Source organism: Aquarana catesbeiana, linkage group LG01 (assembly GCF_042186555.1).
Source record: "Aquarana catesbeiana isolate 2022-GZ linkage group LG01, ASM4218655v1, whole genome shotgun sequence".
Taxonomy (NCBI): Eukaryota; Metazoa; Chordata; class Amphibia; order Anura; family Ranidae; genus Aquarana; species Aquarana catesbeiana.
This window is the reverse complement of record NC_133324.1, coordinates 140,545,756-140,617,844: the sequence shown is the minus strand read 5'-3', so window position 1 is coordinate 140,617,844 and position 72,089 is coordinate 140,545,756. Positions and strand designations below refer to the sequence as shown.

The window sequence follows — 72,089 nt, the reverse complement described above, 5'->3', positions numbered from 1 at the left end:
AAGTGTTGATCATGTGCGGTGATTAATCGCAATCCATATTGGAATGGGACGGTCCTGATCACCGTGTGAATAGCCAATACGGTAGATGAAAGGTGAAAATACCAATGTGATAGTACCACCACCAGAGTGAAATGCAGGCTTACCAGAAAGTTTGAACCCAAAAGAACATACGTTCTATGAGTCAAACGAGCTTCTATTGCCAACCGGCAATGGAGGAGGGACCTTAGAAATCAACTGTGATTGGAATCTGGAGTCCTCAAAGCCTTCATAGATGGGTCTTCTCCAAATAAGTGGTTACACATCCAGGGAAATTGGCCCGTGAAAAATAAAAAGGGGCCAAATAGCGTAATTCTTGCCAATTCACACGGAGCAGTTCATCAATACGTTTAGCAGGGGGGTACAGTGGTGGGGCAGATGTGCAGAGGAGAAAGGAGGTACATTGGTGGAACACACATAAGCAGAGGGTTACAGTGGTGGGGCAGAAGAGCAGGGGGTTACAGTGGTGGGACAGATGAGCAGATAAGTTCAGTGTTAGGACAGATGAGAAGATGGTTCAGTGGTGGAGCAGATGTGCATGGAGGTACAGTGGTGGGGCAGATGAGAAAGGGGGAACATTGGTGGGGCAGATGAGCAGGGGGTTACAGTGGTGGAACAGAAGAGCATGGTGGTATAGCGGTGGGGCAGATGTACCGGGAGTTACAGTGGTGGGACAGATGTGCAGGGGGTTACAGTGGTGGGGCAGATGAGAAAAGGGTTACATTGGTGGGGCAGATGAGGAAAGGGTTACATTGGTGAGGCAGATAAGAAAGGGGGTACATTGGTGGGGCAGATGAGCAGGGTGGTACAGTGGTGGGGTTGATGTACAGGAGGTCACAGTGGTTGAGCAGATGAGCAGGGGGTACAGTGATGGGGCAGATGTGCAAGGTAGTACAGTGGTGGGGCAGATGTGCAGAAGGTTACAGTGGTGGGGCAGATGTGCAGGGGGATACAGTGGTGGGGCAGATGAGAAAGGGGGTAAATTGGTGGGGCAGATGAAAAAGGGGGAAAATTGGTGGGGCAGAAGAGCAGGGGGTTACAGTGGTGGGACGGATGAGCAGGGGGGGGTACAGTGGTGGGGCAGATGAGAAAGGGGATACATTGGTGGGGTAGATGAGAAAGGGGGTACATTGGTGGGGCAGATGAGCAGGGTGGTAAAGTGGTGGGGCAGATGTGCAGGGTAGTACAGTGGTGAGGCAGATGTGCAGGGTAGTACAGTGGTGGGGCAGATGAGCAGGGGGGACAGTGATCTGAGGTGTGGAGTTGCAGGAATTGGGGCTGAGAGTGCAGGATGTTAATTTCTCACTACTAAAGTAGTTGACAGCATTTACTTTATAAAAAATCCTTTTCGTGATTAAGAGTGTGAAGTTGACATTTTTTTGTTATACTGTAAAATCGGCACTCTCAATTTCTTTGAAAACATTTTTTGGCACCCTGTGCTCAAAAGATTGCCTGCCCCTGAGCTAAACAATACACCATTTAATTAGCCGACAATTTTCAATCCATCTAATTAAATTTTTCAATCAAAGGATGTTGGACAGAAGGGTGGTGACAGGTCCATCCATGGAGCTAATTTTTTATTGGTTCACTAGCAACTGGACAAAGTTTGCATAGTGTATGGTGAGCTACACATTAGGATAAAGCCTCAGGCACATTCAATCTCAGGTTGGGTTATTCAAGTATCTAATAAATATGGTTAAAATAAACATACACTGGTTTACTATGGTAATTATGGGAAAAAGGGTGAGGAATGAATCAGGATAACCCAAAAATGTTGCTGGTTTAACTCAGCAGACTAGACTCTAATCCTCTTCAGGGCTTTTTGTTAACACATGTCTCTCTGCTATTATAAACTATGCTGGCTGGACAACCCCAGGGCTTTGGCTAGTGGTCAGATTCTCCCTACCTACCATTACAGGAACAAACAAAGAGGAGAGGCACCTCTAAGTGTAGGCGTAAAAAATATTTATTGAGAACCATACAATTGGCAAATCACATGTATGTGGAATAAAACAGGGACATCTGTGGTGTCGGATATCCCAAAGGATGTCATCAGTAGACGTTGGGCCCCTCTACTGACAGTGCTGCGTGACGGTGGTCTCCCTGCTGGTCACCGCTGATAAGAAAGTTGGGCGTGCGGTGAATAGTCCCAGAGTGAGTCTTATGCCGCGTACACACGATTGGACTTTACGGCATACTTGGTCCGGCGTACCGGATTTCGTCGGACAATTCGATCGTGTGTGGGCTCCACCGGACTTTGTTTTCTCAAAAGTTTGACAGACTCAGATTTGAAACATGTTTTAAATCTATCCGACGGACTCGAGCCCGGTCGAAAAGTCCACTCGTCTGTATGCTAGTCCGACGGACAAAAACCAACGCTAGGGCAGCTATTGGCTACTGGCTATGAACTTCCTTGTTTTAGTCCGGTCGTACGTCATTACGTACAAATCCGTCGGACTTTGGTTGATCGTGTGTAGGCAGTCCGTTCATTTGGAAAGTCCGTCGAAAAGTCCGCCGGACAAACTCTACCGTAAAGTCCGCTCTTGTGTACGCGGCATTAGTGCGCAGGTGGCTGGGCGGTGTGGGACAAGGATGTCACTGGAGTGCAACACATTTCCGAGCATGTGCGCTGCAAATGTTATGTCAGCCGCACTCCTTTGTCAAGGCATTTTGAAGGCTTATATGCAAGTAATTGGGCATACAATGGTTATAGAGGTCTGGGTCTGGGTCCTGCCCTGGTGGACATGTATCAAAAAAAAAAAAGTTAGTGAAAAATGTCATTTTTAAATGAGCAGTGATTTTTTTGATTATTAAAGTGAAAGCATAAAATGAAAAATTCCTTCCAATATAGTCCCCGGGGGGCCCCCTAGTCTACATGTAAAGTGGCAGATCTGTACCATGTCTAGAATCTGCTGCAGCAATAATTGCATTTATATAGCAAAAAAAAAGACATTTTCCTTGCAAGCTGCCTTTATTTTGCTCAGCAACAGCTGTGTATGATGAGGTCACAATGTAGTGCACTGGGAACAAGAGATTTTTCGGATACATTCTGGTGTCACTTTGACTTTGAAAAAAAGTAACGGATGCATAAAAATTGGTCTTTGGGTGTCGTGGCGCCTTCCCACCAAAACCCTATAGAGGTTTTGGAGAAAAGGAAGAGAAAAGAGTGGGAGAGTGGAAAGGGGGAGAGGGAAAAAAAGGGGGGGGGTAGGCGGGATCCTACTCCCGTTCAGTTTACAAACAAATGTCACAGTATAGAGCTCAGTGCGTTGGTTACTTAATTCCCTTGTGTTGTAGATTTAGCCACCTCCTGCAGGTACATATTTGTGCCAGTGAAGTATCTCCAGGGCCTCCACTTGTCTTGGAATTGTTCCTCCGTATTATGGAGAGTAGTGGTCAATTCCTCCATGCAGAGGATACAATTGACTTTAGAGTACCACAGGACCATGGTTGGTGGTTGAGGTTGCCTCCACAGCGCAGGGATACATGCCCTTGTTGCATTGTCAGAGTCTTTTTATATTTCAGAATGGGTCTCTCCGTCAGGTGTAGAAGACACACGGCCTGGTTACCTTTCAGTTCCACTGAAGTTAATCTTTTAATGGTAGTTGCTACCTCCTCCCAGAATGATCCCAGTACCGGGCAGGCCCAGAAAATGTGGATAATAGTGCCAACTTCTGCACTGCATCTTCAGCACTTATCCGGAATGGCTCCATCCATCTTATGGAGTATGTAGGGAACTCTATACCATCGGGACACAATTTTGTACCCTATTTCCTGGTATTGGTTCGCAATGGAGGACTTATGTGCCAAAGTTAGGATTTTATCCACTTGCTGTGGTGAAAACTGAATCCCTAAGTCCTTTCCCCATTGGTGAACAAATGTCAGGGTCGGCTCCTCAGTCTGGGTGGTCAAGTAGTTATATAACAGAGAAAGTGTATGTCGTGAAGGTTCTCCCGTACTGCATAATGATTCAAAGGGGGTGAGGTCTCATGGAGTACATGATGTCTTCTGTAGAGACTGCAAGAAGTGTCGAAGTTGGTAGGTGCTGAGACTATCTAACGGTGGGTCTGTGAGGCTAGAAATGGTTGACGGCGGGGGGAGCTCCCCTCGTGGCCAAACATCCATCATGCGGTATTTCCCTGATAGAGTCAATTGTCTCATCCTTCTGCTGGTGAGACCAGGTATGAAATCAGGGTTGCCTATTACAGGTGTCATAGGAGAAGTCAGCGGTGAAAGACCCGTATTGCGAAAGGATAACCTAGCTACCATGAGGGTGGCACCAATCGGGGAATGGTTCCTCATGTCTTCTGGAAGAGAGGAGGTGAGCCACGGAGAGGTCAAAAGAAGAATGGAGGCATCCTCAATCTCCATCCCTACCCACTGTTTGAATTCCTTATTACAATGCCAGTCCACGATCCTTGAAAAATGCACTGCCCTGTAATACCTGAGTAAATCAGTAAGGCCTATTCCCCCTTTCTCCTTTGGTCTAGATAATATTTGCATTTTCGTCCTAGGTGACTGGACGAAATGAAGTCCCTAATTATTGTCCGGAGCTGTTTGAAAAATGTCAAAGGAACCCGAATTGGCATAGCTTGGAGTATATATAAAATCCTCGGTAGGACCGTCATCTTCAAGGCGTTGCACCGCCCAAACCACGTCAGGGTGTGGTGTGATGTTGATACCCAAATATCGTATTGATTTATCCGCCCAATGAAACGCGAAGGACGTGCGCATACTGTGAACCTCTGAATCAGGGACCGTTATATTTAGCACTGCGGACATGGCACAATTGACCTTAAAGCTTGACAGTTCTCCATATATCCGTAGGGCCGCTAGAATATTGGGAAGCGAGACACGCGGATTGGATACGAAGAGGTCATCGGCCGCAATTTTATGATGTCTTGAGGACTTCTGCACACCCGTGATATTTGGGTCTTCCCTTATGTAGCACAAAAACGGTTCAAGGGTCATAATGAAAATGAGGGGGGACAAGGGGCAGCCCTGTCTCGTCCCGTTCGCTATTGTGAAAAACTCGGAGCGCCACTCATTTACCCGTACAACTGCCGACGGTTTGGAATAGAGAGATAAAATCCAACTGAGCATATTGGGGCCAAGTCCAATGTGATCCAGGGTGGCCCGCATAAAATGCCGGGCCACCCTGTCAAAGGCCTTTTCTGCATCCGTTGAGAGCAAGAGAAAGGGCCTTCTAGTCGGAAGAACCATGTGGATAAGGTTAAGAACCCTCAGCCTCGGTTCACACTGGGACGACTTGTCAGGCGACCTAGGTCGCCTGACAAGTAGCGTCCCGTTCAGTACAATGGAACCGTTCTAATCGGAGCGACGCAAGTCGCTCCGACTTAGAAAAAGGTTCCTGTACGACTTTGGGGGCAACTTGGGGCGACTTGCATAGACTTCTATACAGAAGTCGTTTTGCAAGTCGCCCCGGCAGTCGTGTGCAGGTCGCCTCGGTGAGGCGACCTGCAAGTCGTGCCGCCTCTGGTGTGAACCGAGGCTAACGGTGTTGTCCCTTGCCTCATTGGAGACAACTTGGCAATACGCTGCGGCTTGGGGAACATGAATGCCAATTTGTCTACCAGTGTTCCTCCCTCTCTCTAGGCTCATGTTCCTGTCATCCTCAACCTCAGAACCAACATCTGAATCCAGTAATGGCTGGGCATCATCAAGGAGCAAGTGGCTGAAGCTGTGGTCAAATAACTCAGCTGACTCCTCAATGGCTGATGTTGGAGCTATGGCAGGAATAGATGTGGACAAGGAGGCAGGTTTATCCACTCTGGCAACTGCAGGGGACTGCACACTTGTCTCTGCTTGCGTGACAGAGAATGAGGGGGATGAGGAAGTTTAGTAAGCCAGTCCACCACCTCCTCTGCATACTGTGGCTGGATAGCATGGGCAAACTCATTAAACAGAGGAAATGATGCCCTGCCTGAGGACTGACCACCACGTCCACCTTTGCCTGTAGACACATTTGTTGCTGGCCCCCTTACTGTGCCAAGGGAACGTCTGCCTCTCCTTGTTGTCCTCCTAGACATTATTGGGGGGGGTGCTTATAAGCAAATGTAAAGGAGAAGTTGAAATCTGTGCGTAAATGCACTTTAATCAATGTAAATAGGTGTTTGGTGCACTTTAATTTGAGTACTCACACTACACAGACACACTCCAGGGATACACTTTAATATACTGCAATATAATGCGCCAAATGTACGGTGATGGACAGAACTATATGGCGTTAAACTGGCAGTAACGCACGCAAAACTATATGGCGTTAAACTGGTAGCAACGTACACAGAACTATATGGCGTTAAACGGGTAGTAATGCACACAGAAGTAAATGGCGTTAAACTGGCAGTAACGCACACAGAAGTAGATGGCGTTAAACTGGCAGTAACGCACACAAAACTATATGGCGTTAAACTGGTAGTAACACACACAGAACTATATGGCGTTAAACTGGCAGTAATGCACACAGAAGTAAATGGCGTTAAACTGGCAATAGTGCACACAGAACTATATGGCGTTAAACTGGCAGGAACGCACGCAAAACGATATGACGTTAAACTGGTAGTAACGCACACAGAAGTAAATGGAGTTAGACTGGCAGTAGTGCGCACAGAACTATATGGCGTTAAACTGGCAGGAACGCGCGCAAAACGATATGACATTAAACTGGCAGTAACGCACACAGAAGTAAATGGCGTTAGACTGGCAGTAACGCAATTAAATAGACGGTGTTCAACCGTCACTACATTGACGCTATCTGAACTGTCCCTACTCTAGCTGTACACTAATGTAAATATTATTGACACAGTTTCACTACACTACAGTGAAACTATCTGAGCTGTCCCTACTCTAGCTGCACACTATCAAAGCTGAATGATGGTCCTCCTCACTACACTCACACTATCCCTAGACTGACACTAAACTAATATTCTTCACTGACAATTGAAGCAAAATAGCACAGTATAGCACACTAACTAACTAATAGCACTGAACAGAGCCCTGTTCTATCTCTCTCCACACCAAAATCACACTGAAAATGGCTACCATTGAAAGAATACTTTTATACTGTGGGGCAGGAATGAGCCATGATTGGATAAAGTCATGATGACAGTGTCCAATCGTGACTCTGATAGTGCTCTGTGCCCTGATTGGCTGAAGCTTTCACTGCTTCAGCCAATCAGGGCTTGCAATGCACTGTTCAGCGCCGCAATGCATTGTGGTTGGTTCAGGGGGGGGGGGGGGGCGCGAACAAACGGTCAAACGACCCATTTGTTCGGCTGTTCACCGAACCGAGAAAGTTCGGCACGAACTTATGCTCGGGCCGAACCGTTCGTCCATCCCTACTTTGCAATCCACTCCGCGGCCACCCCGGACCTGTGTGAACTGGCTCCATTGAGAGCTGGACACACTCACCTGTCATGCGAACCCGGCCTAAGTCTTATAACTGTTTTCATACATAGAGGATTTCCTATGCATTATCCTGCAATCTTGAATGGTTTCTCTTTTGAGCTAAAGAAAATTGAGTACTGTCCGTGATACTTTTTTTATTTGCACTAACATACAATTTTTCAGGACAAGCTTTCGGGGTATGTCCCCTTCTTCAAGGTCCAAGCAGTACTGATTCACAAATTTTTAAGCAGAATGTTAAAGAAGGAAAAAAGAAGAAAAAAAAAAAAAAAACGAATCAGCAGGAAACTTCACTCTGATTATGAAGTCACAAATAAACCAAACACCATAAAAACCAAACACATACAAATCAATGGCAATAAAGATAGCAGCAGAGTTAGTGAGATAAGACAGAGGGAGAGCTAGGGAGGGAATGCAGGGGGGGATGCTGGTCACAGAGCGGTCGTAAAACTTTAGCATAATGTGTAAGGAAACCAATATCTAAATTCAGGCCATTATTCTTCGTGTCAAAAAGAAGTATCATTCTTAGTTCAAACGTTTTCCTTTGCTGGATAGTTCTGAAATTCCCTTTAAGAACTAAGACATTGAGGTCTTCTATAGTGTGGTCCGATTGTGAGAAATGATGTCCCACAGGTGTGCATAAACTGTCTTCTTTATGTTCTTTGATGGTACGTCTGTGCAAATTCATCCTCGCTTGCAACTTCTGTCCTGTTTCACCAACATAAGATCCTTTGCTGCACCGTTTGCATTGGATGAGGTACACAACATTACTTGAGGTACAGCTGTAAGATCCCATGATATTGAAGGTCCCATTTGTGTTTGTAACACTTTTGGATAGATTTATCTGGTTGCATAGTTTGCAGCGTTTTTTATTGCAGGGTTTGCTACCATTATTTGTGACTTCATAATCAGAGTGAAGTTTCCTGCTGATTAGTTTTTTTTTTTTTTTTTTCTTCTTTTTTCCTTCTTTAACATTCTGCTTAAAAATTTGTGAATCAGTACTGCTTGGACCTTGAAGAAGGGGACATACCCCGAAAGCTTGTCCTGAAAAATTGTATGTTAGTGCAAATAAAAAAAGTATCACGGACAGTACTCAATTTTCTCTGTCACAATTGCACTAATACGGCTACAATCAAATCAAGTATCTTTGGAGCTAACAAATTCTAGTTTCTCAATGACCTTTGAAGTATGCCCGGTATTTCCAGTACAAATCACAATAAAATAAATCCTGAACCAGATTCATAAACAAGAATGGTGTTGGCTGCTGTTCTCAGCATTAGAGGCCAAAAGATAAATGAAGTAAATGCTGTAAAGGAATATGTGACATTCATAGAACAAAGTTATGTACAGTATATGACAAAACAAGTTACACGACCTACGTGTTTCCACTTTATTGAGTTTTGTAAACTTTGAACTGATCTTGCAAAGTTTACATAAAACATAAAAATGACAACAGCATTGCAGATTTTGAAGGAATAATGAATGGGTCTGATGGTAAGCCCTGATTAGAAACCCGGCTAATTTTGATTCTCAAAATGCAATTTTTTATGCCAAAAAAACAAACCAACATGTTGTTTTTTTTGCACTGAAACAAACTGATTTTTAAAACAGTAGTAGTGGAATCGATCGAAAACAGTTTGAACAATTCTAGAGCGCATGCGTGTGTTAAAATTTAACCCCTAATCGTGTAATCGATTGATGAAAAATCTACCGTTTATGTTATCGATCGATATGCCAATAATTGGACAACATCTATTGATACAATGATGGAGTTATCACATGCACGGTGGAGAATTTTTTTTCATTCCGACTGTCTTTATCAAACGATTTTATAACGTGTATGGCCAGCATTACAAGGCACCTGTATGTAAACCTGCAATAAAGGAGCTTTAACTACCTCCCGCTCACTGTATTGACTACCTCCTGCTCGCCGTATTGTAAAATGACGGTGAGTGGGATCCTCTCTCGTTCTGGGGTGCTGCGTCACAGCTCCCACGCGCCCACAGGGGGCACGCAGCATGATGATCGCGGTCGTGCTGTGTTCCTAGGACATGGTGTGACCCCGATCTGGGTAAAGAACCGATGACCCGGCTCTTCAACCATGTGATTGGCCGTGATTGGTAAACACGGAAGTGCCGTTTTCTTGGCTCTGACAGAGTGTGAGGGGAGGAGAGCCGATCAGTGGCATCTCCTCGCAGCAGAGACTATACAGATGATCAGTGCCCTGATTATGGAAGTAGCCCCAGCAGTGCCCATCAATGACACCAATCAGTGCCCATCAGTAACACCAATCAGTGCCAGTCAGTGTTGCCTTTCAGTGCCTATCAATGCCGCATTTCAGTACCCATAAGTGCAGCCTATCAGTGCCGCCTCATCAGCGCACATCAAGGAGAAAAGAAGTTTTTGTTTTTTTTAAATATTCAGTCTTTTTTCGTTTTTTTAGCAAAAAATAAAAAACCCAGCGGTGATTAAATACCACCAAAAGAAAGCTCTATTTGTGTGAAGGGCATCCATAAAAATGTCTTTTGGAATCAGCGTTGCATGACTGTGCAGTTGTCATTCAAAATGTGAGAGCGCTGAAAGCTGAAAATTGGCCTGGGCAGAAAGGGGGTGAAAGTGCCCTGTATTGAAGCAATTAATGGCAAAGTCTGCCTATCACAACATGTTTCATGTTAAACCCATATTTAGAGTGTAACCCTATTGGATACTGGTTATAACCCTTCCTTAAGCCCCTTTCACACTGGAGGCGTTTTTCAGGCACTTTAGCGCTAAAAATAGTGCCTGTAAAGCGCCTAAAAAATCCCCCATCTGCAATCCCAGTGTGAAATCCCGAGGGCTTTCACTCTGGAGCGCTGCGCTGGCAGGATGTCAAAAATAGTCCTGCAAGCAGCATCTTTGAGGTGCTTTAGGAGCAATGTATACACCACTCCTTAAGCGCCCAAAACAATGGGCTAAACAACAGAAAGGATCCCCTGGTGGTGGACTTTTTGGGCACATACAAGAAGATAAAAAATATATGTAATACAAATATAATTTATTGAGTAGAAACAGTAAAAACACAACAGTGATATAACATCTATTGTTTGGAATGCGAGTTAGACAGTTTTACATTGATATGCATACAGTGTTTGGGGTAACGTATATGGAGCAAGATAAGCATAGAAGAAAGTCCTGTAATTGGTTTACACAATATATATAGGAAATATGAGTATTTTTGGCAGGATCAACATAGATATATTTCATTCAAAAGGCAATATAATATAGTAATCAGGAAAAACAAGGATATCATTCACATAATTTCATAACAATTGCTGTTAAGTAAGGGAACTCCCAAAGATATTCGGTCATTGAGCCAAAGGCATGCATGATTTGCAAATATAGATGTTAAAAAGGCAGACTAAAAATATAAACAGGCTCGAGTCGCATTAAATAATATGCACTTTATGGGACCAACGTAGAGTGTCTCATTTACATACACATAGACACATGCCTTTTTATTTTATATATATATATATATATATATATATATATATATATATATATATATATATATATATATATGTCCAGGTGCATGTTATTAATTGGATGCATTTGATTATTTGGTAGACAGACCGTGTCATTGTCGCTGTTTTTAACTAAAGCTATATGGAATGCCAAGTCAGCTAATACAGTGTAAATGATATGAAGACTACAATATGAAATGTGTTACATATATTTATACTTAAATACTTATATTTGTCTCTTAAATATACCTTTCTAGAATAGAATTGTCTCTAATTTACACCCACCCTTGAGGAAGGAGGTCTACTTACCCCGAAACACGTTGGATGCAAGAGTACTGTTTCAAACACTGTATACATATCAATGTAAAACTGCCTAACTCGCATTTCAAACAATAGATGTTATATCACTGTTGTGTTTTTACTGTTTCTACTCAATAAATTATATTTGTATTACATATATTTTTTATCTTCTTGTATGTGCCTAAAAAGTCCACCACCAGGGGATCCTTTCTGTTGTTTAGTTTAAATTTTGGATGTGGCACTAAAATACAGTTGGCTGCTGATCTATGTCAATTTTCATTGAAAACAATGGGCAGCGCCACTGAAGTGCTTGCAAAGCGCCTCGGCAGCGGTGCTTTGCGGGCGCTTTTAACCCTTTATTTGGTCGCTAGCGGCCAAAAAGCACCTCTAAATGCTAAAACTAGTGCTGGCAGTGTGAAAGGGCTCTTAGGGCTGGTTCACATTTATCTGACATGTACTCCGACTTCCAGAGTCACATGACATGGCAAAATTAATGGTTCCCTGTGAGAGCCGTCTTAACTGGTTCAACTTGCGTCGGTCTGACTTTGAAAATGCTTCCTGCATTACGTTGGTCCGACTTTGCGGGTTGGGGCTTATCAGAATCTGGAAGCCCCCTGTAACAAGGGTGCCCCCAGATCTCGGCCCCCCCATGTAAATGAGTATCAGGTATGTTGTACCCCTACCCATTCACAGGAAAAGGTGTCAAAAAGTAAAAACCACAACAGACAGTTTTTGACAATTACAAAAAGAAAAAAAAAGTGTCCCGTGATGTCCATCCATCTTCAATCACTCTGCCCGACGGACCCAAAAAATAGAAAAAAAAAAGGTCTGCCTCCCATCCTTTTTTTTTTTCTATTTTTTGGGTCCCGGCGACTGCTGTCTCTTGGCTGTGACAGCTGTTATATGATGTAACTGAGTGATCCCACCCCCTTCTGACGTCAGATGGGGCAGGGTCATCCGGTTACATCTGTGGGTGGCCCCGCCCTTGCCTACATAAGAGCTGTCAAAGAGAAAAGACATCAGTCGGCGGGAGCCCTCCCATGGAGGCAGAGTTTTTTCCTGTTTCTCTTTCTATTTTTCGGGTCCGTAAGTCCAGACCCTTATTCATGCATCATGCAGCCCGGCAGGTCAGGAAATAGGGGGGGGGGGGGAATGAGCGAGCACCCGTTCCCCCTCTTGGACCATACCAGGCCACATCCCCTCAACACTTTGGGGTACTTTGGGATGGGGAGAAGGGCCTCTTACCGACAACCGTGGGCAGTGGTTGTGGGGGTCTGAAGGTAGGGGGCTTAATGGAATTTGTAAGCCCCCTTTAACAAGGGGGCCTCCAGATCACGCCCCCCCCCCCCCCCCCGCGTGAATGAGTATGGGGTGAAGATTACCCCCCGTCGTAACACCAACATGTCTTCTTGCTCCGTTCTTCTCCCTCCGATGCGGTGTTCTTCCTCCAGTCTTCTCCCTCCGGTGCTGTGTTCTCTTCTGGTGCTGTCTTCTCTGCTGCTGCTATCTTCTCCGTTGCTGACCTGGTCCTCCTCCAATGCTGGCTTCCTCCGTTGTGTCAGCTCCTGCTGTCTGCCATTTCTTATATAACTATGGGGCATGGCCACCTGGTGACGTCACCATGAGACTCTGCCCCATGGCTATATAAGAAATGGCAGAACACAGCACTGGAGGGAGAAGACCGGTGGAAGAACACAGTCCTGGAGGAAGAAGACCGGAGGAAGAACACAGCACTGGAGAGAGAAGACCAGAGGAAGAACACAACACTAGAGGGAGAAGACCGGAGGAAGAACACAACACCGGAGGGAGAAGACCAGAGGAAGAACACAGCACCGGAGGGAGAAGACCAGAGGAAGAACACAGCACCGGAGGAAGAAGACAAAAGGAAGAACACAGCACTGGAGGTAGAGGACCAGAGGAATGACACAGCACTAGAGGGAGACGACCAGAGGAAGAACACAGCACTGGAGGGAGAAAACCAGAGGAAGAACACAGCACCGGAGGGAGAAGACAGCATCAGAGGGAGAAGACCAGAAGAAGAAGACACGGTTGTCGGGACGATTCCCTTGTCCTCGTCATTATAAGGACAAGGTGCTTTGGGGTGGGGGCTGGCAAACCACCACTGCTCAAAAGCACCCACCCCCCCATGTTGCCTGGTATGGTACAGGAGGGGGGGCACTCGCTCGTCACCCCCCTTTCCTGACCTGCCAGGCTTCATGCTCGGATAAGGGTCTGGTATGGATTTTGGGGGGGACCCCACGCCGTTTTTTTTTTTTATTTGGCGTGGGGTTCCCCTTCAAAATTCATACCAGACTCAAAGGGCCTGATATGGTTGGATCAAAGTCGGATTCCATTCATTGAAGTCGCATGGAAGTTGGACATGAAGTAGCAGGGCAAAGTCAGATCGTAAGAGAGTAAGACTGTGTTTACACACTGATCCGACACAAAAGTAGTACAGTGGGGAAACTAATTTTTTGATCCCCTGCAGATTTTGTAAGTTTGCCCACTTACAAAGAAATTAAGGCTCTATCATTTTTATCATAGGTGTATTTAAAATGATAGAGACAAAATATCAACCAAAAATCCAGAAAAAAAACATATGATACAATTGTTATAATTTGAGATAATTATTTTCCCCACTGTACTACTTTTGTGTTGGATCAGTGTGTAAACACAGTCTTACTCTATGAAAAAAAAAAAGTTTTGCTTTTAGTTTCCAGTTTAAAGCCTAAAGCTGGCCATACATTATACCATTTTCTAATTTAATTTCCTTTAGATTTACCTTCAGCTATGTAGTACAAGGGCCTGCCTGATTGCAAACAAACTGAATGTGTTTAGGTTTGACCTCATATTGTATGGTTTTAGTAAATCTAATCAGGCAGGCCCTTGCACTACATAGCTGAAGGTAAATCTAAAGGAAATTAAATAAGAAAATTGCATAAGGCCCCTTTCACACTGGGGCGGTTTGCAGACGTTATTGCGCTAAAAATACCGCCTGCAAACCGCCCCTAAACAGCCTCCGCTGTTTGTTCAGTGTGAAAGCCCGAGGGCTTTCACACTGAAGCGGTGCGCTGGCAGGACGGTAAAAAAAGTCCTGCGAGCCTCATCTTTGGAGCGGTGAAGGAGCGGTGTGTTCACCGCTCCTTCCCATTGAAATCAATGGGACAGCGCGGCTATACCGCGCTGTACGAGCGGGTTTAACCCTTTTTCGGCCACCAGCGGGTGTTAAAACCGCACCGCTAGTGGCCGAATACAGCTGCAAAAACGACAGTAAAACAGCGCTAAAAATAGCGCTGTTTTACCGCCGACGCCCCCACTGCCCCAGTGTGAAAGGGGCCTTTATGTCCAGCCTAAGGCCCCTTTCACACTGGGGCGGTGGGGGCGTCGGCGGTAAAACAGCGCTATTTTTAGCACTGTTTTACCGTCGTTTTTGCGGCTGTATTCGGCCGCTAGCGGTGCGGTTTTAACCCCCGCTGGCGGACGAAAAAGGGTTAAACCCGCTCGTACAGCGCGGCTATAGCCGTGGTATTACCGCGGTATAGCCGCGCTGTCCCATTGATTTCAATGGGCAGGAACGGTTTAGGAGCGGTGAACACACCGCTCCTTCACCGTTTCAAAGATGCGGCTCGCAGGACTTTTTTTACCGTCCTGCCAGCGCACCGCTTCAGTGTCAAAGCCCTCGGGCTTTGACACTGAACAAACAGCGGAGGCTGTTTAGGGGCGGTTTGCAGGCGGTATTTTTAGCGCAATAACGCCTGCAAACCGCCCCAGTGTGAAAGGGGCCTAAGTGTAGCTAAAAAAAAAAGCACAAGTGACATAATTTGCAGTCAGTAGGATGTGTCCCTTGTGCTGATTTCTCTTCTTTTAGTAGAAACTCTTCTCTGTCCATGCCCCAGCACTAGTGTATTCTTCCAGTGCTGCAGGGTGGAGGTGAGGAGGCGAGGGGGCATGGATAGAGGAGGGTTTCTACTAAAAGAAGAGAAATCGGCTCAAGGGGCACATCCTACTGACTACAAGTTATCTCCCTGGGGCTGATTTTTCTGTTGTTTATTTTAGCAACACTTAGGCTTTAGGGCTGGTTCACACAGGAACATGTGCGGTGTTCCCATGTGGTGCGACTTTGCAGCCCATTCATTGGAACACACAAAACTTAGTGCATGCATTACTTTTAAAAAGTACACGCCGCACTGAATCGCATGCTACTGAAGTAGCTTGCAATTTGGGTTTCCACAACTGCACTGCATTTGTGATCTTCCGTCTGAAGAGCTGTTAACTACATTTGCATCTGCATGCAAATTGAAGGGCAGTGAGGGAAACGTGCATGCTTATGAGAACTGGACCTTAAATTAAAACTAAAAGCAGAACTTTTTGTTTTCACTTTGGATAGAGTAAGGGAGGGTTATAACCCATCAGGCTTTTCTTTTTGCCATTAATTCCTTTGGAGAGATTTCTATTCACTTCCTGTCTCCATAGCTAAAACAGTAAGTGAGAGAAAATCTCTCCAAAGTGAGGGAATCCTGCGGTGCCACCACAACTGGAGTCCCCATCTGAAGATTTCCCCTCTATTCCAGTTCTGGCGACAACCATCATTTTGGAATTTTCACCAGTAGCAGCTGGTGCTAAACTTATGGGGGGGAGGTGAAGTCAACCTCTGCGCAAACAGCAATGTCTCTTACAGCAGCCTCACATCTACCACATACAGCAGCAAAGCCAACCTGCTACTACAGCGGCGGAGGAAACCTGTGACTCCGCACCCTCCTGTGACCCCGCACCCTCTTGTGACACCGCACCCACCTGTGACCCCGCACCCACCTGTGACCCCACACCCTCCTGTGACCCCGCACCCTCCTGTGACCACCCCATACCCACCTGTGACCCTGCACCCTCCTGTGACCCCGCACCCACCTGTGACCCCGCACCCTCCTGTGACCCCGCACCCACCTGTGACCCCGCACCCTCCTGTGACCCCGCACCCTCCTGTGACCCCGCACCCTCCTGTGACCCCGCACCCTCCTGTGACCCCGCACCCTCCTGTGACCCCGCACCCACCTGTGACCCCGCACCCTCCTGTGACCACGCACCCACCTGTGACCACGCACCCACCTGTGACCCCGCACCCTCCTGTGACCCCGCACCCTCCTGTGACCCCATACCCACCTGTGACCACCCCATACCCACCTGTGACCCCGCACCCTCCTGTGACCCCGCACCCACCTGTGACCCCGCACCCTCCTGTGACCCCGCACCCACCTGTGACCCCGCACCCTCCTGTGACCCCGCACCCTCTTGTGACCCCGCACCCATCTGTGACCCCGCACCCACCTGTGACCACCCCGCACCCACCTGTGACCCCGCACCCTCTTGTGACCCCGCACCCACCTGTGACCCCGCACCCTCCTGTGACCCCGCACCCTCCTGTGACCCCGCACCCACCTGTGACCCCGCACCCTCCTGTGACCCCGTACCCACCTGTGACCACCCCATACCCACCTGTGACCACGCACCCTCCTGTGACCCCACACCCACCTGTGACCCCGCACCCTCCTGTGACCCCGCACCCTCTTGTGACCCCGCACCCTCCTGTGACCCCGCACCCACCTGTGACCACCCCATACCCACCTGTGACCACGCACCCTCCTGTGACCCCGCACCCACCTGTGACCCCGCACCCTCCTGTGACCCCCGCACCCTCCTGTGACCCCGCACCCACCTGTGACCACCCCGCACCCACCTGTGACCCCGCACCCACCTGTGACCCCGCACCCTCCTGTGACCCCGCACACACCTGTGACCCCGCACCCTCCTGTGACCCCGCACCCATCTGTGACCACCCCGCACCCACCTGTGACCCCGCACCCTCCTGTGACCCCGCACCCACCTGTGACCCCGCACCCTCCTGTGACCCCGCACCCTCCTATGACCCCGCACCCACCTGTGACCCCGTACCCACCTGTGACCACCCCGCACCCACCTGTGACCACCCCGCACCCTCCTGTGACCCCGCACCCTCCTGTGACCCCGCACCCTCCTGTGACCCCGCACCCACCTGTGACCCCGCACCCACCTGTGACCCCGCACCCACCTGTGACCCCGCACCCTCCTGTGACCCCGCACCCTCCTGTGACCACGCACCCACCTGTGACCCCGCACCCTCCTGTGACCCAGCACCCACCTGTGACCCCGCACCCTCCTGTGACCCCCGCACCCTCCTGTGACCACCCCGCACCCACCTGTGACCACCCCGCACCCACCTGTGACCCCGCACCCTCCTGTGACCCCGCACCCATCTGTGACCACCCCGCACCCACCTGTGACCCCGCACCCTCCTGTGACCCCGCACCCTCCTGTGACCCCGCACCCACCTGTGACCCCGCACCCTCCTGTGACCCCGCACCCTCCTATGACCCCGCACCCACCTGTGACCCCGTACCCACCTGTGACCACCCCGCACCCACCTGTGACCACCCCGCACCCTCCTGTGACCCCGCACCCTCCTGTGACCCCGCACCCTCCTGTGACCCCGCACCCACCTGTGACCCCGCACCCTCCTGTGACCCCGCACCCACCTGTGACCCCGCACCCTCCTGTGACCCCGCACCCTCCTGTGACCACGCACCCACCTGTGACCCCGCACCCTCCTGTGACCCAGCACCCACCTGTGACCCCGCACCCACCTGTGACCACCCCGCACCCACCTGTGACCACCCCGCACCCACCTGTGACCCCGCACCCTCCTGTGACCCCGCACCCTCCTGTGACCCCGCACCCACCTGTGACCACCCCGCACCCACCTGTGACCCCGCACCCTCCTGTGACCCCGCACCCACCTGTGACCACCCCGCACCCACCTGTGACCACCCCGCACCCACCTGTGACCACCCCGCACCCACCTGTGACCACCCCGCACCCTCCTGTGACCCCGCACCCTCCTGTGACCCAGCACCCACCTGTGACCCAGCACCCACCTGTGACCCCACCCCCTCCTGTGACCACCCCGCACCCACCTGTGACCCCGCACCCACCTGTGACCCCGTACCCACCTGTGACCCCGTACCCACCTGTGACCCCGCACCCACCTGTGACCACCCCGCACCCTCCTGTGACCCCGCACCCACCTGTGACCCCGCACCCACCTGTGACCCCGCACCCACCTGTGACCACCCCGCACCCTCCTGTGACCCCGCACCCACCTGTGACCCCGCACCCACCTGTGACCACCCCGCACCCACCTGTGACCGACAACCCGGCCAGGCTCAAGGTCAAGGCGGGAGCCGGTCACGTGATCTCTCTTCCGCCAGGAGAGATACATTTGTATCAGCGCGCATCTTCCAGCCAATCAGCGGCCTCCCCTCCACCTGTGAAGGAGTTGTGCCCCCGATAAGAATGTGTGTGGGGCGCCGTGTCTCTAGTGACATGACAGACACCCTGTCCCCTCTGTCACACCTGGGCTACCTGTGCTCATGGCGGCCCCGCCCCGTGCGGTCACACACATACCTGGCTGTGTCATTAGAGAAGGGGAGGGGTGATTAGGCGGCACACACCCTGGACGGCTCGGCGGTTGGGATCGGGTGTTGTGTGGAGAAGGTGCGGAGCTCTCCGGGGACCGTCTATGGAGTCCGGACACTTCCTACTACAAGGACCCCCTCACTGTGCTGGGAGCGGGTGAGAGGACTGGAGAGGGCGGGAGAGCCGGGGCTCCACACTAATATGTTCACCTTACACCGGGACACCCCAAGAGACAGCCCATGTCACCTTCCCTCATCACTGGGGACACTTTACATACCATACCTCATATACAGACAGGAGACTTCAGATCTCATAGTATGAGAGCCATAGTATACTTCTATAGGACCAGGTCATGTTTATATCACTTATAGAAGATCTGATAGTATACTTCTATAGGACCAGGTCATGTTTATATCACTTAGAGAAGATCTGATAGTATACTTCTATAGGACCAGGTCATGTTTATATCACTTAGAGAAGATCTGATAGTATACTTCTATAGGACCAGTCATGTCCATATCACTTACAGAAGATCTGATAGTATACTTCTATAGGACCAGACATGTTTATATCACTTAGAGAAGATCTGATAGTATACTTCTATAGGACCAGTCATGTCCATATCACTTAGAGAAGATCTGATAGTATACTTCTATAGGACCAGGTCATGTTTATATCACTTAGAGAAGATCTGATAGTATACTTCTATAGGACCAGGTCATGTTTATATCACTTAGAGAAGATCTGATAGTATACTTCTATAGGACCAGGTCATGTTTATATCACTTAGAGAAGATCTGATAGTATACTTCTATAGGACCAGTCATGTCCATATCACTTAGAGAAGATCTGATAGTATACTTCTATAGGACCAGGTCATGTTTATATCACTTAGAGAAGATCTGATAGTATACTTCTATAGGACCAGTCATGTCCATATCACTTAGAGAAGATCTGATAGTATACTTCTATAGGACCAGGTCATGTTTATATCACTTAGAGAAGATCTGATAGTATACTTCTATAGGACCAGTCATGTCCATATCACTTAGAGAAGATCTGATAGTATACTTCTATAGGACCAGGTCATGTTTATATCACTTAGAGAAGATCTGATAGTATACTTCTATAGGACCAGTCATGTCCATATCACTTAGAGAAGATCTGATAGTATACTTCTATAGGACCAGGTCATGTTTATATCACTTAGAGAAGATCTGATAGTATACTTCTATAGGACCAGTCATGTCCATATCACTTAGAGAAGATCTGATAGTATACTTCTATAGGACCAGGTCATGTTTATATCACTTAGAGAAGATCTGATAGTATACTTCTATAGGACCAGTCATGTCCATATCACTTAGAGAAGATCTGATAGTATACTTCTATAGGACCAGGTCATGTTTATATCACTTAGAGAAGATCTGATAGTATACTTCTATAGGACCAGTCATGTCCATATCACTTAGAGAAGATCTGATAGTATACTTCTATAGGACCAGGTCATGTTTATATCACTTAGAGAAGATCTGATAGTATACTTCTATAGGACCAGTCATGTCCATATCACTTAGAGAAGATCTGATAGTATACTTCTATAGGACCAGGTCATGTTTATATCACTTAGAGAAGATCTGATAGTATACTTCTATAGGACCAGGTCATGTTTATATCACTTAGAGAAGATCTGATAGTATACTTCTATAGGACCAGTCATGTCCATATCACTTAGAGAAGATCTGATAGTATACTTCTATAGGACCAGGTCATGTTTATATCACTTAGAGAAGATCTGATAGTATACTTCTATAGGACCAGGTCATGTTTATATCACTTAGAGAAGATCTGATAGTATACTTCTATAGGACCAGTCATGTCCATATCACTTAGAGAAGATCTGATAGTATACTTCTATAGGACCAGGTCATGTTTATATCACTTAGAGAAGATCTGATAGTATACTTCTATAGGACCAGTCATGTCCATATCACTTAGAGAAGATCTGATAGTATACTTCTATAGGACCAGTCATGTCCATATCACTTAGAGAAGATCTGATAGTATACTTCTATAGGACCAGGTCATGTTTATATCACTTAGAGAAGATCTGATAGTATACTTCTATAGGACCAGTCATGTCCATATCACTTAGAGAAGATCTGATAGTATACTTCTATAGGACCAGTCATGTCCATATCACTTAGAGAAGATCTGATAGTATACTTCTATAGGACCAGGTCATGTTTATATCACTTACAGAAGATCTGATAGTATACTTCTATAGGACCAGTCATGTCCATATCACTTAGAGAAGATCTGATAGTATACTTCTATAGGACCAGGTCATGTTTATATCACTTACAGAAGATCTGATAGTATACTTCTATAGGATCAGGTCATGTTTATATCACTTACAGAAGATCTGATAGTATACTTCTATAGGACTAGGTCATGTTTATATCACTTACAGAAGATCTGATAGTGTACTTCTATAGGACCAGTCATGTCCATATCACTTAGAGAAGATCTGATAGTATACTTCTATAGGACCAGGTCATGTTTATATCACTTACAGAAGATCTGATAGTATACTTCTATAGGATCAGGTCATGTTTATATCACTTACAGAAGATCTGATAGTATACTTCTATAGGACTAGGTCATGTTTATATCACTTACAGAAGATCTGATAGTATACTTCTATAGGACCAGTCATGTCCATATCACTTAGAGAAGATCTGATAGTATACTTCTATAGGACCAGGTCATGTTTATATCACTTACAGAAGATCTGATAGTATACTTCTATAGGACTAGGTCATGTTTATATCACTTACAGAAGATCTGATAGTATACTTCTATAGGACCAGTCATGTCCATATCACTTAGAGAAGATCTGATAGTATACTTCTATAGGACCAGGTCATGTTTATATCACTTACAGAAGATCTGATAGTATACTTCTATAGGACTAGGTCATGTTTATATCACTTACAGAAGATCTGATAGTATACTTCTATAGGACCAGTCATGTCCATATCACTTAGAGAAGATCTGATAGTATACTTCTATAGGACCAGGTCATGTTTATATCACTTACAGAAGATCTGATAGTATACTTCTATAGGACCAGTCATGTCCATATCAGTTAGAGAAGATCTGATAGTATACTTCTATAGGACCAGACATGTTTATATCACTTAGAGAAGATCTGATAGTATACTTCTATAGGATCAGGTCATGTTTATATCACTTACAGAAGATCTGATAGTATACTTCTATAGGACCAGTCATGTTTATATCACTTAGAGAAGATCTGATAGTATACTTCTATAGGACCAGTCATGTCCATATCACTTACAGAAGATCTGATAGTATACTTCTATAGGACCAGGTCATGTTTATATCACTTACAGAAGATCTGATAGTATACTTCTATAGGACCAGTCATGTCCATATCACTTAGAGAAGATCTGATAGTATACTTCTATAGGACCAGACATGTTTATATCACTTAGAGAAGATCTGATAGTATACTTCTATAGGATCAGGTCATGTTTATATCACTTACAGAAGATCTGATAGTATACTTCTATAGGACTAGGTCATGTTTATATCACTTACAGAAGATCTGATAGTATACTTCTATAGGACCAGTCATGTCCATATCACTTAGAGAAGATCTGATAGTATACTTCTATAGGACCAGGTCATGTTTATATCACTTACGGAAGATCTGATAGTATACTTCTATAGGACCAGACATGTTTATATCACTTATAGAAGATCTGATAGTATACTTCTATAGGACCAGGTCATGTTTATATCACTTACGGAAGATCTAATAGTATACTTCTATAGGACCAGACATGTTTATATCACTTAGAGAAGATCTGATAGTATACATCTATAGGACCAGGTCATGTTTATATCACTTACGGAAGATCTAATAGTATACTTCTATAGGACCAGACATGTTTATATCACTTAGAGAAGATCTGATAGTATACTTCTATAGGACCAGGTCATGTTTATATCACTTAGAGAAGATCTGATAGTATACTTCTATAGGACCAGGTCATGTTTATATCACTTAGAGAAGATCTGATAGTATACTTCTATAGGACCAGGTCATGTTTATATTACTTACAGAAGATCTGATAGTATACTTCTATAGGACCAGTCATGTTTATATTACTTACAGAAGATCTGATAGTATACTTCTATAGGACCGGGTCATGTTTATATTACTTACAGAAGATCTGATAGTATACTTCTATAGGACCAGACATGTTTATATCACTTAGAGAAGATCTGATAGTATACTTCTATAGGACCAGGTCATGTTTATATCACTTAGAGAAGATCTGATAGTATACTTCTATAGGACCAGGTCATGTTTATATCACTTACGGAAGATCTGATAGTATACTTCTATAGGACCAGTCACGTCCATATCACTTAGAGAAGATCTGATAGTATACTTCTATAGGACCAGTCATGTCCATATCACTTAGTGAAGATCTGATAGTATACTTCTATAGGACCAGACATTTCCATATTACTTGGGGAAGATCTGATAGTATACTTCTATAGGACCAGACATGTCCATATTACTTACAGAAGATCTGATAGTATACTTCTATAGGACCAGACTAATGTAGGGGCATTCTCTTCTTTGTAATGGCCACTACTGTAATGGGCGTTCTTCGCAATGGCCACTTCTGTAAGGGGCATTCTTCGCGATGGCCACCAATGAACGGGGCTCGATCACTGTTCTTCACAATAGTTGGGTCCAGCATGTGAGTGAGTTTCCACCAAACTACCAGGCTATGCTGGCAGCTATTTCACCCAATTCATAGACAGGGCAAAATTTCATGTTTCTAATCGTGTCAGTTGACAGCACAGCAATGCATGCAGTACTTTTTATTTTTTTTTTTTTGTCTCGATGCAATGTGTTGAGACGTGAACCACCACATGGTGGAAAATTCATTGCAGTGAATATAACTTTATTACACAGCGCGCACTACCAGGGAACATCACATATATCTCCTCTAAAGCCTCGTACACACAGTACGAAAATCAGAAGGGGATTGTTGTTTGACAAACTATTGTCCGACGTTATTACTGTTAGTACGCTCCTTTCAACAATTGTTTTCCAATTTTCGGCCAACTAATGTTGGTTTATTCTAAAGGACTTTCCATAGGCAAACATTTTTCATCAGTTTGCTTCTGGCAAGAGGAATAATTTTCTCAGGCTGCTGACACATTGATCAGATTGCAACATTGGAGGGGAGTACTGGAATTTTTCACCAGGAGCACAGGTAAGCTTTACGGCTCCAGACACTCACACAGCCAGAGTCTGCGAACCTGGAAGGCAGACCAGGTGAAGATGGAAGCACTGTCAATGGTGACAGCTTGCTGCTGGAGGGCTTTGTTATAAGTGAGTGAACGCTTTCCGTTGATGACCGTCTGCTGTTACTTACACACCGCTTCCGGACAAGACCCACTCATTGAAGGGACAACATCCAAAATGGAGGTCTTTCATGCCTTTTATTAAGGGCTGTCTGGTAAGCCTTTAATCTTCCTATAGTGACGGGTCTATTACGGTGGAATTCACGGATTTACCCAAACAGGGACTCACTTATATGTATTTTTGGACACTATATGAATATTAAGCTGGATATATTTTAGTGTGATAAAGTTTTGCGGTGGGAACAGCCGCGTATTTAACCTAACACCCCATTTTGTTACTACATTGGAATATGTGTGGACAATATGTACTATTTTGATTTATTTTGTCACTAGGGAATCATTGTGCACTGTGGTTTATTCTTTTTGAATGTTTGTTTATATCCAGCGCTGCACTTTTCTTTATATATAACAAATGTTGGGTGACAGGCTAGTAAATTTTTGTCAAACGACAGCTCCACGTCAGCTTTTTCGGATGGTCAGTACACAAATCCGTTACACAAAAGTGGAAAGTACAAACACACATGCTCGGACTCAGTGCTCACCAAACACGAAATTAGCAGAAGGGGCCAAAGGGTGGCGCTAAAGAGCTGAAATTCCTCGTAGTACGTCACTGCGTTCGTGTTCGTGGCATGGCAATTTGTGTAACGATAGTATGCAAGACAAGATCCTGGCACACGCCCTTTTGACAAAAATCAGAAGCTCGGTTGTTCAATCATATCATATTTACGAGGCTTAAGGCTTCCTTTACAATCTGTGTCTCAGCTGAGAACTGGTGTGGCTTTAGGATGAGTTCACACTGTTACCCTCAGGTAACGTTTACCAAAACCTGCAAAAGCACTTGGTGTGCGTATAGTGCCTTCACCCTTTATGGCACCCTAACACACCTTGCTAACGGACATGCACTGCAGCACGTCACAATGCAGTTTAACCCACTACTTAGAAGAATGGCATTAATAAATCGTAATGTTCTTGGTTGTGGCAGTTTGTACTTATGATTTGAGCAGGAGCCACTGTGATTGACAGCTGCAGCTTGCAAACTGGGATTTCAGTGTTCAAGGTTGGCAGAGTCCTGGCAAGGACACAGGGGTTACTAGACCAAGGAAGCAGGAGAAGCTGAGTACATTTATTTGTTTGAGGAACTACAGTCATTGTTAGAAAAATTAAAGTCAGCAGCTACAATTACTGCTGCTGACATTTACTAAACAGATATTTACCAGCCCATGAGTCCAGCGTTGTCTTCACCCAAGCCGGCTCTTCGCCGGTCTTCCGATCCACATAACTTCCATCTTGACTATAGGAAGCCGGCTGTGACTTCCTGACGTTTCACAGCTGGCTCCTTGCGCATAGTCAAGACATGCTGCGCTTTCATACAGGTCCTGCAGCCTACTGTCCCAGGAGTTTGCGGGTGGGGGGGTGCCAAACTTCCACAGTCCGCATCTAGGTGAAACCACTTTTTTTGAACAGAATGAGCAGTTCTAACAAAGTACTTTCAACTGTGTATATACCAGACTAAAAGGGGCAGTAAGAGGAGTCTTTGGGAGAAGGGCTTACATACACTTTAGGTGAAATCCTCCAGAATGTTATCTTATGTACAACTTCTTTAAAAGGAACCTGCTATGTAGGCCACTATTGAACTTAATGGATTTAATGCTAAATGATGTCTGAGTGCATTAATGTATGGGTTCAGGGATGCAATGCATCTATATACTGCCAGGCAACTAGCATTTTTGTTAGGAAGTAAGCAGTGAAAATCCACATATTTCTTTCAGTACAGGTTCTTTGAAGTTGATCATTTTTCTATTGCTTTTGCACCTTAAACTGGTTTATTTACTTATGATGCTCTGTGTTGTTTACTCTGATTTTATAGTCCTGTAATGTCTGCTGTTATGTTTTATATAGCTCTTTAAAGTATGACATTGTGGCTTTTTACTCTGTATGGATAATGTCTCTTCTAAAGCCTAGTACACACGATGAGAATATTGGACAAAAAAATACCACTTTCGACCATGAGGTTTCAAGAGCCGATCACTACAGTTCATGTGAAAATATCCAAAGGGACAAACGCGAACATTTTTTTTTTGTACGATAACAGAATGAACAATTTTCATGTATTAGTATAGTATTTGTACAAAAAAATGCTGTGACCAAGATGACGCATGCTGAGAAAATAAGGAATACATTACAATACAATTTATTACATCTGAAGTTGTATTTAGTTGTATGAGAATTTTCGTAACTTTAGTAACCTATTGGTTTCCTCTAGGAGACTAGCATGCAAATAAAAAATAATAAAAAACATTCTTATCGTGCGTATGAGGCTTAGAGCGGAAGTTCACCCAAAAGGGGAATATTTTTTTTGTAGGGGGGGGGGTTGTATTTGACAGGTACCCGCTCCCACTTCCGGTCCGATTTGCAGCGGTGAACTGACCCGCAAGTTCACCCCCTTCCTACCCTGCAGTCTTTTTGGACACATCACTGGTCCCAGAAGACTCCAGGATCATTCCAAGGCTTCACTGCCTGTTTCCCTTACTTGAGATGCCGGCGCCTGCCTGTTTCCCTTACTTGAGATTGGCTCGGGTGAGGACATTGCTGGTTCACTGGACAGGTAAATGTCCTTATATTAAAAGTCAGCAGCTACAGTATTTATAGCTGCTGATTTTAAATTTTTTGAGGGGAGACTGGAGCTTCTCTTTAACAACATGAGAGATTCTCCCCAGAAGTTACTTGGCTCATTCACACCATCTATTTTCAGTAACACACGTTACCAAAATGTGCAGGAACACTTGTTAAAGAATAATTCCGGGTATGGATATATAATATAATTTGGATATTTTTCCAGATATGGATATTTTATACATGGTTACATTGATCCAGCTTGAAGCAATGTAATTTATGTATATACCATACCTGGCTGATGCCAATAGATGCTGGAAATCACTGACTTATGCCCCGTACACACGGTCGGATTTTCCGATGGAAAATGTGTGATAGGACCTTGTTGTCGGAAATTCCGACCGTGTGTAGGCTCCATCACACATTTTCCATCGGATTTTCCGACACACAAAGTTTGAGAGCAGGCTATAAAATTTTCCGACAACAAAATCCGTTGTCGGAAATTCCGATCGTGTGTACACAAATCCGACGGACAAAGTGCCACGCATGCTCAGAATAAATAAAGAGATGAAAGCTATTGGCCACTGCCCCGTTTATAGTCCCAAAGTACGTGTTTTACGTCACCGCGTTCAGAACGATCGGATTTTCCGACAACTTTGTGTGACCGTGTGTATGCAAGACAAGTTTGAGCCAACAAACTTGTCTTGTCGGAATGTTGTTGTCATTCCGACCGTTGTCGGAATGTCCGAACAAAGTCCGACCGTGTGTACGGGGCAGTAGATGCCGCTATTCGAGTGGTCTCCACTAGCTTTTAGGTCCTGTGCTGAGTGGCTGCACTTCTGCTTACTGAACACAGGTCATCGGCCGTTTTTCAGAGAATGCTTTGCTTTTTCTGAATGAATGCCAAGCATTCTGTGATTGGACGAGGTGAAGAGGCAGGGCAATGATGTGCAGAGGTGGGACAGTGACTCCTGTGTTCACAATGCAAGAGCGCAAGTGGTACTCACTGAAGTAGCTGTGTCTAGTGATTTCAGGCTTCCAGGGACATTGACTGGGTATCGTACATGCATAGTTTCATTGGTCCAAGCTGGAACAATGTAACAATGTTTAATATGTCAATGCCTGGAATTATTCTGATGCAGTGTTATTTTTAATCTGAATTGCCAACAACCCCAGCACACTGCGTTGTAGCACAGGGCAATAAGGCACAAATTTGCATTGCACTGTCAAAAAGGGTGCATGCAGTATTTTTTGGCAGCTCACCACAACTTACATTAGTGCATTGACTTGTGTTGGACTGACTCTGCTGAAATGCACATCTGTCGGTATCGCACCAATGCACTTAAAGCGGAGTTCCAGTCACCTTTGGAAAAAATAAGTCAGCGGCTACAAAAACTGTAGCCGCTGACTTTTTTTAAAATACAGCCACTTGCCTGTCCCCTGATCCAGTGGGCGGCGTACTCACCCTAGTCGGTCTCACCCGCTGTCTTCGGTCCCCAGCATCTTCATTTTGGGTACCCGGCTGTGACAGCTCGTGGCTTCACAGCCGGGCGCCCACTGCACATGCACGAGTCGCGCTGCGCATCGTGAATGGTGGATGCCTTCTACTGGGACTTGTCAGTGTCCCTAGAAGACTGCAGGGGGGAGGGAGGAGAACGTCAGTTTCTGACCGATGCGGCAGTCGGAACAGAAGGGGGAAGCTGGTACTTGTCAAAAACCGGCTCCTTAAAAATAGCAGTTGTTCAAGAGGAGCGGGAAACAAGTTCTTAAAGCGGAACTTCCCCTTTTGGGTGGAGCTCTGCTTTAACATGTGCTGCTGCAAATAGATGGTTGGGTTGTTTTGTTAAAACTGTAGAGTGCGATATCTGGTGCAACTGTGCATGGTAGCCAATCAGCTTCTAACCTCAGCTTGTTCAATTAAGGTTTGACAATAAAACCTCGAAGCTGGTTTCTAGGCAGAGCTACACCAGATTTTACACTCCAGTTTTAGTAAATCAACCTCGTTGTGACCAGGCCCTGAAAAGAAACATTGTTGCCAATTGCTGCTTTGAGTGAGTGATTTTTTTAGCCCTCAATGCCTGTTGCAACTTAGTCCAGGTTGAAAAAGGAAAATCTGATTCCTGTTGCAATTCCTTCCACTTTTTCTTTTCCATCACTCTCATTTGTTCATTGTCTTTTGGTTCTTGCAGCCCTCACCAACATCACATTTCTATGTATTCAGGATTGTATGACCAATAGAATATAAATGTAATTTCTTTTACATGTCCAGTACAATGATTGCTTTGATTTCAGTCTGAAAGATGGGCTTTCCCCTTTAAAAACCAAAGAACACGCACCTTATTTAGTATGTGGTACTCAGTTGATTTGAAGGAATCTGCAGACAATGGCTGCCGCATCAAAGAGGAGAGCAATATTCTATAAGAGTGCAGCTTTTGGGAAATGAGGACTTTTAATGCCCACTCAGCATGGGAACTTGGTGGAAAAAAATGAAAGACCAGCTGCACGGCAAGGGTCACCCGCTTGTTCTGCTCCCCAGGCGAATGGTTTGTCCCTAGGCATTGCCATGTCCAGTGCAAAGTTATGGACCATGCATTGGTCTTGAAAACATCAGGACCTTAGACTGCTGGAGCATGGGGGAGAAGACCTTACCGGAGACCAGTCTAGCAGCACGGAGAATTGGATAAGTAGATCTTCTTTTCCATGCCCCTGACTTAAATGAGCAATTAACCCTTGCAATGTGGACACAGCCCCATTTCAAGTGATAATTTTTACGTTTCCCAGAGTTGGACTTTAACAGTGAGGAGGTGGAAATAGGTTAGAGGGTCTTCACGCTAAAAAAAATAAGAAAACCGTTTTATCTGAAGTTTGGGTTAGTTTAAAAATGAAGAAAAAATGTACTTCAAATTGTCCTTGTACTCTGTAGTGATGAGAAGTAAGTATGAAGGCTGTCATCGTTGACCTAATGTAAAAAAAAAAAAAAAAAAAGTTATGCAGATTCACTGGCCTGGAACAAGTATACAGATCAGGAAAGTTTGTTCCTAAAGTGGCTTAGCTGTTCTTGGGCATAAAATATGCCTAGCATAAAAAACAAGATTTCCCATGGCTGTGGAGTTACAGGTAGGGTGTACAACCGGCCATGGAGGTTAATGGCTGTACATCCTACATCCTATGCGTCAGTGTTTACCTGTACTTTAGCTGTGTTTTTACCAACCCCAACTGCTCCCCCTTTAGCTGCAAAGGAAGCAGCTGGGGTGTACACATGCTGTTGCTGTGGCTGAAAATATACCCCCAGGTCAATGGGGCTGTGCTGCAACCACCCTGAACTGTGTGCATTGCATGCAGTTGCAGCATAGTGACGATACGTTTTTAGGGGGTTAAAACAGGGGGTGAGGTGGTGATCAAGTCACAAAAAATCCAGTTCTGATTGTACAGAAATAGGGGGTCAGGATTCAAAGTAATGTGCATACATACACACGCATGTAAACACAGTACTGTACCTTCACTCTCCCTACTGAGTGCTGCACTGTAGGGGACTCAGAATACCTGCCCCAAGGCAAAGTAATTCATATTATGCACGTGAAAAGATATTCTTTTTCTTTTGTCTAATAAAGTCAATAATTCAGATCTTATTTTTTCCAACAGGTAATACTTTACTTTTAATGAGCAGACTGGACAAAGTTATCCCTAAAAATGCATCCTTTCTTCTCTTTCCCATTTGGGTCCAACAGAGCTGCCCGGAGCTCCAGGTTGATCTTTATCATGCTTGTATTTGGAGTGATGCTCTTCTGTGCTGGCTTCCTCCTGTCCATCTTTGGATTTCAGACCTGCCAGTTGGATAATTTCAATAATTGCAGTTTGACTTTTAAAGTACTGGGGCCTGCCCTTGCAGTGATAGGACTGGGTTCTGTTGTGATGGCAAGATCTAAAGCCAGGCTTGAGGCCAGAAGAAGACAATGTGAAGGCGATCAGACTGATCCGGACAGCTTATTTTTCTGTGGTGAAAGCCGTCAGTTTATACAGTTTTTAATATTTGGATTTTTGTTTGTTGCCTGTGGAATACTGGTTAGTGTTCTGGGTGTTTGGATACCTGGGTGTGGTTCTGTTTCTCCAAGCCAAAATGTTACCGGGACAGGAACATCTTATAGAAACTGTGGACTTCTTTCTCTGCAAATAATGGGACCTTTAATTGTTTTGATTGGATTGTGTTTCTTTGTGGTGGCCCATATAAAGAAGAAGCGCAGTTTTTCTGATAATAATGAATCAATTATAGATGAGGAACCACAGTCGCCAATAGATGAACCCTTTCAAATAACTGTAGGTGAGTACTCAAAAATGTAGTTGTCAGCATGCAACTTTGACTGTTTTTTAATCTCTCATGCAGCATTTGTAATACAATGTTACATAGTTAAATCAATATAAGCATAGCTCCCAACTGTCCCTGATTTCGAGGGTCTGTCCCTGATTTGGAGCAATGTCCCTCTGTCCCTCTTTCCTCCTCATTTGTCCCTCATTTTGGTCTGATTTATATAGTTGTATATAAAATGCACTTTTTATCTTTCAAAATGTGTTTCCTAGCGCTAAACCTTTTATCCATATTCTAAATTTCTACATTTGTAAATTTAAATATAAAGGAATAGCAGTGGTAAAAAAAAAGAATTTGTGGGTTTAACTAATAATGTTTTTGTATAATTATCCTTTAAGGGGGTGTGTCCTATGCCTACATACTTTTACTAATAGGTGTCCCACATTCCCATCTTAAAAAGTTGGGAGGTATGTATAAGTATTTAGCATTGTTGGGGATCCAGTGGAGAGATCTTCCTGCTGGAGTTTTCCAGAATACCTCCTCCTTTCCTTCCTTTTTTATTTTTTTTATTTTTGGTGAAACCATCAGTTCTAAAAAACTAGTTTGTCCTGTGTCCATTAACATTTGTCCTTATCCGTATAAAGTGCTAGATGTGTTAACCTGCACTTTAAAATTAACCCTTGGTACAGCTGTTGACAAAGTATTTTATATTAGGCTCCATTCACACTTGCGTGACTCCAAAGTTGGAAGATTTCCGGGGCGACTTTGATCTGACTTTATATTCTCTGGCACTAAGTCGCATCAAAATAGTGCAGGCACCTTTTCAAAGAGGCTGTGACTTGTCATGAGACTTTGTGTCCAAAGTCACACAAGTGCGAATGGAGCCTTAAAGATGTAGTATTATCAGAAGGAAGAAAAATGCCTAAATCACCCGAGGGACTTGTAGCTTAAAATCTGAAGGTAGATATTAAAATAAATATTTATTTTCTGTCATTGCTGGCTATAGCTCCACCCTCTAAGCCTAAAAATATAGGCCTTCCTATTGGGGAGGGGATAGCTGGCACTGTGCACTTCCCTCTCTCCAGTCTATAGAGCTGTGTCTCCTCTTCTCTCCTGTTTAGTGCTCATATAGGTTATGTTGTGAATGATTGTGGCTGGAAAAGAGCACTTTCATTCACAAAAGCACAAGCTGACAGTAACAAACATTGGCTACTACGCTAGTCTGTCTTGGACAAGTGTGGTAGCTGGTATGTGCTGTTGTCAGCTTGTGTTTTTGTGAATGAACATTCATGCTGACAGGAGGACGGAGACTTGCCCATGTGTGAACAGTATTCTATTTTTTATTTTGATGCAATACCATAAGATTTATAATCCCCCCCCCCTCCCAAAAGCTCCCATAAGAACACAAAATTATAACCCCCACACTACATTGCAGGTTTGTGTACAACAGGACAATGTCACTGGAAATCAGAATGTTTTTCTAGACTTTAAAATCTCATGAGAAGTGTCCACACTGCAGACTAGCTTTTCTCTTTCGGGTTATGGCTCTCTACCTGCATACCACTTATTCCATGTAATGGATGTTGTGTACTATTAATAAGTAAATATTATTGTATGTGCATTTTCTCTATGTGGTCTTTTACTTCCTCCACTGGCTTAATGTATCTAGTTATTTCTGTGAGCACCCTTTTATGGTGGGGAGGATGGGATTACTTTGATAACAGATCAGCGGAATAGGAGAAGTGCAGACACGAAACACGGGGAAGGGGTGGAAATGGAAAACATGTAGATGCTCTTCGACACTCAGAAGAAATTCATGTAAATGATTGTTGGGACACCTATTCAGATGAATTGAATTTAATCAAATGAATTAACAGGGACAGTCTTGTTGACAGTGGGTTTAATGCCATTTTTTTTTTTTAGGTTCAAGGGTGTATTCACACTTCTCTATTACAGGGCATTAAGGGAAAATGCTCATTACCGCATGTTGCTTAACTGGTGTGTTACGGTGCGGTTTGTGTTAAATGGCACGCCAGTGAACCTCCCATGCCTTGCAGCACACCATAATGCATGGTAACGTGCAGCACACCATAATGCATGGTAACGTGCTACCAAGCATGCATGCATTTTTGTTCTTCTGTCCTAGTGTGTTGCCAGCCTGTTGATTTGATGAGGAAAAAAGCACATTAACACAATGCTCCAGAGCAAACGGGTGTGAATCCAGCCCTAAACTTTTTTAGAATTATATGCTCTGGCAAACCTCAAATGGTAAAAGCACATTTTTCTTAAAACATCCTCCTCCATTTTTATTTTTTTTAATGTGTTTTTTTTTTTTTTGCTCTGTGCATTTGGTGGTTGCGTCTTTTGACTTCAAACCAGCGATGGCATGCGTAACATAATTGCTGCATAACACACCCAATGATTAATTGTTCTTATGTAACCAACTGTTTTGTATTTAGAACTAATACTAGAAGTCAGTTGTCAGGTATATAGGGAAGATGAGTACTTAGCTTTTTACACCACAGATTAGTGCTTTTACTCAAATGGTCAAGAGTCCCAGGGGACCTTGCCTACAAATACTGGAGGAAAGGAGACTGTAGGTCTTGCCCATAGTATCCAGTTATATTGCAGATGTCTTTTTTTTTTTTTCTACTTTTGCAGCTAAAAAAAATAATATAGCATATACAATTGCAACACAAGTAATGTAATTGAATGCTATTAAAAATTACCTTTCCTTTTCAATCTGCAGCTCTGTCCTTTTCTGTAAAATGCAATATGGCTACCTGGGGGTGTTCTGTACAAAGATGGTGCACAGCACGTCCTAAGAAATGTCATTTTCTGCTTGTGTGATTGGCTTACTGATTTTCCCAGAATTCTGCACAAAGAGACCAATCAGATTTTAAGCATGCCCTGCAACAAAAATATAATTTTTGATAAGATACTCTCAAATTAAAATCACATCTAAATGGATGCAGATCCTGCAACTTTCCTCATTGGAGCACTGCAGGTGCAGTAGCTGATTGATATTTATAAAACTATTCCCATACAGATTCACTTTGCACATGGACACAGACAAACAAACCGCTACAGCTTTCTTCAGAATAACAAACGGTAGGAATCTGCATGCAAGGTTTGGTAAAATCTTTGCTATGTACATAGATCTCCCAGAGTTGAATGGTTTGTTCTCAACAAAAGTGGAGTTACTCTTTTTGCTCCAGAGCAAACAGGTGTGGATCCAGCCCTAAATAGGTGTGGATCCAGCCCTAAACCTTTTGCAATTATATACTTACTCAATGCTCTCAATTTTATTTATTTTTTCACTGTGGCTGTGTACATTTTGGTTGTGTCTTTTGACTGCAAACCAGCGATGACATGCGTAACATAATTGCTGCATAACACACCCAATGATTGTTGTTATGTAACCAATTGTTTTTTGTATTCAGAACTAATACTAGAAGTCAGTAGTCTGCTATAGAGAAGATAAATACTTCGCTTTTTACACACACAGATTAGTGCTTTTTCTCAAATGGTCAAGAGTCAAAGGGGACCTTGACTACAAATACTGGAGGATAGGAGATTTCAGGTGTTGCCTGTAGTATCCAGGTATATTACAGATGTCATTTTTTTTCTACGAAAACAGATTCTCTTATCATTACTGTTTTACCCTTTCTGAATACAGTGTTGTCTGTAAACATCTACATACATGGGCACTATATTACCCACAGAGAAGGGTAACTTTCCATGTCCTTGTCACACATTTACACTTTAGAGTCATGTTTAGCTAGAAACCAGGTCATTTACCAGGGTTTTTTTTAGGATTGTGGGAGGAAACATATACCTAGATGAAATCCACAAACTCAATGCAGATCCTTTTTAAAAACTGACCTTACCTTCTGATTACATAAAAATCTTCAAAATGTTATCCTCTTACAACTTAACATAATTCTGTCCAGGTTTGACAGGGCCACTCTGTCGTCCAAACGTGCTCTATAACCTTGTATTGTGGGGCATTGGTGTAGCCTCCATCTACTAGTCCTTTTTTCAGGCTTCACACGTTCATTGATTTGGTGGTTGTAGATTGTAGAAAGGAGAACCTGTCAGGATATAATTTTAGACCTATTTCACACCTATGCATTTTTTAATGTTTTTTGCATTTTTCAGAAACACACAATCCATTTAACATGGTTTCCTATAGAACACGTTCTCTAGTGCAAAAAGTACTAAAAAAATGCTTAGGTGTGAACCAGGCCTTAAAGCTGGCACTTGCAAATTTTTTTTTCACAACGAATGGTTTCTATGGGGTCACCCGCATTATTGTGTGAAGCCAGAGAAGAATTTCAACCTACGTATTTGTTCATCAAATGGAGAGATGAGGATGACACTCATTGCAAAATCAAATAAAAAAAAAAAAATTATATAGAATTTATTTTTGTGACAGGCTGCCTTTTTGGTTTGGCAGGTCTAACTAAAATCAGCTTTGTGCTATGAAACAGGGTGATCTCCCTTTTTCAAATTTAACACAAGAAGTTGTATATAGGTGTGTCTATGTATCTGTGTGTAAATTATTATTTTTTTTTTTTTTTTATGGTTGTACAGTGTTCGTGGAAGGTCAGCTTTACTTTAAATCCACCAAAGCCTTTGAGCCTGTTCTTACCTGTTTGCTCTGGGCATATCCTGGAAAGTGTTACTTCTCTCTTATATTGTTTGTCAAACAAGGGTTGTAAGTTAACTGATTCTGAAATGAAGAAACTGGCATTTAATGCACACCATACCCTAAGTGTACTAAAATGACATCCCTGTTCAAACAAACGCCACCGATTTCCAACCATGTTACGTGTTTCTAAATTTGAAAACTAAAACCACAATAAAAACATAGAAAAGTGACAGCAGAAAAAGGACCCTTTTTTTTTTTTTCCATTGGTATATTTTTCATTAAGACCCCTTTCGCACGGGGCGGAGTCCGCCAGCTCAGTCTGTTTTCATCAGATCTCATCCGATCCACCAGATGGATGGCTGAAAGTATTGCCATATGTCTGCTTTTAGTGGATCGGATGGCAGGCGGGTGTCAGTGGACATATCTCCGCTAACATCTGCCTGCCCATAGGAGTCAATGGGTGGCTGGCTTGGATCCGCCTGAAAAACGGACAGGCAGATCCGAGCGGGCTTATTGTGACATTCAGGTATGACTTTGATGCAACTTCTGAGGGTTAACATTGAAGTCTTTGGCCCTCAGTTGCATGAAAGTTGGGCCAAAATAGTGCATGTACTTCTTTTGAACTTGCTGCAACTTTAAGTTACCCATATATGAATGCTTATCATTGAAAAATCATGGGGAAGGACTTGTCATACAATTTTGCTGTCCAAAGTTGCATGACAAGTTGCACAAGTGTGAATGGAGCCTAAAGTAGAACTATAGGAAAACTTTTTTATTTATTTTTTCCATTTTGGATAGAGCATGGGAGGGTTTAAAACCCCTGTCAGATATATAATCTCATAGCCAAACATGAAGTGAGAAGAAATCCCTGCAAATGAAGTGAATTCTTTGGGGACCCTCGGATCACCAGAACTAGTGTCCCCATTGGAAGATTCCCCCTCTATTATTTTTCTGGGGACAACCCAAAACTTGGGATTTTCTTTTACTTTCAATGATAATGGTAAACAGGACAAATAGAGAGGGAGGATCACCTTAACAGCAGCACAGACAGCCATAAATACTGACAGGGGTTCTAATCTATCTCCACTCTATCCAAAACTTAAAAAAAAGTTTTGCCTTTAGTTATACTTTAACTTTTTTTTTTTTTGTATAGATCTGTTTGTCCCATGCATATTGGAAACCACTTACTGTTGACTGACTCACTACCTCTGCTGGAAGTCTATTCCAAGCATCAGCTACCCTTTTGGTAAAAAAATACTTTAAGATTAGTTTTGAACTTTCCTCTAGTTAGTTTGAGGTAATGTCCCTGTGTTCTTGATCTTGGTTTCATATTGAAAGAACTGCCCTCCTGAACCTTGTTTACCCCCTTAACCACTAGCCGCCCGCCCACTATCATATGATGGTGGGACGAGGCAGCTCTCGTTCTGAGCGGACGTCATATGAGGTGATCGCCTCCCCGAGCTACTAGGGGGTGCACGCCGCCGCGTCACTGGGGACCCAATGCGCGTGCCCGGCAGCCGCGATGTCCACCGGGCACCCGCGATTGCCCAGTAACTGAGCAGGACCGTGGATCTGTGTGTGTAAACACACAGATCCACGTCCTGTCAGAGGAGAGGTGACCGATGGTGTGTCCCTTGTACATAGGGACACCGATCGGTCACCTCCCCCAGTCAGTCCCCTCCCCCCACAGTTAGAATCACCTCCCTAGGACACACATTTAATCCCTCGATCACCCCCTAGCGTTAACCCCTTCCCTGCCAGTCACATTTATACAGTAATCAATGCATTTTTATAGCACGGATCGCTATATAAATGTGAATTGTGTCAAAAGTGTCTGATATGTCCGCCTCAATATCACAGTCACAATAAAAATCGCAGATCGCCGCCATGACTAGTAAAAAAAAAAAAAAAAACCTATAAAAATGCTATAAATCTATCCCCTATTTTGTAGACGCTATAACTTTTGCGCAAACCAATATACGCTTATTGCGAAATTTTTTTACCAAAAATTTGTAGAAGAATGCATATCGGGCAAAACTGAGGAAAAAATTTGTTAACCCCTCAATAAGTGCCCTGTATTGAGGTGGTTAATGTATTTGTAGGTTTTAGTCATGTCTCCTTTCCCTTCTTTCCTCCAGACTGTACAAATATTAATTTCCTGAAGTCTCACTGATATGTTTTGTCCCTCAGAACTTTTGCCATCTTTGTTACGCGTCTCTGGATTTGTTCTCTCTCTCTCTCTCTCTCTCTCTCTCTCTCTCTCTCTCTCTCTCTCTCTCTCTCTCTCTCTCTCTCTCTCTCTCTCTCTCTCTCTCTCTCTCCTCTCTCTCCTCTCTCTCCTCTCTCTCCTCTCTCTCCTCTCTCTCCTCTCTTCTGTACTGTGGGAAGTAAGGGAAATCTGCCCAACTCAGACCAGCAAGCACTGTTGGAGGTACTCCGATGGACTTGGAGGAGGTGGTTGCAGGAATATTTCTGTTGGGCTGGGGTGCCATTTGGATTGGTCTGGGTAGGTAACAGGACCTCAAACTTCACTGCCATAAAGAAGAATTGGGGTGATGACACTATCAAATATTCTGAGCCAGACCCTCACTGGTGGTTTTAGGTGGTACAGCTGTCTTCTGATGGCATAGAAGGCTCTGCATGCCTTGTCTTTTAGTGCCTCTATGGCTGGCTTAAAACTTCCTGATTTGTTAATTTCTAAGCTGAGGTATGTGTAGCTGTTAGTTTCATCAACAGTGCAGTTGTTTAATGTAAAGGAAGGGCTCTTTGTTTGTTTAGTATTTTTCTTTTGAAACACCATGATCTTTGTCTTACTTGAATTGATTGGTAGCGCCCATGTGGCACTGTATTTCTGCAGCACTTCCAGACTATCTTGTAGGCCTTTCTCTGTTGGTGACAGAAGTAGGAGGTCATCCACATACAGCAGGGACTTCACCTCAGTGTCACGTAGAGTCAATCCTGGTGCTGGGGAGGATTCTAGAGCTGCAGCCAGTTCATTGATGTAGATGTTGAAGAGGGTTGGACTTAGGCTGCAGCCCTGTCTGACTCCTGGGGCTTGCCGGAAGTGTTCGGTTCTTTTCCCATTCACCTTTACACTGCAGCTGTTCTCAGTGTATGAACTCTTGATAACCTCATATGTTTTCCCTCCTATTCCACTCTCTAATAGTTTAAGGAACAGGCCTGGGTGCCACACGGAGTCAAATGCCTTCTTAAAGTCCACAAAGCAGGCAAATATCTTTCCATGTTTTGTATTGTGGACATGGTTCTTGATGAGGTTCTTGATGGTTCTTGATGAGGCTGTGCAGGGTGTAGATGTGGTCTGTAGTGCGATGGTTTGGTTTGGCATGAACCCTGCCTGACTTCTGCTGAGGACATTGTGTTGTGTGAGAAAGTTGAGGATCCGTTTATTGAGGATACTGTTGAATAGTTTCCCTAGTGTGCTGCTGACACATATCCCTCTGTAGTTGGCTGGATCATACTGGTCTCCACTCTTATGGATCGGTGTTATGAGGCTTTGGTTCCATACTATAGGGTAGTAACCAGCGCTCAGGACCAAATTGAACATTTTGCATGATGCAGCGTGTACATCTGGGGAGCTATGTTTAATCATCTCTGGCAGGATTCCATCCATCCTACTGGATTTTTTCTCCCTAATTTCTTGTGGTGTAACCGGTACATCTAGGGGGTTCTTGAAGTCCTTAATTTTTTCCTCCAGATCATTTAGTCTTTTGATAATGTCTTTTTGTTCTACAGTTAGAGCCTCCTCTGGAATATCTTTGTAAAGGTTCTTAAAGTAGTTGAACCAGATGTCGCCATTTTGGATGTGGAGGTTGTTTTTCCTGGGTGCTGAGCCAAAATTCTTCCATATTTCCCAGCAAGAATTTTCCTGAAGTGCCTCTTCCAGCTGTTGCAGGTTTTTGGAGATGAAGTTTTGCTTTTTCTTTTTAAGGGTTTGTTTGTATTTTTTCTGTAGGGTGCCATAGGCTATTCTTAGGTCAGTGTTGTCAGGGTCTCTGTGTTTGTTATTAGAGACTGTCTGTAAAGTGTTCCTTAATGCTTTGCATTCTTTGTCGAACCATTTATTGGATTATTTGTTGGACGTTTTTTTGTAGTTGGCTTTTCTCAGCTGGGCTGTTTCTGCGATGGTGTGTAGTATTTTATGGAAGTCCTTTGCTGCCTGTTTCACACCTCGTGGGCTTATTTCATAGGCATTGTTTTGGAAGTTTTCAAGCTGTTTCTTAATGTCAGGTCTGTCAGTTACCTCTCTGTATTTTGTGGTAGACTGTTTGGACAATTTAAATGATGGTGACAGGTTGCAGAGAGAGGCCTGGTGGAGTTTTGATGATGGTTTGCTAGAAGATTTAATGTATAGCAGTAGTTGTTTGTGGTCTGACAGGTGTGTTTGTGGGGTGACTGTAAAACCATTGATGAGTGTGTGGTCCATATCTGTGATGGCATAGTCTACCACACTGCTGCCTACATGGGAGCTAAATGTGTACATTCCTAGAGAGTCTCCCTTGGTACAACCATTGAGGATGTAGAGGCCCAGACTGCGACACAAATTCAGCAATTTTCTTCCATTTTTGTTGGTTGTACTGTCATAGCTGTTTCTTTGTAACTGATCGTAATTTGCATGGCCCAATATGTACATGTTGCCATCAGAACTTGTATAGTCCTTTTCCCTTCCTGTCCTAGCATTGAGGTCTCCACAGATGAGCACTTGTCCCAGGGATTGGAAGTGGATAACCTCACTTTGTAGGACCTCATAGGTGTCTGGTCTGAAATATGGGGACTCTGCTGGGGCAATGTATGCTGCACACAGGTAGATGTCTGACTGAGAGGTGAGGATGGAGCTGCTTATTCTTAGCCAGATGTGGCTCTCTCCTTTTTTTGATTGCACTGATGTTCCCATGTAGCTCCTCCTTATACCAGACTAGTATTCCTCCTGAACACCGACCCTGTTTGATGTTTTTGTGCGGGGACAGAGAATTTCCTATAACCAGTACGTACTGATGGTTCATCCTGTGCCCGGGCCCATGTTTCTAGGAGGATTTGTATGTCCGTCTCGCATAGTCTTTGCTTGAGATCTGTATCATTTACTTTGGATCCGAAGGCTGAAGCGTTTAGACCCTGAATGTTCCAACTTCCAGCTACTGATTACTAATGATGTCATTTTTTTGTTTGTATGTTTATATACCTTGTAATGGGTAAATTTCCTAGGACAAATTGGGTTATGGGTGGTTGTCATTGTCTTTTTTGCTTATTTTTAGCTCAGTCACATAGTTTATTGCATAATGTGCTGAGGAGGGTTCTTATCTCCTCCTTTTCTCTGCTCTGTAGTGATCTTAACATCCGTCTTGGGGCGGGTGGTTTACTCCATTCTTGCCATCTTCGTGGCCCTGTTTTTTGTCTGAGTGTATTGTATGAGTGGTGAGGTTTGGGGTCTTGCAGTTTTAATTGTGTCTGTCTGAAAATGGGTTGTGCCACGTTCAGGGTTGTGAGTTCTCTCAAGAACAATGTCTTTGAATTCTCTTGCCAGGTGACTGATCCCTTGTTTGTTCAGATGTTTGTTGTCATAGAGGTGTTGGGCATTATAGAATGGTGTTGTGCCAGGTGAATGGAAGGCTTTGACCTGGTTTTGTCTGCCATCTCTGTGTTGATTTGTTCAATTATGCTGTTTGGTATGTCTCTCCTTGGAAGAATGGAGGACAGAGTTACTTTGGACTGTGGGAATTTTTGTTGTGCAGTCTCTGTTAGTTGCAGTAATTTGTCCACGATGATGTCCTGTTGTTCCTGAATGTTGTTTGTGCCTGTGTGTACGATGATATGTTTGGGGTTAGTGAAATATGGATCATTTATGACTCCTGTTGCCTGTTCAATTTTGGAACAGTGAATTTTGGAGACTCTTGTTCCTGGGAAGAGCCATTTGGTGTTAAGGTATTTCCCATTTGAGTCTCTCTCTCTTTCTCTCTTTCTCTCTCTTTCTCTCTCATTCTCTCTCTCGTCAGCAACCTGCGCTCCACCGCTAAATTTCTGGTCCATCAGTGCATGTGATGAATTCACGTGCACCCAGGCCACGGACATTTTAACCCCTTCATGCCAACCTGTACCGGGGTGATGCCTGCAGCTGCAGGCATCATCCCAGTACCTTTTTTAGAGCCAGCGGTTGGCTTCTTGGGATAACAACCGATGCAGCTTAGAAGCCGCTCGGCTGTTATCCCAAACAGTGGGAGGGGAGCCCCCCTCCCGCCATCTTCAGCTCGCCCAGGCTCTCCCGTTCCACCGAACGATCAGCTGGCACGTCCGCTGGCTGGCCGGTGACCCAAACGAAGCCAGAATCAGCTTTGATCGGGTCTTGGATCTAGTAACCAGGAAGCGATGTCATGACATCACTTCTGGTTTACAGAAGACTTAAAGGCGCTAAATCACAGTATTCAAAACAGCCAAACTTGGCATTTTTTAAAGCTTTTAGGTGCAAAGGAGGGATTTGGGGTCTTATAGACCCCAGATCCCTCCAAAAAGAGTACCCGTCACTGCCTATTACTATTACAAGGGATGTTTACATTCATTCTGACAGCAATAAAAGTGATCAGAATTTTTTTTCCCCAAAGGGACCGTGTAAAAAACAAAAAGTAAATAAAATTAAATACATTTAAAATGCCCTATCCCTCGCTGTGTAATATGCAGGGGGGCTGTGTAATGTAAATGGGGCCAGAGGTACGGGGTTGTGTCATCTTCCTTTATTAGGTGAATGCGGCCCTCCATGCATACACATACATTGAATCCGGCCCTTAAGTGGAAAAAGGTTGCTGAGCCCTGATATAGGGGAATCGGGACCTCCTTCCTCCTGCTGGTGATCCCTCTTGTGATGCACCCTAGAATTCTATTCGCTTTTCCCACTGCCTAGTCACACTGTTTGCTCATTTTGCAATCCTCTGCAATCCGCTGACAGCGTGAGGAGAAAAAAAGTCAATCACTGGCTTCTGTGAAAAGGACATCGGTCCCGAAGAGGAAGAGTCACAGCCACTTCATCTGTGCCCACCAGTGTCCACCAGTGCATATCAGTGCCACCTAGCAGTGCTACCTACCAGTGCCACCCATCGTTGCCACCTATCAAAGCCCTTCAATGCCGCCCATCGGTGCCGCCTCATCAGCGCACATCCAATGAAGGAGGAAAATTACCTGTTTACAGAATTTTATAACAAAATAGAAAACTTTTTTTTTTTTTTTAATTTTCGGTCTTTTTTTCGTTTTTTTTTTTTTTTAACAAAAAATAAAAAACCCAGCAGTGATTAAATGCCACCAAAAGAAAGCTATATTTGTGGGAAAAAAATTATAAAAATGTAATTTGGGTACAGTGTTGCATGACCACGCAATTGTCATTCAACGTGTGACAGTGCTGAAAGCTGAAAATTGTTCTGGCCAGGAAGGGGGTTTAAGTGCACAGTAAGCAGGTGGTTAAAAGCGGTATCGCAAAATCTAGTTTGTTTATAACAAATTCACAAACCATAAATAAAACTCATATATTTATAAAGTGAGTGGTGGTTAAAAACTTTTCAACAGTCCGCCGTCTATTCAAAGTCCAACAGGGCCCTATAGATGCGTCAGGTCGGCCTGAATAAACCTGAGTGCGGTAGTCAACCCAAAACAATAACATATAAGGTAACCTTGAAGGTCAAATCCTAAAGTGGTCAAAAATGGGTAACAGTAGCTTGCTCAGGAGATGTTGTCAGTTCTGCTTTTCAATAGTACATTTAACAAGCTCAACTAGTTTCACGCCTGTAGATGCGCTTCTTCTGGAGCTAATATATGTAAAACAAAGTTTTCTGTCGAGGCGGCTGAACATCTTACTGGACATAGACTCCGATGGAGCTGCAAGGTAATGCGAGGAAGGCATGCGGACACACTGCAAGCAAAGGGCAAACCCCAGGATCCAACATATAATTGTAAGGGGTATGTGTGCGGTAGGTACTTCTACAACAGGTAAAAGGATACATAAACCCAAGGGTCTTGATTCATTTACAGTGCCTTGAAAAAACTATTCATACACCTTGAAATTTTCCACATTTTGTCATGTTACAACCAAAAACGTAAATGTGTTTTATTAGGATTTTATGTGATGGACCAACGCAAAGTGGCACATAATTGTGAAGTGGAAGGAAAATGATAAATGCTTTTCAAAATTGTTTACAAATAAATATGTGAAAAGTGTGGCATGCATTTTGCATTCAGCCACCTTTACTCTGATACCCTTAACTAAAATCTAGTGGAACTAATTGCTTTCAGAAGTCGCCTAATTAGTAAATAGTCTACCTGTGTGTAATGTAATCTCAGAAATACAGCTGTTCTGTGAAGCCCTCAGAGGTTTGTTAGAGAACCTTAGTGACCAAACAGCATCATGAAGGCCAAGGAACACCCAGACAGCCCAGACATAAAGCTGGAGACATGGAGAAGTTTAAAGCAGGGTTAGGTTATAAAAAAAATATCCCAAGCTTTGAACATGTCACAGAGCACTGTTCAATCCATCGTTGAAAATGGAAAGAGTATGGCACAACTGCAAACCTACTAAGACATGGCCGTCCACCTAAGCTCACAGGCTGGGCAAGGAGAAGCAGCCAAGAGGCCCATGGTAACTGTGGAGGAGCTTCAGAGAGCTACAGCTCAGGTGGGACAATCTGTCCACAGGACAACTATTAGTTGTGCACTTCACAAATTTGGCTTTTATGGAAGAGTGGCAAGAAGAAAGCCATAAGTCCCATTTCCAGTTTGCGAGAAGCCATGTGGGGGACACACCAAACTTGGAACAAGGTGCTCTGGTCAGATGAGACCAAAATGGAACTTTTTGGCCTAAAAGCAAAACGCTTTGTGTGGCCGAACACTAATGCTCTGTACATACGACCGGTTTTCCCGTTGGAATAAACTCTGAAGAGTTCCGACAGAATTCCGCTCAAGCTGTCTTGCATACACACGGTCACACCAAATTCTGACCGCCCAGAACGCGGTGATGTACAACACCTAGGACGGGACTAGAAAACGGAAGTTCAGTAGCCGATAGCTTCCGTCTTGTACTTGCTTCAGAGCATCATGTTCTGTTGGTGACAGCATCATGTTGTGGGGATGCTTTTCTTCAGCAAGGACAGGGAAGCTGGTCAGCGTTGATGGAAAATGGATAGCTCCAAATACAGGGCAATCTTAGAAGAAGACCTGTTAGAGTCTGCAAAAGACTTGAGACTGGGGCGGAAGTTCACCTTCCAGCAGGACAACGGCCCTAAACATACAGGCAAAGCTACAATGGAATGGTTGAGATCAAAGCATATTCATGTGTTAGAATGGCCCAGTCAAAGTCCACACCTAAATCCAATTGACAATCTGTGGCAAGACTTGAAAATTGCTGTTCACAGACACTCTCCATCCAAAGAAGAATGGGAAAAAATGTCACTCTCTAGATGTGCAAACCTGATACAGACATCCCCAAAAAGACTTGCAGCTGTAATTGCAGCGAAAGGTGGTTCTACAAAGTATTGACTCAGTGGGGCTGAATACTAAGGCATGCCACACTTTTCAGATATTTTACAGTTGTGCTAATAAGTTTACATACCCTGACAGAATTTATGATTTCTTGGCCATTTTTCAAAGAATATGAATGATAACACAAACATTTCTTTCACTCATGGTTAGTGTTTGGCTGAAGCCATTTATTATCAATCAACTGTGTTTACTCTTTTTAAATCGTAATGGCAACAGAAACTACCCAAATGACCCTGATCAAAAGTTTACATACCCTGGTGATGTTGGCCTGATAACATGCACACAAAGGGGTTTGGCTATTAAAGATAACCATCCCCACCTGTGATCTATTTGCTTGTAACTAGTATGTGTGTCTAAAAGGTCAATTAGTTTCTGGACTCCTGACAGACCCTTGCATCTTTCATCCAGTACTGCACCGACGTTTCTGGATTCGGAGTCATGGGGAAAGCAAAAGAATTGTCAAAGGATCTGGGGGAAAAGTAGTTGAACTGTATAAAACAGGAAAGGGATATAAAAAAAAAATCCAAGGAATTGAGAATGCCAATCAGCAGTGTTCAAACTCTAATCAAGAAGTGGAAAATTAGGGGTTCTGTTGAAACCAAACCACGGTCGGGTAGACCAACTAAAATTTCAGCCACAACTGCCAGGAAAATTGTTCGATATGCAAAGAGAAACCCACAAATAACTTCAGGTGAAATACAGGACTCTCTGAAAACATGTGGTGTGGCTGTTTCAAGATGCACAATAAGGAGGCACTTGAAGAAAGATGGCCTGCATGGTCGAGTCGCCAGAAGAAAGCCATTACTACGCAAGTACCACAAAGTATCCTGCTTATAATACGCCAAACAGCACAGAGACAAGCCTCTGGAATGATGAGACCAAAATTGAGCTTTTTGGCCACAACCATAAACATTACATTTGGAGAAGAGTCAACAAGGCCTATACTAAAAGATACACCATTGCTACTGTGAAACACAAAGGTGGATCGCTGATGTTTTGGGGATGTGTGAGCTACAAAGGCACAGGAAATTTGGTCAAAATTGATGGCAATATGAAGGCAGTATGTTATCAAAAAATACTGGAGGAACATTTGCATTCATCAGCCAGGAAGCTGCGAATGGACGTACTAGGACATTCCAATATGACAATGAACCAAAACTCAAGGCCAAGTCGACCTGTCATTGGCTACAGCAGAATAAAGTGAAGGTTCTGGAGTGGCCATCTCAGTCTCCTGACCTCAATATCATTGAGCTCTGAGGACTCTGAGGAGATCTCAAACGTGCAGTTCATGCAAGACAGCCCAAGAATTTACAGGAACTGGAGGCTTTTTGCCAAGAGGAATGGGCAGCTTTACCATCTGAGAAGATAAAGAGCCTTAGCCACAAATACCACAAGACTTGAAGCTGTCACTGACGTTAAAGGGGGCAATACACGGTATTAAGAACTGGGGTATGTAAACTTTTGATCAGGGTCATTTGGGTAGTTTCTGTTGTGATTATGGTTTTAAATAGAGTGAACACAGTTGATTGATAATAAATGGCTTCAGCCAAACACTAACCATGAGTGAAAAAAGTTTGTGTTCATATTCTCTGAAAAATGGCCAAGAAATCATAAATTCTGCCAGGGTATGTAAACTTATGAGCACAACTGTATTTGTAAAAGATTTTGAAAACCATTTATAATTTTCCTTCCACTTCACAATTATGTGCCACTTTGTGTTGGTCTATCACACAAAATCCAAATAAAATACATTTATATTTTTGGTGGTAATATGACAAAATTAGAAAATTTCAAGGGGTATGAATACTTTTTCAAGGCATTGTACATCTGATTGTATATTAGAGCAAAAGGATGGGTCTGGCGATGATTCAAAGTAAAGCCATATGCAAAATATAAAGGATCAGGATATTTGAAAAAATCTTGGTGATAGTAGTAATAACATCAGACCACAAGGGGGCTCAAGCAAACGAACCGACCTATGGGTTTAGATACAACCCGGGTCATCAGAGTATGTCCTGCCATGCAGTCAGTCATGTCTGAAGGCCTAGGTCCTTGGTTATCTCCAAAGAAGGTATAAATCAGATCAGATTGGCTGATCATCCCATTCACCAGAGATTACATGTCCATATACCTGCAGACAGCAATGAAAGCCTGGAGCAGCATTTTCTAGAGGCTATGCATTTAAAGTGATTGTAAAGTCAGAAGGTTTTTTTTATCTTAATGCATTCTGCCTAGAGCAATTTTCCTTTAGGAAAGGTAAGAATTTCAATAGAAATGATGAGCACTACTTATCTATCATATGTTGTTCAGCACTATGTAAGCTCAAAATCATTGTCATTTGTATAAGCATAGTTTTAATCTTTAATTTTGTTCTTGGTATGGATAATGTCTACATCTTTTTCATTAGCCTCAAAGTGGAGACGTCGCACAGACTTTGTAACTTTTTTTTTTTTTTACCTCCTTACTTTTCAGGTGATGCTATTATAATTTTCCCGCCACCCCCACCTCCCTATTTTGCTGATCCTTCATCATCAGGAACTGGCCAAGGAAGTCCTTTACCCAGGAGTGATAATCCTCCTTCTTACAACAGTATTTTTAATATAAGGTAAGGATGAGCATACTCCTGTTGATTAAAGGGATGGCATTTTTAAACTCATATTGAGGTAAAAAGTATTGCTGTACAGTAAGTTATGTATAGCAGGCCCAACCTTTGTGTTTCCAGAGTGTAGTTAGTATCCTGCCTCCTGAGAAGTATTTCCTTTGCTTTGAATCCGAAGACCGTGTTGTATTATGTTCTATATATTGGCACTCTTAAAGTGGTTGTTAAGTCACTCGTTTTAACTTCATATAATCCTGTTTGTTTGCTAATGATAGGTGCTCCTGTCTCTAGACAAAAAAAATGCAGGCTATACCTGATTTCAAAGTGCCCACATGACCGGCCGGCTCTCTCCTCTCCCCGTCTGACAGCTAGTGCGGGTGGGGCTGAGATTCCCCCGCTGACGTCATTTGGGATGAGAGGAGGAAAGAGATGGCCAGTCACGTGAGCAGGGCTCTGAAATCAGGTATAGACTGCATTTAGAAAAAAAAAAAAAAAAAAAAAAAGCAGAGTTAGGAGCACATATCATTAGCAAACACAGGATTATATAAAAATTTAAATGTTATTTCAGCAGCAGGAGGGGAGGGGGCAGGCACTTGACACAGAGCAGACAGGCAGGGAGAGAGGACAGGAGATCTGCAGATGTCAGAGGCACGTAAACTGACCATGGGGTCAGGGCTCAGCAGCCTTGATAAACCATGGTCCGTTTCGGGGGGGGCAGAACCAGACAGGATCATCTAGGTATTTCAGGTGTTAGGCCAAATTACACAGCACAAGCACTGTTCTGTATAACACTCTTTAAAAGGAACCGGATCCCCCTTTTTTTTTTTAATTATTTTTAGGGTAAGAAAAGCTTTGTGTATTGTGAGGGGGGGGGGGGGTCACCTTACTTGCAATCCACTATTACCTGTGCTCTCCTAATCACCTAGACATGTTTTATATTGTTTATATAAATCGATTTGTAAAGCTCTTTTAGTCAACTAGAATGCATAAAAACACATTCAAGTTAAGTGCTGGTAGTTATACATTATAAATATTCAGACGTGTTCAGCAACTAGCTCAGTATCTCAGTCTGCTACTCAGTCCACCCTTTTGGATATCATTTCTTGCAAATGTAACTTTAAAATTTACTTTAAAATAGTACTCCTAGGAAACACATCACTGACTTAAGATTGCAGTAAAAGACAGTTACATTTTTTTATAGCTTTGATTGCTTACTAGCAGCAACTTTTCTTAATAGTATTGTATGTGATCATGCTATCACCACTAGACCGTGGTGGGGGTTTCCCAGGTGACGCAATGGGCAAGCATTTCACCTGAAGGCTGTGTTCTTGGTGTGTGCTGGGAGTATGAAACACTTGGTATCAGTCACTATAATCGTGGTGTTTATTCACCACACCACGTGAGAATCCAACCTGCTTACCAGAACTCAGCATATATTGGGCAATACATAAACTCTGCAAGAAATCACGGCTCAGCTCCTCAATCACTGGTCAGTGGATGGCTTAACACACTGCAACCTTGCATCTATTCACTTGTTCCCAAACAACACACTGCAGTGAGCTTCCAGCAGTCAAATGGTAGTCTCACCCAATCAAGGGGACAGCATCACCAGACAAAGATGAAGCGGTATATAGGGATGACCTTTTTGGCTAGTAAACAGATTTATTAAAAACTCGCAGATACAATCAGTAGAAACGATCTTCAAAGTACAAAGCAGCCGCGGCATTTGGCGTGCTTGTGTCCTGGCCCACCTGGCATGTTTCATCCTATTGGATATCATCAGAGGCATGGCCATGGAACACAAACACACCCTTTTAACATGCATCACGGGTGACGCGAATCCCATAAGAATCAACCTCCGGAAATGACGCGAAACTGGAAGTAGGTGTCTGGAATATGTACTCGTTCTTAGGATTTAGTATCAGTTAATCAGCAGTATGGCATGCCATCACATTTATGCACAGATGTATTAGGGCCTTTGTCAGTGAGCTTTGCACTTGTGTCAGTGGCATCATTTTGCCATTGAGACATTTCTGGGATCATCAGAAGTAATTGACCAATGCATCTGATCTGCAGTTGGCCTTGTTCTGACCATCTTCAAGTGAGTAGACTGGAGCAATGATGGTATATTATCACAATTTCTCCCTTTTCCAGCCGCATGACTCGTGGCAGATGATCAGTGACATTTTAAAGACTGCTAGAAACATTTGGGGATGATGCAGCATAAATGGATGAGTGGTTGTAGTGTATTTTAAAAAAATGAACAGTCAATGGTATGCCTTGTCCTGATCCAGATGGTCACTGCATTTGAAACCTTTTAGGCTTGAAAAAAAATAGAATGTCATGTAATGGCCCTGCAGCTTCATACTTCTTTCATTTATAAATCCATAACATGATTTTAACCTGGAGAAGATGGTACTGACCATTTCTTGCTGACTGTGTGAGTTTGCACCAAAGTTTCAAAATCCAGATCTAGTATAAGTTCAGCCTGTTTTTTTTTTCTTTTTTTTCTACAAGAGATGCATTTAATATCACCTGACATTATTCTCCTATTCCATAGAGGTTTACTTCTACTACTTTTTTTCCTGTCTCTTGTAGGTCTCGTAATATTGGTCAAGGAAGCATTAGAGACCAAGAAAGTATATACACCATTTCACTGCCAAGTGAACCCCCTGAGGCTTATACTAACCCTTACTTTTCATCGGACCCTCCACCAAAATATGAAGAGAAAGATCCTGCTGTACCTGATCCAGAAACCACATCATCCTCAACCTTAAATGACTCTGCCGAGTCTTCCCCTAATCCTCCTCCCCCACATCCTTGACATGAAAAAGGCGTGGCCATGTTTTGTTTTTAAATGCATAGTATATTTTTATAGTAAAGACAATCTGAATATATTCTTTAAAATTGAGGTGTTATCCAGACTTCTCTTTCAGACTTGTGTGCCACATATTTGTTATGAACCTCTATAATAAGACCTATCAAATTTGCTTAGGCACTCACCAGTTTCTAGTATGATGTGGAGATTGGAAGTAATATGCTCCTGTGTTTCCAGCTCCCCCCCCCCCCCTTAAAGCCAATATGAGGAGGACTAGCTGTTCACTAAAAAAAAATATATATTTTTGTACTAAGTGGACCTGTCTTAGAACAGATTTTGTGTAAAAAGCATGTTAAAAGAACACTTCTGGTTGTTGACCAATATGTTCTGACTCTTAAAATTATGCAGTAGATTTATGTGCAATAGAGATTTATACTATGTATGTTCTGTCAAACTGTTTTCCTTTTTCACATTGGAGCACTCACTGAATGGAGTCAGCCAAAAATGTCCAGTCCTGCAGTGTGACTTGCAGCCCATCTGCTTGTGTCCTGAAACATTCAGTATTTCAGAACGATAAAAACACCAGTGTTGTAAATAGTATTTATTACCTGCTGTAGTTATTTTAAATGTGCATTCTTCATTTTCAGGTTCTGTTTTACCTGTCTTTTAGCGTTCTCATGATGATTCTGTAAGCTGTGTGTATATTTTTTTTTTCCAAATCTTATTTTGTGCGCGCTGTGCATGCGTACAGCCCTTGCATTAATTCAATAGAAATGCTTCAATGTAGCTCATGAGACCTGCACAAACTGACAGCCAAACAATATGTGCACAATCATCCTTTACATTTTATGGAAGCCTAGAGGCTGCCATTGCTTGCCATCTTACGACAATGCCAGTTCCCAGACAGTATTGCTGATTTCAGTGTATTCTGAGCCTGTGCACCTCTAATAAAAGCATGAAGCAAGTGAATGCTTCATGATTGTTGCAGGAAAAAGAAATATGACAATCAAGCAAGTAGCATTTCCAGCCAAGGTGTCCTTGAAGGTTACTCATAAGTGCCTTTTCACACGAGAGGTCTGGTTTTCAGGCAGACTAAAGCCCCCCTACACATGATCCAAAATTTGTACAGTAATTTTCGTACGACGTGTGATAATCTTACTGTTGGTATGGTCCTTTCGACAGTCGATTCTCACTTTAAGAATGAAAAAATTCCTGATGTGCAGGCTATATAATTTTTGTCGTACGTGAACTCAACAGCCGACTTTCGTTTTAATTAGTACGGTTTTCGTCTGAGAAAAATCGTAAGGTGCAAGTCTACGCATGCTCAGAAACAAAAGCATACATACAAAACTATACAACACATTACGTCACTTCTGAAGTTGTATTCTGTCGTACGAGAATTTCTGTATGGTAAGTAATCTCTTCGCTTTCAACATGAGACTAGCATGCAACAAAAAACAGAAGAACGGTCGTCCGAAAATCTGATCATGTCTATGAGGCTTAAATTGGACCCTCCATTCTCCTCTGAGTGCTGGATGTAAATGGACGTGTCTGTTTACACCTGGCTGCTTCCAGGCCTGATCCAATTAAAAAAAAAAAACGGAAGGTCATCTGTTCCCCTGTGGCTGATCAGATCGAAGGCCAGTCAGCTGTAAATGGCCAGCTGGTCTTTTTATATCCGGCTGCCCATAGAGTAGAGCAAGCTGTGTCCTGTTGGACGGACCTGTCATCCAGCTGCTCCGCTCAGCGGGAGCAGACAGAACCCCCGCTGAGTAAAACTGGATCCTGCCCATGTGAAAGGGGCCTTAATGTCTTGAGGCAAGTTGGTGCTCCAGGGTTGAGTATTGGGGTATGTGGGCAGTATTGAATTTCCCATGCAGCTGGAGGTGCTTGTTATGTACGGTGAAGAACAGCCAGCTTGTTTTAAAATCTACCTGGTAGTGAGTCCAATCTTATTCAGTCTAAATGTGAACATGAGTAAAATATTCAATGGTATTGTGGTTGTGTGGGGGATATCTGCCTTTTTATGGCTTGTACTAGTTCCACTGACATGACAAATTAGATAAAGGTTTGTACTTAATCACACAAATTAGATAATGAAAACGTTTATCATATTTTTAGAAAGCTATAATTTAAGGATCCAAAGTATCCCACAGATTCCCCATGGACACTTGACAAAAACTGTTGAGAAACCTTCATGGCAACAAGCTACAGTCAGGTCCATAAATATGGTGACACAATTATAATCTTTTTGGCTCTATACACCACCACTATGGATTTGAAATGAAATGAACAAGATGTGCTTTAACTGCAGACGTTCACCTTTAATTTGAGGATATTTACATCCAAATCAGGTGAACGGTGTAGGAATTACAACAGTTTGTATATGTGCCTCCCACTTTTTAAGGGACCAAAAGTAATGTGACAGATTAACAATCATCCATCAAACTTTCACTTTTTAATACTTGGTTGCAAATCCTTTGCAGTCCATTACAGCCTGAAGTCTGGAACACATAGACATCACCAGATGCTGGGTTTCATCCCTGGTGATGCTCTGCCAAGCCTTTTTAGGATTAGAATTGTATCGATGGCCCAATATTTATGGACCTGACTGTATGTTTGTAAATTTTCCACAATGTCTGCATAATCTGTACAAACTTTGGAATAAAAAAGTAATTAAGAATTGCACTAAAGTCTTATGAGGCTCAGACTTGATAGATATCACAAATGTATCCAATTAATTCTACTAGATGGTTACCTTCTAAATATTAAAAGACTTTTATTTTTACTCTTAGAATGTCTACAGCAGTATAATGTAGTACAGCCATCCGAGTTCACTTTGCTGCCCAGTGCCAATATCTGAGTAAAGTCTGGACTGATGATTCTTTCACTAGTTTTTTTAAAGGTCTGGTTATCAAGGCCATTCTACATTTGATGCTGCTAGGTTTTGTCCAAACCCTTAATTGATTACACCATTCACAAGTTATGTGATAAGGCAAGCTTACTTGACTTCAACTTGTTTGCTGCCTTTGCAGGAAATTTAGAATGTAGAAAAATATCCTCTTTTTGAAAATGATGCAGGGATTGTACCAGGCTCTTCAGTGGTCTTTGACTGTCCTGCAATAGTATGCTTATTTGGTGCTGCAGTTCTGCTAGCCTCTCCAACTGTTGATCTTTAAACATGGAGAAATGGCAGCACTATAATGTCCCTGTGCTGAAACACTTGTTGGTACATAAGGCAGGAAAACACAAATTTGCAGGCAATGGTTGCACTAATAGGGCCTTGCAGATCTGACCTCTCTGAATCAGACTGCATTTCCTGTTGCTATATTTCCTTTTTCTCACACTTCTATTACACAATACAGCACCCAGAGTGGTTCAGTTTGCAATGGAATAACACTAAAGCCAAATTTTGATTTTACACAGCTGTATGTCCACTATCTGGAATCCGTTTTTACAGTGGCTACCTTTGGGGAAATTCACTTTACTCCTGTTTGTGGCCTAGGCTGGGATATTAACAATATCATGAGAGTCATAGCTCTACTATCAAAAATAAATACGTAAGCCATTAAAAAAAAAATGAAAGCAAAAGTTTCAGCTTTTAAAAAAACAAACAAAAATGTCATACTTACCTGCTCTGTGCAGTGGTTTTGCACAGAGCAGCCCTGCTCCTCTTCTTCTTTGGCTGGGCCACACCTCCACTCTCTCCTCATTGGCGCACTAGCTGCGATTGACAGCCAATGGCTCCCACTGCTGTCTCAGCCAATGAGGAGAGGGAGTCCCATTACAGCCGAGGCTCTCCTGCACATCACTGGATTGGGAGGGGGCTCAGGTGAGAATTAGGGAGGGTTCTAAGGGGAGCAGCACACAGAATGCATGAAGGTAACAAAACCTTCAGCCTTTACAACCACTTTGAGATCACTAACGCTCTTAAAGTCTGCCTCAATATACTTAAAGTGTAACTAAAGGTAAAACTTTGTTTTTCATGTGGATATTGTAAAGGAGGATTATAACCTCTGTCAGTTTTTTGTAATCTGTGTCCCATTGGGGAGATTTCCCTTCACTTTCTGTCCCAAAACAGGATGTAAGGCAGATATTTATCCATCACGCCATACCATCAAGAGGAGTGTGATTGGCCCCAAATTTATTCTGCAGCAGGAGAACGATCACAAACATACAGTCAATGACATTAAATATCTTCAACGTAAAGAAGAACAAGGAGTCCTGGAAGTGATGGTTTGGTCCCCAGAGAGCCCTGATCTTGACATCACTGAGTCGGTCTGGGACTACATGCAGAGACAAAAGGATTTGAGCAGCCTACATCTACAGAAGTTCTGTGGTTAGTTATCCAAGATGTTTGGAACAACTTACCTGCCGAGTTTCTTCAATAACTGTGTGCAAGTGTACTTAGAAGAATCGATTTGGTGTAGATTTTTCTTCTGTTGATTCACTTTGCATTTTGTAAATTGATAAAAAATAAATAAAATATATATTTTTAAAATGATTCTTACTTTACAGCATTTCCTCACACCTTCCTAAAATGTTTGCACAGTACTGTATATTTGACAAATTAGAAATATCAAAAAAAAAAACAATACTTCATTACAGGCAGTCCCAAAGTTACAAACATACCACTCTTTTTTTTTTTTTTTTTTTTTTTAAAGGTAGCTTTATTCGTTTTAGAAGAAAAATGTGCAAACATGAGCAAACAGTGTTCTTTTACCAACAGTGTATAACATAAAAAGTGAACGTCCATTCAGGTTACCATCAGCATATATCAGGATAACAAATGCAAAATACAGGTACATGGAAACTTTGTATATATGTATTCCAAGGAGTAAAAGAAATTAATACAAAGAAAGATTACAGAAACATTCCCAGGCTACAGTCTCTACCTACAACTGCCACAGTCTTTAAATACCAAAATTACCCTGGTCCAAATGTACATCTCAAGTAATAGGTAGAAAAGTGGTAGTGGATTCTACCCATACAGTCCAAATTTTTTTAGGGCAACCCCTAACCTCGTAGGTCAGTTTGTATAATGGGATGGCTTGATTGACCAGAGCAAGCCAAGAGTTCAATGTAGGAGGTGCCTGTGATTTCCAGGGCATACAGTCATGGCCGAAATTGTTGGCACCCCAGAAATTTTTCCAGAAATTCAAGTATTTTTCACAGAAAAGTATTGCAGTAACACATGTTTTGCTATACACATGTTTATTCCCTTTGTGTGTATTGGAACAAAACAAAAAAAGGGAGGAAAAAAAGCAAATTGGACATAATGTCACACAAAATTCCAAAAATGGGGTGGTCAAAATTCTTGGCACCCCTTTTAAAATTGTGGATAAATAAGATTGTTTCAAGCATATGATGCTCCTTTAAACTCACCTGGGGCAAGTAACAGGTGTGGACAATATAAAAACCACACCTGAAAGCAGATAAAAAGGAGAGAAGTTCACTTAGTCTTTGCATTGTGTGTCTGTTTGTGCCACACTAAGCATGGACAACAGAAAGAGGAGAAGAGAACTGTCTGAGGACTTGAGAACCAAAATTGTGGAAAAATATCAACAATCTCAAGGTTACAAGTCCATCTCCAGAGATCTAGATTTGCCTTTGTCCACAGTGCGCAACATTATCAAGAAGTTTGCAACCCATGGCACTGTAGCTAATCTCTCTGGGCATGGACAAAGAGAAAAATTGATGAAAGGTTGCAACGCAGGATAGTCTGGATTGTGGATAAGCAGCCCCAAACAAGTTCCAAAGAAATTCAAGCTGCCCTGCAGGCTCAGGGAGCATCAGTGTCAGCGCAAACTATCCGTCGACATTTAAATAAAATGAAACGCTTTGGCAGGAGATCCAGGAGGACCCCACTGCTGACACAGAGACATAAAAAAGCAAGACTACAGTTTGCCAAAATGTACTTGAGTAAGCCAAAATCCTTCTAGGAAAATGTCTTGTGGACAGATGAGACCAAGATAGAGCTTTTTGGTAAAGCACATCATTCTACTGTTTACCGAAAAAGGAATGAGGCCTACAAAGAAAAGAACACAGTACCTACAGTGAAATATGGTGGAGGTTCAATGATGTTTTGGGGTTGTTTTGCTGCCTCTGGCACTGGGTGCCATGAATGTGTGCAAGGCATCATGAAATCTGAGGATTACCAAAGGATTTTGGGTGGCACTGTAGAGCCCAGTGTCAGAAAGCTGGGTTTGTGTCCGAGATCTTGGGTCTTCCAGGAAGACAATGACCCCAAACATACATCAAAAAGCACCCAGAAATGAATGGCAACAAAGCGCTGGAGAGTTCTAAAGTGGCCAGCAATGAGTCCATATCTAAATCCCATTAAACACCTGTGGAGAGATCTTAAAATTGCTGTTGGGAAAAGGCGCCCTTCCAATAAGAGAGACCCGGAGCAGTTTGCAAAGGAAGAGCGGTCCAAAATTCCGGGTGAGAGGTGTAAGAAGCTTATTGATGGTTATAGGAAGCAACTGATTTGCGTGATTAGAGTCCTATAATGTGGAGTCTAGCTATCTGGTAAGGGCACATCTTGTATCTATATGGTGGAAGGCGAATATGTTTAGAAACATGTAAGTATTCAAGGAGTTTATGAAGAATTTTGACGTAAAAATTGGTATCAGGCCACTATTTTTTAAATACATGCAGTATCTGAATGCATGGAAGACTTAATAGTCTGAGCATCAAAATGTTGTGTTTGGCTTAAAAATAGCATAGCCGTGTTATGAAAACAGATTGAATAGCTAATAAATATGTGACAAGGAAGGCTGTGGGGCTTTGATTTTTTTTTCTTTTCAGAAAATATAATAATGTCTCCAAGTGGACCATTCAGTAACTTTACACATCTGCAGTAATATATTCCTGGCATGTCACAATATACGGTAATAATATTATTTTGTACAAAAAGTGGCACATTTTATCATCAAAAACAGCTCCATTCAAGTGGCATTTCCAAAGCTGAGATGATGTCATAATGCTGCAGGCAGTAGGTTACATTTCTTCAGTCTCCCCTCCCCCTATGATCAATAAATGTTTGGTAAATAACAAGGTGGTGGGCTGCAGCAGGGGCTGATCTGTGTCAGACATGAATGAACACAGACAATAACTATACAGGCACCAGGATTTACATGATTGTGTTATCCCTGAGCCAGAATCTTAGTCCTGTAAGTGTATGATGGCCCTGGAAGATGCCTGAATAAAGATGGTACCCAGGGTTTTTATTCTCAAAGAATAGGTGCAGGTCTCCCCCACTTCCAAGTCACCCCTTGCCTCTACCCCCTGCCCACCTCCAAACACCTTTTCTTGGTTCCTTCTACCCACCTTTCAGTACTGCCCCTTTTAAGGAATAAAGAACCAAGTAAGCTAAGTAATTTGTATGAAATGTGTTGATAACAAGGAAAGCAGTACAATAGATCCCCTTCAGCCAGCAACAATAGGCCCCTAGTAACAATAGATCCCCTGTACCAAAATACCCCCAGCAACAAAAACCCCATGAGCAACAATGGAACTCCCAGCAGCCAGCATCGACAGACTCCCCAGTAGCCTGCAACAAATCACCCCTTCCTCAGCAGTAGGTCCCTCCCAGCAAAAACTGGCCCCTCCGCAACAGCAGATCCCCCCGCCAGCAACGATAGACCTCCCCAGCAACAATAGACCCCACCAGCAACAATAGATCTCCCAGCAGCCAAAATCAATAGACTCTCCAGTAGTCAGAAACACTAGACCCCCTCCCTCAACAGTAGATATTTCCCAGCAATAATTGACCCCCAATCAACCATTGATATCCCCCCACAACAATAGATCCTTTTATCCCCCATTAGCCAACATCACTAGACCGTTCAGCACACCCAGCAGCCCTTACCATGAATTCAGTGTTGGAGGTGCCGGAACTGCGCTCCCTCATGTTCCCCCACATTCCCACTGAAAAAAGCCCTGAGGGTACCTACCTTCAAGAGAGAAATTTGTTATTGAACCCTTGTGGACTTTATAGGCACCAAAGTACACAATTGTATTAAAAGAGTATATAATTTGCCTCCAAAACATAATAATACAAGTTAAAATTCTCATGGTAACATACTACCCAAACTAGAGCATGAACATCAACAAAACCAGGGGTTGTGCCCTTATTTCTTGATGGCCCTGGGTTCCTGCACCAGCCGGGGAAATAATGATTTATATTGTATGAAACATTGTTGATTGTGTAATGCTATGCTATTATGTTTATACTCGTATATTTTCATCCACTTAGAATACTTGCCCTAAGCTCCTGAAAAACGCACGCATGGCACGAAACATGTAGAGCGTGAATGTGCTATATCAACTTACTCCAAGCCCACCCAGACATTGACGGCCACAATCTTAGTGCACTGATTATGGATTACGATGGGGCCTTTTTGGTGGTTTTGTTGATGTTTGTGCTCTAGTTAGGGTAGTTGTTACCGTTAGAATTTTAACTTGTATTATTTTTTTTTAGAGGTTTTGTAATAAAATATATACTCTTTTAATACAGTTGTGTACTTTGGTGCCTATAAAGTCCATAAGGGTTCACTAAAAAAATTTTTCTATAAATTTTGGGACTTGGCGCTTTGCTAATTATACTCGCATCTACAGTGTCGCCCTGTAAGGATGCACATATTCTTTACCTTCAAGAGAGAACAGCAGAGGGGTAGTACTGTAATCTGTGGTAGAAGTAATACATTGTACAGGCTTGTAAATGTTACACTTACAATCACTTAGCGTAAATGCACTTAACATTAATAAATATAGCAGATGTTAGGTCCATTTTACTACTCCAAGCATTCTTATGTGTACAGTATCATGTTGTACTTTTGCTGAAGCTAAAATAAGGCAACTTACAGGGCAACCTACAGGGTGCTTGCCAAGGTGACCCTTATATAATGTGTTTGATTTCAGAATTGTGTAATGTACCCAGTTAATTGCAGCTGTACACTACAATTTATCAATCAGAAATCAATTCTGTTTGTAGATTGTAGCAGCCTTTCATGTATGACGGGTGTTTGTTCTGCAGGCAGACATTGAAGTCTTCTATAAAATCCATTATCCTTTGAAGTGTATGGTGATCCTTTTAAACTGAATGATGAATCATGAATAATAGTCAGTCTGTGTATGTGCTACAGTAGAGTTTCTCCACTCCCGTCATCATTGTCCACCCACTATTTGTTTAATAAGGCCTGATTCACACCTATGCAGGTTGCAATTTGCATATTGCAGGTGCATTTTGCATTTTTCTTTTCTTTTTTTTTTTTTTTCTTCTTGTTCAGAAATGTATTTGAAAGAGCATCATAAAATAACAGTTACAATATATTATACAAGAATTTTGAAATTAATATTAATATCACTGAAAGTACAGGATATAACAGCACTATGAAGATATGACATGTCTGAAAAGAAAAAAGGAATATCACGTCTGACATGTTAAATGAAGGAAAGCTAAACGATCCTTTGTTACACAAACAATTACTAAAAATAACAAGTGCAGTCTTATTTTAGAATCAAAGTATAAATGCGTGTTCCTTTATGTCTATATAGTCATAGCGACAATAATAAAATTAAAGTTATCCATCTGTAATAGTAAACCCTAAAAGAAAAAAGGAAAAGAGAAAGAATGAAAGAGAGTTAAGGGTGAGGGGAGAAGTACATATCTGGAGGCAAAATTATTAATAATAGACAATAATATAAACAGATGCAAGAAAAAATTATTACCAGGGCGAGAGTACTCTATCGTCAAATTTATTAGAGAGAGAATATACAATCCATGGTCGCCATAGAGTATTGAATTCTTTCAGTTTGTTTTTATCCAAAGCATCTATTTTAACATGTATTAATGATTGACTCATTCTATTTTTGGTTTCTGCGATAATCAATATAGACTTTTTCCATGCCGTAGCAATTGTCTGTTTCACTGCTGTTGAGAGGTGAAGGAAAAGTTTTAATTGTTTATGTGTCATTGAGTCTGGCTTTAAATTTAAAAGAGCCATTGTCGTATCTATGGAGATAGAAAATTCAAACATTTCCGAGGCTAAGGAAAATACTTGTTTCCAAAATTTATATACAGTCGGGCAATGCCACTAAATATTTATGTGTGTGCCCCGATCAGGACAGCCACGAAAACATAGATCAGAGTAGTCAGGCGTAAATTTAGTGAGTCTAGCAGGGACCAAGTACCAACGTGTCATTACCTTATATGACGTTTCAAGTGCTACAATGTTTGAAGAAGTAGATTTAGTGTTATGCTACGTACACACGGCCGGACTTTCCGGCGGACTTGGTCCGGCACACTTTCTGACGGACTTTGTCCGCCAGGTGCGCCGGACTTTAAAACGGACGGACTTGCCCACACACGACCGGACTTTTCCGGCGGGCTAAGTCCGCCCGTCTTTCCGACGGACTTTCGCCGGAGGTATGGCGGACTTTCAGAATGAACGGACTTGCCCACACACGGACAAGTCCGTTCATTTTGAACGTGACTCATGTGCGACGGGACTAGAAAAGGAAATCAATCTTGCCGCTTTTATCGGCAAGATTGACACCTTGCGAGCCCCGTCGCGGTGCATACCAGGCCCTTAGGTCTGGTATGGATTATGAAGGGGAACCCCCTACGCCGAAAAAACGGCGTGGGGTCCCCCCTAAGGTCCATACCAGACCCCGATCCGAGCACGCAGCCCGGCCGGTCAGGAAAGGGGGTGGGGACGAGCGAGCGCCCCCCCCCTCCTAAACCGTACCAGGCCGCATGCCCTCAACATGGGGGGTGCTTTGGGGGAGGGGGGCGCCCTGCGGGGCCCCCCACCCCAAAGCACCTTGTCCCCATGTTGATGAGGACAAGGGCCTCTTCCCGACAACCCTGGCCGTTGGTTGTCGGGGTCTGCGGGCGGAGGGCTTATCGGAATCCGGGAGCCCCCTTTGATAAGAGGGCCCCCAGATCCCGCCCCCCCACCTTATGTGAATGAGTATGGGGTACATGGTACCCCTACCCATTCACCTAGGGAAAAAGTGTCAATAATAAAACACACTACACAGGTTTTTAAAATAATTTATTAAACAGCTCCGGGGGGGTCTTCCTCCGGCTTCGGAGGTTCCTCCGGTTCCTCTTCTCCCGGCGTCCGGTTGGTTCTTCTCCGCTCTCTTCTCCCGGTGTTCCAGTTCTTCGGCCGGCTCCTCTGGTGTCTTCAGGTAGCTCTCTTGCCAGCAGAGGTCCGGGCTTCTGGGCTTCTGGGCTTCTTGGCTTCTTCCCTCTTCTCTTCTCCAGATGTTGACACGACGCTCTCTCCGGCTGGACTGCTCTCTGAGGGCTCAGTTGTGACTTATATAGGCGGAGACCCCGCCCCCTAATGATGTCACAGTCCCTGGGCATGCTGGGACTGTGACGTTTTAGGGGGCGTGGTCACCGGGCAATGTTGACCACGCCCCCTAAACCGTCACAGTCCCAGCATGCCCAGGGACTGTGACATCATTAGGGGGCGGGGTCTCCGCCTATATAAGTCACAACGGAGCCCTCAGAGAGCAGTCCAGCCGGAGAGAGCGTCGTGTCAACATCTGGAGAAGAGAAGAGGGAAGAAGCCCAGAAGCCCAGAAGCCCGGACCTCTGCTGGCAAGAGAGCTACCTGAAGACAGCAGAGGAGCCGGCCGAAGAACTGGAACACCGGGAGAAGAGAGCGGAGAAGAACCAACCGGACGCCGGGAGAAGAGGAACCGGAGGAACCCCCGAAGCCGGAGGAAGACCCCTCCCGGAGCTGTTTAATAAATTATTTTAAAAACCTGTGTAGTGTGTTTTATTATTGACACTTTTTCCCTAGGTGAATGGGTAGGGGTACCATGTACCCCATACTCATTCACATAGGGTGGGGGGCGGGATCTGGGGGCCCTCTTATCAAAGGGGGCTCCCGGATTCCGATAAGCCCCCCGCCCGCAGACCCCGACAACCAACGGCCAGGGTTGTCAGGAAGAAGCCCTTGTCCTCAACATGGGGACAAGGTGCTTTGGGGTGGGGGGCCCCGCAGGGCGCCCCCCTCCCATAAAGCACCCCCCATGTTGAGGGCATGCGGCCTGATACGGTTTAGGGGGGGGGTGCTCGCTCGTCCCCACCCCCCTTCCTGACCGGCCGGGCTGCGTGTTCGGATTGGGGTCTGGTATGGATTTTAGGGGGGACCCCACGCCGTTTTTTCGGCGTAGGGGGTTCCCCTTCATAATCCATACCAGACCTAAGGGCCTGGTATGCCCCGCGCTCACCGCAATAGGAAAATCTGTTTTTCCTATTGCAGCGAGCGCGAGATGCAATACCCTGCCCTCGCGTCGTATCTGGTCCGTCGGACCAGCATACACACGAGCGGGCTTTCCGTCGGACCAGCACACAGACGAGTGGACTTTCCGCCCGAAACTGAGTCCGGCGGATAAATTTAAAACAGGTTTCAAATCTTGGTCCGGCGGACTTTGGGGAAAAAGTCCGCCGGAAAAGTCCGCTGGCGCCTACACACGGGCGGATTGTCCGGCACACTCTGGTCCGCTGGACCAAGTCCGCCGGAAAGTCCGACCGTGTGTACGCGGCATTAGACCATATTGTAGACCATTCCGTAATATCAATAGTGCGATCAGGGTGCGAGCAACTGCAGGCATCACCCTGATACAAGTACTTGAGCAAAATGACGTACAGGTACGTGAATTTGCGGCAAGTGGTTAATTGAACAAGCTGAAGTTAGAAGCTGATTGGCTACAATGCACAGTTGCACCAGTTTATGAGTACTCCAGCTTTTGTTAATCTCCTCCAACGTGAGAGCCACTGTGACTATTTTATTTTTATTTTTTTTATTTATTTCAGGTACTTATATAGCGCCGTCAATTTACGCAGCGCTTTACATATACATTGTACATTCACATCAGTCCCTACCCTCAAGGAGCTTACAATCTAAGGTCCCTAACTCACATTGATACATACTAGGGACAATTTAGACAGGATCCAATTAACCTAACTATTCTATTTTACCTTTGTTTTGAATGTGTTGTGTATTATTAAACAGACATTTAATATCCTTTATTTCATTACTTGAACATCATAACATCTCCATTTTATAAATATTTCACACGGAGGGCTTTCATGTTAATTTTTTTGTAAAGCATGCTGGACTCAATAATAAAAAGTCCAGCACTACTACTGCATTTATTTACGACTTTGCACACTGACAATGTAGATGGCCAGGGGCGGACTGACAGTTCATGGGCCCCCGGCAATAAGAGATTATGGGGCCCCCTGTGTTCCTGCCCAAACTCAAGCCACACCCACGCAAAGCCCCACCTACATATTACAGCTCAGCTGCATAGAGGGGGCATTTAAATATTTATTGCAGCATAGCCTGAATAATAGTTCTCAGTTGCTTTTTGTAGACAGAAGGGAGGAGATACAGGAATAGGAGGGAGAGGGGGGTAAGAGAGGGAGGGGAGAGAGAGAGGGAGGGGAGAGAGAGCGGGGGGGGGGAGAGAGGGAGGGGGTTGAGAGGGAGGGATGGTGAGAGAGAGATAGAGAGGGGTGTTGTGAGAAAGAGGGAGGGTGAGAGAGAGGGGGAAGGTGAGGGAGTGAGAAAGGGTGAGAGGAGGGAGTGAGAGGGGGGCTGAGGGAGAAGAGGTAGAGAGAGATGAAGGTTGAGAGAGAGGTGGTGAAAAAAAGAGAAAAAGAGGAACGTGAAAGATAGAAGGGGTGAGAAAGAAGGGGTGGTGGTGGAGAGAGATGGAGGATGAGAGGGAGAAGGAGAAAGGGTGAGAGAGAGGAGGTGAGAAAGAAAGGATGAGAGAGGGGTTAAGAGAGAGAAAGAGTGTGAGAGAGGGGGGTTAGAGAGAAGGGTGAGGGAGGGGGTTAGAAAGAGAGGGGGGTGAGGGAGGGGAGGGTGAGAGAGAGAGGGTGTTAGAGAGAAGGGGTGAGGGAGAGAGGGTGGGTGTAAGAGAGGGGGATGAGAGAGAGAGGGAGGGCGAGAAAGAGTGAGGGGTGATAGAGCGGGGAGGAGAAGGAGGGAGGGCGAGAGAGAGAGAGGGGTGAAAGAGGGGGGTGAGAGAGGGGGTGAAAGCAAGAGAGAGTGGGGTGACAGAGAGAGATAGAGAGAGAGGGTAGTGAAAGGGGTGCCCAGACTGGACTGACAGTGTGATCGGATCCAGCCTGGAGAGGAAGGGACATGAGTGGAGTTGTCCCCAAATACAGCATAGGACAGTGGGTGGGTTCCTTCATCATCATGGGACCCCTCCTCTGTGGAGGAGCCATGCACCGCGAATGTGTACACTGTCCTCAGCTGTACAGATTGTGCCCTCTATTTACACTCCACCCCCGCTCCTCTTCACCTTAACCCATTCTATACAAAGAAAGAGCGAGTGAAGTCTAGGACAGGAGCCTCTCATGGGGCCCACTACTGTCACTGGGCACTGCCCAGGTGCCCGAATTGTCAGTTTGTTCCTGGATATCTGTTTAAAACTCACTAAGTGTTATTCCCTATTTATAACACTGATCTCTGTACAGGGTGCTGGTACCTATGACACGGATTAAAACTTAGTGATATACTAAACTACTGATGTGGCCATCACACACTAACCTGCTGCTGTGTTGCAGACAGGTTACTACCAGCTCCAAGATCAGTCCACTCTGCAGTGCAATCTCCAGCACGCCTCCAGCTCAGCACCGGCTGTCTCATATGGCGGGGATGTGGATTGTGGCCCCACCCCTCAGCTGAATTCCCCAGGGGGAGAGGTAGGCGGAGCGGCTGCCGCTCCAATCACCTCCGTGGATGCACCAGTGCTCTCATCCCAGCCAGCGCTGCATCAACCGCCGGCAGAAATGGGTAGGAGGGGCAGACTGAGCCTCTCATGGAGCTCCCTACTGACCCCAGACCCTCGGGCAGTGCCCAAGTGCCCAAATGGTCAGTCCGCCCCTGAAGGTGGCATAGTCTCTACTAAGGTAGGGGGGAGGTGCCCCCATTGATTATTTTAGCTGTGCCTGTGTAACCTGATTACCTAACAGGTCACAACACAGAATATTCACATCTTAGTAGCAAACTAAAGCAGGGAAAGTCCCACAGGGCAGTTGTACAGATGTTGATTGGTATACCAACTTCTGTACAACTTCTGCCCATACATGGATTGACATTTGTCCGGTCCCAGCTAAACTGGTGTCACATACCTGGTGGAGATTGAGCTGAAGAGGGGGTTTCTCATGCACCTCTCATCCAACGCCCCTGGTAGTGATCACAGGAGGTGTAAGGACACAGAGTGGCACGAGGGCCAGTGTAGCAGGCAGCGCCGGCTGGTGTTTGAAGGAGGCACATGACCATAGATCATGAGACAGGAACTAGGAACTGGGACACAGTGACACTTGATTGGCAGACAAGAGCATAGCCAGGACACAAGCCACAAACACAAACTGAGCTTCTTTTACAACTGACCACATTTTGATCCATGTATGGCCAGATTAACTTTCCTATCTATCGTGTTGACCCAAAGGCTTCAGTACTGACCTAAAGTAGATAGAGTAGTAAAGTCAGAGATACACTATATTGTCAAAAATATAGGTTGGGAAGTCTGCCTTTACATGCACATGAATTTTAATGGCATCCCAGTCTTAGTCCGTAGGGTTCAATATTGAGTTGGCCCACCCTTTACAGCTATAACAGCTTCAACTCTTCTAGGAAGGCTGTCCACAAGGTTTAGGAGTGTGTCTATGGGAATGTTTCACCATTCTTCCAGAAGCACATTTGTGAGGTCAGGCACTGATGTTGGACGAGAAGGCCTGGCTTGCAGTCTCCGTTCTAATCAGGGCTTTTTTTCAGGGAGAACTTGGTGGAACTTAGTTCCACCACCTCTGGCTCAGACCCTTTGGTGCCTGCTCACCACAAACACTTGTAAACACAGAAGTCTGGTTTCTGTGTTTACAAGTGACAGCTCTGCACTCTGTATGTAATGCAATCCTGGTATTTAATGCCCCTTTAAGACTCTCCTACTGTTTTCGTGAAATTTGACTGAACACACCCACTATTTGATGTGATTTGGAGGTTGTGTGTAGGGGGAGGGGTTTTGTAGGGCTGTGGTTAAGTTCCAGCACCTATTGTTTGAGAAAAAAAGCCCTGGCTCTAATTCATCCCAAAGGTGTTCTATCGGGTTGAGGTCAGGACTCTGTGCAAACCAGTCAAGTTCCTCCACCACAAACTCGCTCATCCATGTCCTTATGGACCTTACTATGTGCACTGGTTCAAATCATTTGGTGGAGGGGGGATTATGGTGTGGGGTTGTTTTTCAGCAGTTGGTCTTGGCCCCTTAGTTCCAGTGAAAGGAACTCTTAAGGCGTCAGCATACGGAGACATTTTGGACAATTTCATGCTCCCAACTTTGTGGGAACAGTTTGGGGATGGCCCCTTCCTGTTCCAACATGACTGCGCACCAGTGCACAAATCAAGGTCCATAAAGACATGGATGAGCGAGTTTGGGGGGGAGGAACTTGACTGGCCTGCACAGAGTCCTGACCTCAACCCAATAGAACACCTTTGGGATGAATCAGAGCGAAAAATGTGAGCCAGGCCTTCTTGACCAACATCAGTGCCTGACCTCACAAATGCGCTTCTGGAAGAATTGTCAAATATTCCCATAGATACACTGTTAAACCTTGTGGACAGCCTTTCCAGAAGAGTTGAAGCTGTTAAAAGCTGGAAAGGGTGGGCCAACTCAATATTGAACCCTACAGACTAAGACTGGGATGTCATTAAAGTTCATGTGCGTGTAAAGGCAGGCGTCCAAATACTTCTGACAATATAGTGTAAGTTAGGAATCCTTATTTGTGTACTTGCCAGTATTTAAAATCTATAGGATAAGCATTAATAGCCAAGCAACTAGCATTTTTAGGAGAGATTGGACAGCCTCTTTGTTTGTTATAATTTTGGGTATCCTTGAGGACCCATTCCTACATGTGCATCCCATAACACGTGATGTAAAGCTCATTGAAGCGCACTTTGTAGAAGTATTCATAATGCTTTGTTACATATTAATCATCCCTGAATAATCAGCTTACAGTGGGTATGTCTTACACTGTTTAAACAGTTAGATATTTCATATGTAGCACCGACCCCCGAAAGAGCTGCTGATATTTTAATTGGGCCTGTACTCTGCTCCTATACCCCCTTAATCTGACTCAGTCTTCTTGACACAGCTGTGGTGTAATGTTAGTGTGCAGCAAGAACTTAAAGACAATTCCACAATATGTAATATAATATACCTTTTGTCTTTACCTTTTACCTCCAGCTCTCCACCTGGTCAACAATTCAAAGAAAACAACACTCCATACAATAATACTTAAACAAGAATAATGTTTTACTGTATCTAATTAACATCCCTGGCGGTATGATTATTTTAGATTTTAGGTGCTGAAAGCGGTACAATAATTTTGCACAGAAATTTGGCATTTTATATTGTAGGCCTGTAATTCTTAGGAATAATTCACTTAAATCTGTCCAAACCATAGTCTAGTAGACATCCCGGGTATGATAAATTTTGAAAAACGAAATAAAAAATTATAATATAATAAATAACTATAAATAATTATAACAAATAATAATATAATAATAATAAAAATTATTCAATAATGTAATCAAATCAAAAACACTGAAATTTGCTTAGTTTCAGAATTGTCGCTTTCGTTACTTTTAGTGTTTGGTGATGGATTTTCCCACAAATCACTATCACTCAATTCTGCGAGTGATTCTAATTTATTATCGCTGTTTTCTAGTTGCTCTAAAGCCACTTTTGATGTAAAGGGACAGTTTTGGTGGCTATAGACAATCTCCAGTTTCCAGGCAGAAAGAACAGTATTTATAATATAAAACTGCATGCAGGACACTGGGCAGACCACTAGGGACAAAGGGGATGTGTAATTATTTGATACAGTACTGTAATCTGTAAGATTACAGTATACTGTATCTATACTGTGTGTTTCACTTTTTGAATTTGCCACCGAACTCCGTCTCCGTGCGTCGCTACGCTCGCAGGGAACGGAGCTCGGCACTGTGAATCGAGCGAGACACAGAGGCTCGCCGATCACAGCGGAGAGACATCGCAGGATCCAGGGGACAAAGTAAGTAAACTCTTCCTGGATCCTGCAATGCGATCCCGAGTCTGGCTCGGGGATACCGCTTTTGGTAATGAAAATCCACCCCGAGCCAGACTCGGGAATACCGCCAGGGGGGTTAAAAATAATGATTACAGCAGTTGCACTGTCAGACCAACGTAGTGTGACAGCCAACAGATTTAATTCACAAAAGTATTACACAAATGGGAATTGATTCAATTAACCTCTTAGAAATGCGTCTCTGAAATGGGACCAATGGCAGAGTGAAACTGACTTCACTATGGGCACTGTCCCATTCTCAGCACGCTCTGTTTCTGTGAAAGGGACAAATGCTATTTTAACAAAGCATAGCACAATCCCTAGGGAGCTCCCACTGTTTCATATTACAATAACTCTGAAGAGCAATAAAATACAAGGCCTTGCATTTAAAGAGGCAGTCCTTCTGTTCTTCTTTCTTCTGCTAGCTATGTGTAGATTAAAATTGTAATCCAGTGATTAATAACTCCCAGGTCAGAGCAAACTAAACGTTGAACTAGTGTTGTAATGCGGCAGCGCTACAACTGTCTCTAGTGCAAGTAACACAGTGTCAGAATTGTAATGGTACAGGCTTGAGGCCTATATTGAATTCCGTCTAAATTCTTTGAATTTCCTCTGTGGAACTACAGGTCCCAGCAGCACTGTGTTATAAGAGCAAATGTGTAAAAGTGCGTAGATGAAACTTTGGGCAACAGCCCTCTCACTCAACCAGGTCTGCAATGTAGAACAGTTCTGCTCCGGTGCACAGGGTCCTGTTTCCGGCCGGCCGACACTGCTACGCTGCTCCACTCCACGAGTTGTTCTGGGACTCTCAGATGGCTCCGACAGGCTTCACTGGTTCCTCCACAGTTCTACCTCGCCGTCAGTCCAGCTCACTGATATGAAGCAGGATCGCTGATCGGGTCACTCCGCAATGTGTGTAGGCCGCGCTCCTCTGGAGACCTCCACACAGATCCTCACAGGCAGGCCACGCGTTCCCAAGAGAGCTAAGATGGCCACACAGAGTTCTTTTATAGCCTTCCCAGTATGCAGTTCAGTACTCATTCCTGCTGGGTAAGAACACTCTGCATCTTGGGTAGGTCAAGTTAATGTGAAATGTAAACAAACAAATCACTTCTTGTAATATTCTTGAGTAAAGAAATAAAATGCAGTCCATTATATATTTCTACCACTAGATGGTGCTATATACTAGGCTAAAGCATAACATTAACCACCTGACATCCGGCCGTAGCCGAATGACGGCTACAGCGCGGATCTCAATTCCCGGGAGGCCGTCATATGATGGCCTCCCCTTTCCTCGCTCCCCATGCTCGCTCACGAGCGCGGGGAAATTCTGTGTTGGCCGTGTCCCTTGGACACAGCCAATCACAGATCGCTGTAGATGGCCAATCACAGCGGCCATTAATAGCGTGATCGCCATGGCCAATGAACGATGATCTCAAATGTAAACATTTGAGATCATCTCTCATTGCTGTCTCTCTCTCCTCACACAGAGACAGCATGTGAGGAGAGAGAGAAACTGTCAGTGATCTGTGAGTTTGCAAAACATTTTTACAGTGCCAGTATTCTCCAAGGTAATGCCCAGAAACAGATACCTCATGATAATGAGGTTTCTTCATTTCAATGACAATACCCAGTGCCCTCCCTGAAATGACCCAAACTATGACAGGCTTTTCAAAATTCGGCCACTTTTAAATTATTTTTCTGCAGTATTCCCCCAGCTGTTTACCCCGGACCAAAACATATGTGTGGATGAGTCCCTTGTTAAGTTTATTGGCAGGCTTAAAATAAAACAATATATTCCCAGTAAAAGGGCCTGCTATGGGGTGAAGGTATACAAATTATGTGACCGAGTCACAGGTTACATATATGCCTTCAAAGTGTACGAAGGGAAGAACACCCAGCTGCAACCCCCTAATTGCCCAGACTACTTGGGATCAAGCGGGAAAATTGTTTGGGACCTCATATACCCCCTACTGGAGAAAGGCTAGATAACTTCTACACATTTCTGCCCCTGTTCCACAACCTTCACCGGAAGAGGACGCATGCATGTGGTACCATAAAAAAGAACCGGAAGGGCTTTCCTCAAAGTCTGGTCAATAAGAAATTGAGAAAAGGAGAAACGGCAAGTCTACGAAACAATGAGATTTTGGCAGTGAAGTGGAGGGACAAAAGAGATGTCTACATGTTGTCTTCAATCCACAATGATACCTTCATGGAAATCCCCAGAAGAAATGGCCCCATACAAAAACCTAAATGCATCTATGATTATAATTTGTTTATGGGGGTAGTCGACTTGAATGACCAGATGCTGGAACCGTACCTTGCCACAAGACGGACATACCATTGGTATAAAAAAGTTGCAATTTATTTTTTTCAATTGGCCATATACAATTCATATGTAATTTATCGTAACTCCACCCAAAACCCCAAACGCTTCCTTGGCTACCAGGAGGAAGTTTTCACTGCCCTTATATTCCCGAATGGCCCACAAAAAAATATCCGATCAGATGTTCTAAGTCGACTCTCCGAACGCCACTTTCCCGATAAAATCCCTCCCAAACCAACAGGCCAACGACGGCAAAAAAAATGTAAGGTGTGTACCAGAGCAGGATTCAGAAGAGACGCATCTTTTTATTGTGCACAATGTCCTTCTGAACCAGGCCTCTGCGTAGGTGAATGTTTTCGCCGTGACGATACTTCAGTAAATTATTAGTGAAGTATGGTAAACGTAAGCCTCCGTTCCTGCAATTTACCCTCACACCCCTTATGCCACTGCCTGCTCTGTAACTGACCCTGGCTTGTTATTTGACCACGCTTCTGCCTAACGATTCTGTACATACCTCTGCCTGATCTGGAACTGACCCTGGACTGCTATTCGACCATGCTTCTGCCTAACGATTCTGTACATACATCTGCCTGATCTGGAACTGACCTTGGACTGTTTGACCATGATATCTGCCTGCCTCTTGGACTGATCTTGTACCCTGCTACTGGACTAGTGGGATTCAACACAGGGGTCTCACATATGTGAGGGGCTCCAGAATTGTTTTTCTGGATGAACAAAACTATTTTTTTTGTTTTCTCAATCCTAGATTAGGGTCTGGAGACTCGGAGGCTTCAAAGAGATTTGGGTGGGAGAAGCCTCTACCCCTGTCCCCATTCTGTCCTGAACGAG

The 72,089-nt window shown here is 43.8% G+C and overlaps 1 protein-coding gene across 3 annotated transcripts; it reads left to right on the top strand.

The window, feature by feature from the left end:
- The first annotated feature begins 18,632 nt into the window (after positions 1-18,632).
- TMEM171 (transmembrane protein 171) lies at positions 18,633-55,267 on the top strand. Of its 3 annotated transcripts, none has more exons than XM_073624322.1 (4): positions 18,633-18,926; positions 30,590-31,179; positions 47,819-47,951; positions 50,544-55,267. In XM_073624322.1, exons 1-4 carry the CDS (start codon positions 18,874-18,876, stop codon positions 50,767-50,769), a joined length of 1,002 nt encoding a protein of 333 aa, XP_073480423.1. In that variant the 5' UTR covers positions 18,633-18,873; the 3' UTR covers positions 50,770-55,267. The 3 variants fall into 3 exon arrangements, with proteins under 3 accessions (XP_073480423.1, XP_073480431.1, XP_073480437.1); XM_073624330.1 differs by having other exon boundaries at positions 18,636-18,926; positions 30,504-31,179; XM_073624336.1 differs by lacking the exon at positions 18,633-18,926 and adding an exon at positions 24,127-24,343 and having other exon boundaries at positions 30,504-31,179.
- The last annotated feature ends 16,822 nt before the right edge of the window (positions 55,268-72,089 follow it).

Coding starts and splice junctions, on each gene's coding strand:
- TMEM171 (XM_073624322.1), top strand. CDS start 18,874: ATGGAGTCCGGACACTTCCTACTACAAGGACCCCCTCACTGTGCTGGG. Junction 18,927..30,589: donor CCTCACTGTGCTGGGAGCGG/GTGAGAGGACTG, acceptor TGGGTCCAACAG/AGCTGCCCGGAGCTCCAGGT. Junction 31,180..47,818: donor ACCCTTTCAAATAACTGTAG/GTGAGTACTCAA, acceptor CTTACTTTTCAG/GTGATGCTATTATAATTTTC.